Source organism: Saccostrea cucullata, unplaced genomic scaffold (genome assembly GCF_032062105.1).
Source record: "Saccostrea cucullata isolate Sc308-1 unplaced genomic scaffold, CSIRO_AGI_Scuc_v1 ctg118, whole genome shotgun sequence".
NCBI lineage: Eukaryota > Metazoa > Mollusca > Bivalvia > Ostreida > Ostreidae > Saccostrea > Saccostrea cuccullata.
In genome coordinates, this window is record NW_026938921.1 from 200,455 (window position 1) to 254,974 (window position 54,520).

The window sequence follows — 54,520 nt, forward strand, 5'->3', positions numbered from 1 at the left end:
CCCTTGTATTCCTAAACTTCCCTGGAGTTACCACTTTAACCATCTCATTTTTAAGAACTTAATTTTTTTTAAATGTAAGTCAAATTGTACCAACTCCCCACAATTGCTTTCTTTTATACATTGAACACAATTACGACTTCTGCATACGTGATATTTTTATTTCATTTTTCTATCTTCAATGCTTTCTTTGTCCCTTGAGTAACTGAATTTGTCTTTAATGTTACCACAGTTAAGTATTATAGGGTTAAAAGGGGGTAACAATGTATTTCATAAGAAATTTTGAGATTTCAATTTACTCAAAATAAATAAAGACTCTCTACGCTACTGCTGAAACAAGTGTAAATACAAGAGTATATTTATAATGTACGTTTCATCATTTTGACATCCATGGAGTTACCAAATTTGTCCTTTGTGATACGCGTATCGTTTATTGAATTAATTTGTAGCATGTATAAAATATTGTATGTAAAACATATGCTCAGATGATACAAATATTATTGATATATTATTTTCGATAAACTTTACACATTATATTGTATTTTTAAAATGTAAATATTGAAGTTTCTGTACAGATTGTCCATAGAGTAATTAAATATGTCCTTCGAGTAACTTTTCCTACAGTAACAAAATGGACAGTAACGCCAGGGAATTATTACATCAAAAGTTGTAAGTACATGTATAAAAACAATGACTGACTTATGAAGATAGAGCACAGCACCTAGAGAATGTGTATTTTACTACAAAGTCACTCAATGCATCAAAAACATTGTATTTCATTTTATCATCCCATTATTAAAGTAACTCCAAGGACTAAACAAATAATTACTCTTTCAACCAAACTCAACTGAAACCATATATTGTGTCTACGGGGTGAAACAAGTGTATTTTGTGTCTTTTTATATATTGGCGTGTAAAAGATGTTTAGAAAGCGGCTGATTCAGAAGAGTTCATTGAGTAAAGATAACTGTTACAGATAACTTTTATGTTTAGGTAACACCAAGGACGCGGCAGAAGTAACGAACACTTACTGTTTAAAAAAATATATTTTTACTCTTTTTCAGTTACATTTTAGCATGTTTTAAGTATTTACAATACACTAAAGGTATTTTATACTCCCAAATTATATTTAGATCTACTGTCTCGATAAGGAGAGTTGAATGCATACAGTAAAAATTAAAAAAGCATAATATTTGTTATAGAAAGTGATGTTGCATAAGTATATTTTATTTTTTATCAACCTTATTCCAAAGTGTTAATGAATTTTAGAGACTCAAACTCTCATTGCATCAGTTTTTTCAGGGTGTGACGTCATGTCACAATTCATCTCCAGATGGCGCTTCGATTCTTTCAATCCTTTCGGAACTTTCTGGCATTTAGATAGTCAGCATCGAAAGAAAAATATAAACACAATTCCGAAAGGACTTCATGTGACGAACAAAAACAAAAAAGATGGCAGAAGCAGTTCGAGACAGAAGTAGCAAATCTAAAGTAAAAGTATGTATAGCTTATTCAGAAAATGCCATAGAAAGTACTATAGAAATTTTTTTGGGTGTAAGTTCACATTTGTTTCACCCGTGAACCGAGGCTACGAAATTAATGAATGAATTGTAGTGTTTGAAATTAGATGAACAGCTGATGCAAACGTACGTAACTTTTGTTTTGATCGTTGATTAATGAATGGCATTAGTTTTTTTTTTTTGGAAATGTATCAGTTTATGTTTTCAGTAGCACTTAATTTTCATGCAAATAATTGAAAGAAACCCATGCAATCATTGTATGAACACGACAGTAATATAGCCTAGATGTTGCATAATGGTAATCATAATCACATGGGAGATTTGGGATTACATAGGTCATGTAAATCTCAGACAGATATGTCGAGATATGAAAGGAACATGAAGGAACATAATGGAAATACAGATTCTTTCTTTTTGCACACAAAACTCATCTTGTTAGAAATAGCTAAATATGTGTTATGTAGAATAATTACTTCCAATCAGTTATCACCAAGTTTTGTGGTTAACCAAAGTGAAAAATATATTAACCTGCCAGTTATTGTCTACAGGTTGTCAACAACCAATCATTTTATTAAGATTCAATTTTAATTATAACCAAGAGACCTTCATTTTTATAGGTAGTATAGGGCGTATTTGATTTGTCAACTCAAGTATTGAGGCGAGTTGATATTAAGCATGCGCACAAACGAACGTATTCTCTTTTTAATCAAACGGCAAGAACACAACTCGAGTGCATTGAAAATGCCGAGACATTGTTTTGCCTATATTTTGTTGATGCTTTTTTGGAAAGCAAAGAAAAGGGCGATATTTGGGAAAACGACGAATTTCTATTGTTTATTTTTTCTGCCTAAAATCCACGAAAAACAGATGTAATGTGGCAAAAATTGGTACATTTGTGAGTGAATTAATTTTTTTATGCCTCCTCTTCTGAATTATTACCCAATATCCTTATTTACTAATTAAAATGATAATCAATTTTTAAGATTTTAATCAAAAAAATATATTATCAAAAAAATATGCCTCATCATCCCACTTTCCCTTCCTTGTCAATGTTAGCAGCCATCTTTGTTCTTGTTCACTCTTATAAAATTGGAGAGTATGTTTGTGACCTAATTCTACAACACGCGCGTCGTGTTCGAGGTGTTTTATTTAGAAATCCGACTCAAGAGTTGCAGTTTGTGTTTAAATCAAATACGCCCATAGATTCTTCCTTGTTAATAACTAAGTTTAATAGCATTAGAATACCACATCAAGTGAGCAAACTTGTAAGTAATTAAAGTAAATAAAGCATGACATCACAAAGTGCAGATCCCCATTAGGCCATAATAAAAATATTCCTAGATTCTCATCCCCGCCCGCCCCGATTTTATACCCCCGCCTCGATTTTTTTTATTTCTGTTTTTGTTCGTCTTATTTTTTATCGAGATCGGTATTCATCTACCATTCTACTTTCGTTTTAAATCCCGCGAAAGTCGACATGATTTTGACAGCTGAAAAGATGGTAATTGCTGTAATACATGCATAGATATTTTAAATAAGGGTCATTGGTTGAAAAATATTGGTGATGATGTGAAGTAAGAGAAAATTGAACCTTTACTATGACTTTTATTCGGGTATTGTATGTAAAATTACACCGATTGACCAGGTCAATAAAAAATCTGCAAAATTGAAAAAATAAAAAATATAAAATAAAAGCCGCCCGCCCGCCTCGATTTTTAAAAAAATTCGGATGAGAATCTAGCAGTTTATTTATTATGGCCTTATAGATACCTCAGGACTGTAAACTCCATGTCATATAGAAAGTTGTCTTGACTTGTTCAACCAGACACTTGCCATCTCCTTATAATCTCCTGATCATCAGAGTTTACAGAGAAACCCAAGTGTCTAGTTGAATTAGATGCAACACTATAACCTTATGGTTTTATATATTATAGTCTTTAACTATAACACTACAGATGCTGTAGTGCAAAAATGGTGCAATAATGAATTTACGGCTCAAGATTTTCTGCGCACCTCTGGGGAGAATTTCATATTTTATAACTTTTCAGCATTGGTCAGTCAACTACAGTGGACCCTCATTTATCCGGACGCGTTGGTTCCCAGTCAATTTGTCCGGATATGTGAAGCATCCGGATATCTGAATCACCAGTTAAACAAGACAAAATAACATTTGAAAATTTCGTTCCGATAAAAAATCGTCCGGATACTGAAGCATCCGGATATCTGGCGTCCGGATATCTGAAGGTCCACTGTACTTGCAAAGTCATACTTGTATGTGATAAACATGATAAATAGAATTGTGTTGCTTGACATGAAATTTAAATCACTTTAATTTTTTTCTCAGATTGGCACTTGACATTATATTTTCCTAATATTCATGGCCACCAGGGTGGGGGTGAAGGGGCATGCCCCCAATAATTTTGTTAATACATATAATAAAATACTATAAAAACATGGGTTTTAGGATTTTAGGATTGATTATATACTTGTCAGTGAATTCATGCATTATATACTGATTTAGTGCAACTTAATGAATGTTTTAGTATCTTTTTGATTATCAAATAATGTTTGGATGATTAATCTAGATAATTCACCATTGATTAAATAGATAGCCCTTCACAATCAGAAAACCCATCATTCACTCAGTGAATATAACAAAGTATAATTGAATATCCTAACAATAAAAAAATGTTGTTCAGTTTATGCAATTCTTTTCAAAATATTTTTCAGAATAAAAAACAGAGGGAGAAATCAGACTTTAAAGAATTTAGTAATGAAGTGGACTCTTCCAGTTCTCAGAATGTTTCCTGCTATGAGAATGTCAAAGATTTCGAACCAAAGGAAATTCCCGTAGAGAGGCTCAATGAAGGGAAAGAAGAGGTAAAAATAGAGATACTAGTAGAGACTCTGCCGGAACCACCAAAAACAGATCCGGAACCTCCGGATAAAGTGGAGATTCCAGTTGAGCGGAAATCCGGAAATGTGCCGGATGAATGTAATGGGACAATGACCAGGGAAAGTTCTGAGCAGGAAAGTGAATTAAAATCTGAACAACTCAAAGGAAGGATGGAAGAGCTTCCTGAATCTAAGAATAGAACAGAGAGTAATGAAAGTGAAGGAATGGATCCGTCTGTGAACAGAAGTGAGAGCTTCCATTCAGCTGTATCCTCATTAGAGAGTGGAGATAAAAATTTACTTGTTGATGTAGAAATAGACCAAAAGCAAGAGACAGAAGGAAATTCAACACAGGAAACTTGTGATGTAGAAATAGATCAACAGCAAGAAATAGATAGCAATATCACTCAAGAAACCTGTGATTCTAAAGGTCACGTTGAAGCAACAATATCAAAAGGTTGCGTGACACTTGAAAAGGAGGAGATTGGTAGTGATAAACAGACATATTCTAAAGAGGAGGAATCTAGAACAAGTGTACTTGATGGAGAATTTGATCTGACACCAAAGGGTGAGGAACTGAATAGAAAAGAAAATGAAAGGACAGAAAATGCAGCGTCTGCAAAGTTAGAAGATGAGCAGACGGATATTGTGTCAAATCAGACTTCTTCGGAAAAATCTTCAGACCAGCTGTACCCAGTTTTGGATAAGTTTATGGAACAGGTTACCATGAGTACAGGGAAACTGGAGGTCATATCATGTTCTGTTGGAACCACTTCAATCACTGCGACAGCCCCTGGTGTGGAACATCCAATGGAACGAATGGAACGACCAAAACAACTAGGGCCTGTGGAAAAGGAGGCATACCATGACAGGATTCAGCCATTGACCAGAGAGCAGATGAAGAGTTTGTACTACAACGCTCAGTTGGTTCACAATCCAGCATTTATTGACAGATTTATACAGGTATTAAGTGGACATATAATATAGTGATAATGAGGTTTAGAAATGCACATGTACAAAAATAAGGATCCAATGAAATTTCTCTGTAAAGATATTAATATTACACGTCGTATATTCATGATATTAGTGTTGCAAAAACTGCTCACACAATTTGATATATTTGCATCAGGTAAGTACGTTTAATTGGATACTTAATAATTGATTAAAATTTGAAGATGATGATGTTTTAAAATGTGATAATTATAAACGCCTCATCATGCTCATGCAGGTACATGTATTAATAATATATTAATATCTGCAAGAAAAAGGGTCGGTTTATTATGAACATCTTCAATTATCGGTACAATTAACGTGATTAACATGATAAAAGAAAAGTCTTTTATTTGGTTATGCATTGCTGCAAATATTTCCAATTTATCTTTCTGAAACAAAACATGATTGTATCCTTTTACATTTGAAAAAAGTAGTTTTCTGAATTGCTGTGGGATTGAAAGTGTTAATGAAAGGAAATTTTGGATCAATATGAATATACTGAATGACGCAGATACTAATTATGAACAAAATATTTTTATTCTGCTTAAGATAACTGATTTTAAAAGTCTAATGCACATTCATAATCTTGCTATGTTATACATGTTATACAAGCTCAAAGTCACACAGAAGAATGATCTGTTTCTTTGTCTTTATTTTTACACTCTCTATATTTCTACAGAGTGAACTTAAGCGTGAGAACCACGAGTTTTATGAGATACTCCTGAGTTATCTCGGTGCGAGGCGACACTTTCTGAGCGCGGAGCAGGAGGTACAGGTCCTACAGGCAGACTACACACAGTACAAGGAGCAGAGCTGGGTCACCGTCAAACAGTCCATGCTGGCCAAGGTAGAATTCTAAATAGAATCATTATCATTTTTAGCTCTGTGTGGGCAGTGATTGTTAGGATTTGGGGGGGGGGTGTAAAATGGGGAGAGGGGTAGTCTTTCAGAGTTTAATTTATAATTAGGTTAAGGTTTTATCAACAGCTCGGTCACAGTCAAAGAGTCCATGCTGGCCAAGGTAGTTTTTTTTATATAGAATCATAATGATTTCCTTTTTGGCACTGTGTTGTTCGAAGGGAGTGTGTGAGTTTGTTCCTTTGTTGGGGGAGGGGGGGTAAAAATTAGGAATGGGGGTATGCTTTTAAAGTTTAACGGTACTTTGGTTAATAAAGGTTGTATTTTATTATATTAGCTGGGTCATGGTCATACACTTTAAGTCCATGCTGGCCAAGGTGGTATTATGCATTTTAGCTCTGTGGGTGGTGATTTTGAGGAGATGGGGTGGTGAGAATTAATCATTCTTTTCATTTATATAGGTTAAGGGATGAATGAGTTATTGTTATTATTTTTTTAAATTTACATTTTGTGGATGACATGATTAAGTGGGTCTCATCATACATAAAAACAGTGAAATTTAAACCCCCATGAATGCTTGTGATTTCACATTATTTTTCCTGCAAATAAAAAATATCATTTTTATCATGTTTATGTAAACTTGGATTTTGACAGGGTGTGTGTGGAGATGGGGCATCTTGTAAGACAACACACATGTATGAATCGATAGACTTTCATGACGACACATTTAGCAACTGTAAGAAGACCTTGACCTCAATTCGACACAACATTCAGAATCAGCTGGCATTGTATTCATACTCCTCACAGCTTGCCAGGTAACCATGACAACCATGTCAACGATTTTTAATGTTAATTTTCAAATTAATAAATTAAAACAAAACAATTAATTTTAGATAAACTTAGTATGATCATGGTACATGTACTACGTCAGTTAGTGAATCAAAAAGGTCTTTGATTTTTTATAGATAAATGTAATTGTTATGTATCTCCTTTAATGAGGATGTTATTTGCAGATTGCAGGTAGAATCGTACATACATGATTTATTTACATCGTCACCTATTCTCCGAGATATCCCCAGGAATGCACCTGTACAAGGTGTGTGAACCCCCTTGTTTTTTGTCAATTAATGAAATGTTGCTGCAATTAACATATTAAGTAACTACCAATTTTAAGTCAAACCGTTTTTGTCAGTTCTTAATAAGATGTTGCTGCAAATAAACATATTAAGTAACGTACTATTTTTTCTTCTCAAAACATTTTTGTTTGACAGGTTCATTATCTCTCAGAACATCCATATAAAAGTTTGATTGATCTCTCGAAACAACCAAAACAACTGAAATTAAATTGCTTAATTTGTTTATTTTGAATAGCCAACTGTAAACATATTTATATCTTTTAGATACAATCATATTTTAAGGTCATCAACAATTTCAGCATACATAAACAGAAATCCACTTTTCATTTGTCAGACAATTTATGAATTAAGAAATAATAATAATTTTTACCAGTGAGAGTTATATTGTTTATCAAAAGATAAACGAATCTAAAGGAGAAATGACCCCATGATAATAGAGATAATTCTACAGTGATTGGTAAATCACTACTCTGTATCAAGACTTCCTTTAGTGTCTTATACTTGTTCAGTAAATAATTTTCAAGCAGTACTGGTTTTTATTGCAAGGGTATAACTAAAAGAGTAAATTGAAATATCATTTTTGGTTTTGTATCTTCAGAAGATTATCTTTTCCCAGAAAATTCTATTTTTGTACACAAAGGTAGGGCGTGCTCTCTCCTTAAGAAAACTATCAAGAGGAATAGACTTTGAGTTAAGGAGGGATGGGACACTTGGAGATATTGATACAGGCAATAAGTAGATTGTGTTTGAGATAGAAAAATGTTTCCACTCAATTTAAAATTCTGATTCATTTGAATCTTTTTCAAACATTTGCTTATTGTAGCATGCCATCGTCACAGCCCTGACGTTCAGCACCAGATCAATCGACTGCGGGACTGTATTACAGTTCTGTTTGTCTTTCATCGCCAACCAATCAAGGATCAGGAATTTGTTCAGAGCATTAGAACATGGACTCAAAGATTGGTATGAAATTGAATGCCAAAATATTACTATAGCGCCCTTCATGAAATATGCCTACGTGACAAGTCTGTGTGATTCACACACCAATAACTCGCACAAAACTTGAAAACATTCCTTAAATAAATGTAGGTCTGTCAACTGACAGTTGTATTCTTTGAGTTTCAAACATACTTTTTGACTCGATCAATACTGTTCATTAAAATACCCTAAGAGGTGATGTGCTGAAACTCATATCTTTTTTTGATAGTTATATTATTTTATATTTGAAGGTATCTGCTTTAGTAAGGGTTGCAAGTTATGAGGACCATTTATTTGTACTGAATCACATCTTACGCTGTCCAGCTGGGGTTGGAAAGTGGGGAAGCAGTTTAATTCAGTTCCCAACATTCCCTTCTCATGGGAACCAATCAAGTTTTGACAGTCCAGTTTTGGATCACTTCTTAACATGTCTTGCCACTGTCCTTATGCCTATCAAGTAAGTGTCAATTAATTTCAAATGACTTATGTAAGCATTTTTTTAGTTGTTACATGTATTTCACTTGCAGTTAAAGAAAATACATGTTTTATATGTATACATGCAATTGCCTTTATTCCTGAAATGCAATTTTCCATTGATATGCTTATTAAAGTAAAAAAAAAATCACTTTTCAGTATATCAGAAGGTATAAGATTTATTGTAACACACAAACAATATTATTAACACATAATACATAATTATATTGTTATGATGTGTACCATAGAAATGCTACTACCTGACCGTAAGTTTTATTTGAACTCTATTTTTTTTTATTTTTTAGAGGCAGAGATGATTTTGTAGCATTGATGGGAAAATGCACGACATTGGAGGGTGGGAACCAGTCAAACAACTGGATCATGGTGGATTCTGATGGAGAAGAGGTACATTATTGAAAGATTTCTTTATGCTGAAAATGCACATAAATATTGCTGAAAACAAATCAATGTAATTTTTTAACATAAGTCTGCATGCTCTTTTGATCGTTAAATGCTGTACTAAAACTGTTCTCAACTCTATGAAGGATGAAGATCCAAAGAATGCTTGGTTATACCTCCATGAAAATGATGTAGTTGCCATACTAAATCAGCTACAGGTAGCAGAAGTGTTCAAGCATATCTTACTGATGACTTCGAATTCTGATGGTAAGAATAGTTTGTATTTGATAACTTATTACTTTTATAAAAATATCAATTAATCTGAAAAGTTAAAAATTAATTCACAAAAAGCTTATAATGAAGTGCTAGGAATGGTGGATTTTGTTTTGATGTAAGCATAATTTGATATATCCATAATGTGTTCATTATATTATGAAGTCAAGGAAAATGAAAATCACTTTACTTTTCAATCAGTGTGTCACGACACCCTAAGCTTGATCAGTGATAACAAGATTGTTGTTGTATTTACAATTTTGTATAAAACAAATATGTACAAATAAAAAAAAGAAAAATATATGAACAATTTCAAAATGTCATTTATTATAAGAGAGTTAATAACGGTCCATGTACCACAGCCTTTAATGTTATTCATGAATTGTCTTATGCATCTGCAATGCTGACTAAATGAAAATTTATGGCCTCGGCCTAGCATACCACACCCTCGTGTAGTCGTCCAGGTTGCCACCGCCGACAGCATCAAACCATCGTGTAACCACATTTACATACATGTATCTATAGGGACCTTCAAAAAAGTGTAGACATAATAAGCTTGACCCCAAACGGGCTGCTTTACAACACATCATAAATGTTTACACATATAATTGTTCAAACACAGTTTTAACTAATATGTATCACACTGTTTCGTACGGCAAAGCAAAATAATGTACAATATAACGTTTCTGTAATAAACTTATGTTTTGTGGAAATCCTTGGCATGTGCACTTAACATTCCCATATACAATTCAAACACTTTCTCTCATGGATAAAAATAGAATAAGCTCAATCAATATAACACTACGTTACTTTTCAATATAATAAATGTAAGTAAATTGCACTTACCCTGATTGGAACTGTACACGAATAAAATTAATGAGAAAATGGTTGAAGTCTCAAGTGTTATTGTTGCAAAAATTATTTTGATAAAAAAAAAAAGGACAGATGAAGCATAGTATAAAATTGAAGCAAATGCCCTGTAAATAATTGATTGACACAGGCCTGTCAACATTATAAGCATGTTTTCCTGTAATTCAAAAATTGCTGAAATGATGCAGTTTCTGAAATAGATATGTGATGATATATTATTTTCCTATAAATACTCCTAGGGTGTGCTTTCAGAACATTGGCCTTTGTTTTGTGGAGATAGGCTTCAGACCTACAACATGCCAAGATATAAACAGCTCAACAATGCATGTATATGAGAAATGAAACTGATATCTGTGTTTGGCAAGAGTTCAAGGAAAATTTGAAGTCTCAAGTGTTATTGTTGCAAAAATTAATTTGATAAAAAAAGGACAGATGCAGAATAGTATGTTGATGCCCTGAAATAAATAAATCCAGGTTCAATATTCAAAACATGTATATGAGAAATGAAACTCATATCTGTGTGTTGCTTTATAATGCCATCAGAAAGAAATCTGCTTGATGATATATCAATCCAAAAAAAAAAAAAAGTCTTAATATACTTATACAATTCTATATATTTTTCCTTGCAGAATGACTGTGCAGTATGTGTCAGACCACTGTGAAAATTTTTACGAATTAAACAGGCGGATTCTTTCGCCAGCTCAGCTCAGAAGACTGCAAGTGGAGTACAACTGCTTCTTCCAGAGATGTTCTAACACTATACTGTCTGCAGAAAAGTAAGTCAGAATAGCTACATGTTATTTGTTATGCTGCCTCCTTTTTTCAGTCTATGTAACTACTTTGTATTTGATGGTAGCTTGATTTAAATATTGAGTCTTCAAGCATTCTGAAAGTAAGATTAAAATGACGAGAAAAACTTCTAACAAGCACTTGGCTATAGCTTCATTAAAAGTGCAGATCATTCAACTATTATTATAAAATAAATATGTAAGAGTGATTGGGTATATCCAAATTTGATCCAAGAGGACTTACTGTATGTACTTTTACATATTATGTACTTGTAGATTGGGATCTTGGCAGTTTATGACAGACATGCCGTACACCACTGTCTCCAAGGAAACCATGTGGTTGCTGCTCTGGTCAATGCATCAAGGAAGAGGTCAGAAAATCCTAACAGACTTACCGACAGAGGAAGAATGCCGGAGACTTGTGGCAGGTCAGATATAAATGATTACTTGATTTACACAATTATCACTTGAATCATTCTGTCAGATGACTTAAATTTCAGCACCAGTCCTGTTTTAGCTATTTGCTGTATACTTCCATTAGACATCGATTAGTATACAAAAAATTGAAGGTTTTCAACGGCATCAGAAAAGCAAAGGAATTAGACAGAGAAGAATTAATTAATCCAACTCCTAATGATGAGGAAAATATTAAAATATTACCACTAGTCACAACTTACAATCCTAAAAACCCAAATATTACACCTATCGTTCAAAAATCTGGGGTCATTAAAAAATCTTCTTCTTAAGAACCACGGATGAAGAAATGTCAAATGTTCTTTCAAAATTCAAGTTGATAAACAGCAAAAGGCAGCCCAAAAACCTCAGAAGAATACTCTGTCCTTCCAAAATAATGAAATCTACAAAATCCGTGACAAAGTGTAAAGATCCTCGATGTGGCAGTTTTTAACACTGTAAACCAACTTTTATTCGCGAAGACTTTATTTCGAGATTTACATAAGGTAAACTAGTTCGCGACGATTAATTTTGGGGAATCAAAGTTTTACATAGAAATATATATATTTTAATAGAAAAGAGACTTATGTGGAAGGACCGGTTCTAAATTGTTCAAATCATGAAATATTCGCAATGACAAAATTTTACTAGAAATATATGAACCTCTTTGAAAATTTCTTCTTAATAACAACTGGGTGAATAAAACTTATTGAAGTTTAGTGTAGATTTCAAATTGCTAATATGATCAGAAGGGATACAAACCTTAAGAAACTGAAAAATCTTTTCCTTTCATTTTGTAAGGGTTGGATAAAAAAAATCGTGAACATTGTAATTTCTTTTCTCCTACAAATCTAACAAACACAGTTTGCATAATTAAAGTGGATATAAAAGTCCTCTACTAAATATTAATATGTTTTCAATATTCTTCAGGGTCATAGGGTTTAGCATTCACATAGGAGCTTATTCAATCATGCAAATTTTTAATGTAATTCAAAAAATTTTATCATTTTATAAACTTTTTGTAATATGAAACTTTGTGTGATAAAATAAAAGTTGCATACTAGGCCTTTGGGAATTTGAATAATCTAAAAGTTTGATGACTTTTCTAATGATTCTTTAAGTCACATAACGTAATATGGCTGACATTTTTTCTTGATTTCAGACCCAGACAGTAAGCTACAGTTGGCTGATGTTATTAACCTCCTTCCCACCTCGGAGGTCATCTTCCTGTTAACAGCTCTAGCCAACATGGCGCAGTGTAGGAAAGCAGACGAAACAGAATTCATCGAGGCTGTGGCATTTGGGTTATTTGAGGTACTATTCATCAAACAAATATACATATCGGGACAAAATTTTGTAATTCAGGAAGCAATAATTCCAATAAACAATCTGAGCATATATTTATTATGTACATGTGCATACAAAAAGCAACTCTATTAGGTCATCCCTGGCAATTCATCATAACCAGGTTGTGCCATATGATGCAGAAGAATTTAAATTTTCTTGTGCATAAAGTAGTTTACTATCATCTGATTTCCTGTGTTTTAGATCTGCTATGTATGTAGCCAGACAAGAGAAGCCTGCTCCAAAGTCGGGAGGGACTTACTAGTGACTGTAGCCAACGCCCACCCATTTATTCTGTCTCTTCTCATCCAGGGTACCAAAGATAACATGGCCAACATTGGGCCTGTAAGTTGAATCAATATGCTTTGTGATTTTAATGAAAAGAAATCCAATACACTGTACATGATATATGTATTACTGATAATTTGAGTTAACTTCTCTTAATGAATTGTAAAAATAAAGCAATTATGGCAACTCAAAGTAATATGTTGAGGCTCTATGTTCCTATGGACACGCTTTTAATGAATTGATGCATAAAGGGATGTGATATTCATGCATTTCCCATGTCTTTAAAATTTAAATATTTTGTGAAAGTAATGGATATTATACCAGACAAAAATATCCTTGACCGAGGCGAAGTGGGTCAATAGATATTTTTCTGGTGAATAACAAACCATATTCCACACCAAAAGAGTCCATAATTGTTTTATTATATAGTCGGGATTTGAATAGATAAGACATTGAAGGCTGTATGACGACACCAGTTTCATTTGCAATCTTCTATTGTTGAAAATTAAAAAAAAATCTCCAGATTACTGTTTGTAACCTCCGCTATGTGTTTTGCTATGTGTAAGACGTCCAGATGTTAAAAAATAATCCTGAAATAGGTTTGATTAATTGTTTTCCTGCTCAGATACGTAGCTCGCTGCGGCCGTTGCAACTTTACAACGTTGTTCGATGTTTTGATTGTGATGTCACAATGCTGTTGCACGCGTATTGGCCCTCCGGTGAATACGGCCTAAAATCCGGTGAATACGTAGTGTTATGAACTGTTTGCATTTGTATAGATTATATAGGGACTATAAATAGACTATATAATAAAACATATTATGTTTATAACAGAAGATCATCTGTCCCTGGAACTTTGTTATAAACATGTTTTACAGTTATAGATTCGCAGCTAGGATAAGGCTGCCCGTAAAATATTATACTGTTCAAACTGTAGTAACTTCTCTGAACTACCTAGATATGATGTCATAATAGAATATGACGTCAAGTCACCACATACTTGAGCTGACATGACAGGGAAAGTATCATAATTTTTACATGGCATGTCGATTTATTTTGGGGATTTGTTGTTAAATTCAACTGTTAGGGTGTTTTTAAGCTCCAGTGTGCTGTTATGATGTTGAACATTTGAAACTTAAATATCCCTATTCCTTTCGCTTGTCTGATATGCACATATTCAAATAGCGAAAAATTATGTGTGAAACGCTCCCCTTACATGTCCGTAGACAGAGTTAGAATTTAAGAATCGTGTTTATATTGGACTGGCACAAGTGAAAGACAAGGATAAATTGAAGATGTTCTGCGTGAATCTACAAGAGAAGTTTGACTTCTCACGGAATTTTGCTGGGGGATTGTGTGTAGTTTATCAATTTTTGTATAAATCATGATAAAGAGTGGAAAATAACCTTTTTTATGTTGGTAAGTTGAATTTCTCGTAAAATATTTCCTTAACAAGTAAAAATTAAACCTGCCCCCAGCACTTTCTATGTACCAGAGATCTCAATGAATTGATCTATGCAACAAACTCTGCACAATATTTTTGTATTGCACTTGTGCCGAAGCAATTTTTGTGCAACAATTAGGAATATCATAAATCTCCGTCACGTGATCAACACAGTCATGTGACATCACAAAAATGCTTTAAAATAAAACCTGATTAAACTTTTATCTCAAGTTGACTGCAATTTCAAACAAGGATTACATATTTAAAATAAAATTCTAGCTCAAAATAAAATGTATATTTTAAGGCATTTTAAGCCTTCTGACAGCCTTGTCATAACTGCGTTCTCTTGTAAGCAAGTTTTACGGGAACCATAATAATGATATTCGTAAGTTAATATTCTGAGGTGTTGTATGATTTACAGTGTTTTTGACTGTTTGCAGATGGCCCTGTACCTTTTCCAAGCTCTGCCATTTTACCAGTGGATTCCCTGTGAGCCTGATATAATTGTTTTAAAACAGTGGCTGATGTCATCTGATCTCAACCAGCCCCAGAATCAACTCACAAGACATGTGCTTAGTCAGCTTAACTGGGGAGTGGATCAAAAGGTAAGCTTAGGAGTGGCAGGAGTTAAAATGGAATTCACTTGTACTAAGATTCTAGTAGGAATCATTATATATTTCCTATAGACATCATACATGTATTTGCAATTGTGTGTTTTCTCTTACAGACCAAGAGACTGTTTCTGCCATATGAAATTCACAAACAAATAGCTGTATTGCTGACAGAGGCCTTTGGTAAATTCATCACTAACAAAAACATGGGTTTCTACATCACAGAAAGCTTTAAACAGGTAAAAATTATCGTGACTATGTATGATCCTTTTGAGGGAAATTTTATTCAAAATGTTTTAAAAATGCATTTGAAATTTGCTTTAATTAGATATTCATATGATTTACATTCCATTCACTTTGAAAGCTTCTTTTGCAAAATTGTTTTATTATGGAAGCTTTTACTGAGTTAAATGATTAATAGTTGAGGTCAGAATGAAGATGATAGTCAAACATTTGATTTCAGCTTGCTTCAGCAATGAAACAACAACAGACCAATGAGCAAGTGTTTAATATGTGGGCATGGAATGTGGCCGTAAAGTTGCACCTTCATCAGAGCAGCTTTCCATCAGCTGACATTGCATTGGCTAATATCAGTGGAGGCGTGCCAGAGTTAGCCAATGACAACTCACTTCTACCAATCCTGAAAGGTCTGAAGGAGAAAAACGGCATGGCTTGTTACATGGCTTTGGTTATAACTAAATTTGGACATAGGTAAGTGCAGTCAAATTTAACCTTGTTAACTTAAATTCAACAAGACCTTCATTAAAAAGAAGAAAATGGTTTTGACTGCCAATTTAATCAAGATATTGATTTTCTCATATTTCAATTCTCAGTTTTAGAGATACAAAGTTTAAATGTAAATAAATCCACATGAAAAGAAATTCTGTATTGAAAAAAAACAACAACAAATTTTCAAGCATTTTTATAAAGTAAATTTTTGCATTTCAAAAAATTTGTTTTTTTCAGTGATGCTGATTTCCTGAGTGAGGGATTGGACCACCTGGTGGTGCTGGCTGAGAACTACCACTATCTCCCCACCCTCCACGTCCTGAGATACGTGGTGCCATTGTTTGTCAACAAACCCCAGGCTCTCATTCAAAATGACAAGTAAGATCAGCTGTACAAGACAGTGCTGATTCTCAATTCATGGGTAAAGTGAAAAATGCTAATATTGAAGTGCCAGGGATAAAGGAATTAAATTTGCTTTTAGATATAAATGTATTCTGTTATATCCATTAAGTTAACAATACTGTACATTTTTACAGTCATGGGAAGTGAAAATCACATGGTTGTAATCATCAATTTATAATATTAAATGTGTTTGCTATAAGCATGTTTTACTGTACATGGATCGGATTCAGACACGTACAAACTTATAATTTTAAATTTTTAAATTTTATTGTTTAGGTTTCTTAAAGTAGTACAGTTGCTTCTCTCAGCTGACGAATCATTCATGAAATCTGCCAAAAGCCTCTGGTCACACGACTTTCCTGGGCCAGTCACAGAGAACTTTTCAAATATGATCATGGTGAGCCATAATGTATATTGTTGTGCATGACTGTAATTGCCTAATTCTGCAATTTTCAAATATATGCTTATTTATGTTTAGGATTTTGAGAAAGCAAATACCACATGATTCAGTATGTCTTACTTAAGAGATGGGTTAAATTAATTTTTACTCTGAAATTTCATATCATTTTCTTTAGGCTATTGACTCTTATTTATTTAATCTGATATTGTTGGTCTATCAATTTACATCAGCCACAGCGTCTACTTGTAAAGAAATTATAAAAATTGGGGTTTTTTGTTTTTGAAAACCGTTCATTGCAAGTATTTTTTATGTGTCTGACTTCTCCATTTCAGAATCAAGCCTCTGGTTCACATGTAAATAGAGTGGATGCTTCATATCTGATAAAGATCTTAACCCTGTGGATACAACTCTTGACAAAACAGTCCAAGTGGTATCTTGATAAGTAAGTGTGGAATGAATGCAGCAGGCATGGGTGTTGTATACTGCAATAAAGCTTACAGTTTAAAACTATTTTTTAAAATTTTTCTGTCGTTGGAACATGTGCATGTATATTATATCTCTTTTAAAAGTCAATAAAATTTTGATTGCACATAAACATTGACTTCTATGATAAAATGATTTAAGGTTGAATAAGCATTAAATTTTTTTTTTCTAAATCAATAAATTGAAAAAGTGTGAAATGCAAATATCATTAAATTAAATTCATCATCATAATTAACTACTTTAATTTATGGTTTAGAAATACTTGCTATGTCTTGGATCGCATAATTGAGATGGGCTTCAGTGTAGACAATGTGATGGTGGCTTTACAGTTAGCTTTCAAGGAGGCATTTCAAGTAAGAATAGTGAAAGCAATATTTTAGAAAGTTTTAGCAGAATACGCGTATCACTGTACTATGCAATGTATCTTCTATGAGGTTTCCAGCTTGCTTAAATTGAAAGAAATATTACAATCATAATTTAGTTATCTTGTATTTGTAAATTTTTTATACAATTATTTGCAAATCTTGATATTGACAAAGCCAATTTTAAATATTTTTTAAATATTTAAGTGCAATATTAAAAGGTACATGTTTACTATATAATTCCAAGAGGAAGGTAATTTACATTTTATGCCATTTATAAGTTTATAAATAAGTACTGATCAAGAGAAATATGTGTTAATGTTTCAGGCCCACTATAAGGAAAGTCAACAACAGGGGGGCGTGGCCTCTTTTGTCAGCTGGGTGTCCTCAGGTGTAAACTCTGTGACAGTTCTCTCCCTTACAGAGAAAATGTCCTCTCCTCATCAGTTTGGCTGGCTGTCCTACCTGATCCTCGACATTGAGATGAGGACTGAAGAGGACTCCAAACTGTGGCCTTATTTGAGGGCAGAGATCGCTAATGACCCCAAACAGGGTGTGGATCAGGCATTAAAGGTATTAACAATTATTTCTTATGTACGCACATTGATTATTATTTCAATTTTTTTTCACAAATTTGTTACAGCAAGTCTGCTATTGTGCAGTTTATACAATTATAATATTTTCTTTTTTTCATGCATGATGTTCCATTGGAAATTTGGAGCCTGAAATAAAATGACAATACTGAGTATGCTGCAAAAGGAGTTGCATGTAGAGATTGATGGAATTTGAGGAAAATTGAATTTTTCTTTGCAGAAATGTGTCATGAAACTGAAGTTGGAGTATGCCCCCAGTGTAAATAGTCTGACCATGTACCAGTGGTCCAAATTAGCTGTCGCCCTGGATATGGACCACCCTTTATTACTTCTTGTCTGGCAGAAATTCTTCTTACTCTTTCTCGGCCGCCAGGTCTCACAAGTCACGTAAGGAATATAAAAATTTATTACTTGGACGTACTATTAGTTACACATGTATTCAGAAAGAATAGAGAAAGTGGGGAAGATGTAGTAAAATTGTTATTTTTGTGTTTTTGTTTATGTGTTACGAATTTATCCTGCTGAAGACCTTTTCCAATATAATAAAATATTTGTACATTTTCTGAAAATATTAAGTTTTAATCCAATAACAATCAACATAAAATATTGTTATGGTAACAAGAAATTTAACTTAAACTACCTTTGTAAACCGTTTCTTACCCGCCATTTTTATTTACAATAACAATGCTTTGAACGGAACATATTTCATATTTCATACAGAAAATTTCAAGGCGTCATGTGATTAGCTTTTATCCAATCAGTAATCTACAAATTTGTCTGAAGCGGGATAAATGTACATGCATTTAAGTACAAGGGGAGTGGGAAGTTGTAGTAATATTGTATGTATTTGTTTTTTAGTTCAAGCTCATATTTCAAAATCCAAGGGTTTTTGGCTAGCTTTTCTTACCTTAAACAGAGTGAAAACCCTTGGCTAGCGTAAGTGGCTATATACATGTTTTTATACATAACAGGATGCAGCAGAGAGCTAGCATTGGAGAAAAGTTCTTTGAGAGCTCAAGACATTCTGGGGACCTGAAGAAAATGAAGAAAAGATTGGGAGAAACAGCTGATTTCCACATGAAATATTGCTCAGGTATTGTTATTATTTATGATATTTTCACAAGTACATTTAATTTGAATTTTTAATATATCTGTACATTGAATGTTTGGAAATTTCATTGTAAGAGTTTAAAAAAAACCGTTGGGAATTAAGAACTCATGGTCAGTTGGAGGTTAAAAATGAATAAGTGGGTAATAGGGGTATTTACTACTTTTCAGATGAGTCACAAGACAACTCAACTGGTACAAAATATGTCCCTGATAAAGATTTTCATCTGTCATTGTCAAGGTAACAATAAATCACTTCTTCAGAAGAATTTTACAAATTACACTCTATAAAGTGGTCGTTGACATCAAGGCATAAAAGTTAATTATTTCATAGTCGATGGTAAGGTTATACCTGATAACAAGAAAGACAACTGTTTTCTCAGAGATTTGTAAATTAATCCTTATTTTCAACACTAATGTCACTCTTCAAGGAACACTACTGCCTTATAATTTTTTGAATTTATCAGTTTTCAAAACTAGGGAAATAAAACCCATTTAAGTTTATGTATATAAACTATGTATCATTATAAGGTGTTTGTTGTAACCATTATTGACTGTTATCTTCAGTATATGTATGTATCATTATAAGCCAGGGTGTTTGTTATAACTATGTTACACTGTATCTACAGTATGTACCAGACTTTCCAGCTGTGGGTCCAGGAGCCGATGTTACACGATGCTAAGCTGTACCTCCCGGCCCTACCCCAGCAGTACCAGGCCGACCGCCTCCTGCAACTGTTCCAGAATCAAAAGGTAATCAAACCCTATAAAGAAACAGTTACAGCTGAACAGGGCATATGGAAATTAATGTAGAGATGTATCTAATGGTAATTGAATATGACTATGTAAATTAAAAATTTAATTATTTTTGATATTTATACATGTACTTTATTAATAATGAATTATACATATTTTATTTATTACAGTGTAAAAGATATTTTGAATTGAAAAAGTAAATTGTTCATCACAACGGTTGATTCAGATTTCGATAGTGTTGATCTATGTAGTGTCTTTTATGTTTGATACATTTGTATAGCCTCCTTTATCTCAAATGTTTTCAAATTCTCTCCCTCTATCTCTCAAAAACTTGTTTTGCTTTGCAGGAGCCCTGGATGAATTTTATGGATTTGCAGAGAATAAAACATGAAATGAAAATGTTGTCCAAATCCTGGGAAGATCATTTAACTTCAACAGAAGGTCAGAGAAGAGGGGAGTTGTCTAGTAAGCCAAATCTTACCGGTAAGTTCTCACCAAAGGGAGTTTTAAGCAATACTTAAATCATGGAAGTTAAGATTTTTTTTACCATTAAATCCATCCTCTTAATCAAATTTTGATTTCTGAAGGATGCCATTAAGGAAATTATATTTATTTTTAGAGCAAATATGAACAAATGCCAGAATGTAAGCATACATGATATGAAATTGATGCTGATATGGTATAAACAATGAAATCTTTGTTTGTTTATAGTATGCTACCACAAAATTCTACACAGGTTAATGATTAGAAAAGAGGATTAAAATTTACTTGAATGATGTGTTGTAAGACTCTGTAGAACGAGGTTTTTGTATTCATTTTTCCAGCAACAGAGAGAATTCTTGGTAGGTTAAAGCACCATGAGCCTGCGGTAGATCTACCAGCTCTACAGCCTCTGAAAGCTCTCGTTCCTGAGATTAGCACCACCATTTTAGACGAGAAATCGGCCACTCTACACTTGCTGAAAGCAGACCTTGTTAATCTGAAAGAATACGCAAAGTAATTTTTGTAGAAATTTTTTTATGTGATGGTCTTACTCACAAGTTATTTTGTTCTGAAGAATTTCATGACTTTAATTTACAAGGACCATGCCTTCTTTGAATTTTGTTTCTTCAAACGTAGGAGTTTGTGTGCATGCTCTTAAAATTATTTCCATTTCATCAAAATTATTTGATATAATTGATATATTATCAATGCAGATTCAAGTATTCATGTATAAGCTTGTTCGTCTTTTCAGATCTTTTCATTTGCGGGTTTCAAAGCACGTGGCACTAGATGATGACTTCTGTCGACTTTATCCTCAGCTGTATTACAATAAATCTAAACAGGTACATTATTTATAATAAAAGCTATTTTCTTCTGTAAAATATCTGAGGATTAAAGTTATTTCCCTTTATGCAATACACATACAAGTAAGTAACTTAATGAATTTTGTGTATTGCACTATGTTAATCTTGATATGATTAATTTCAAAATCACGAAGTCAATTAAAAATGTTACATGCTCATAGTAGAGGATGTTTGAGAAGCATTGAATACTTACATTTTCAATAAATACATGTGTAAAAAAAAATTGCAAGGTCAAAGTTACAATTTAAAAATATCAACCCTCTTCACAAATGTTCAAATCCTGCTGTGGTCAACCTTGATGTAAGTTTCAGTTTACTGGGGCATTTAGATTCTAGAATGTTATGCAAATCATCAGTAACCTTTGATAAAGCCATCTGAAAATTAGAATAATTTGAAATAATGTTTATAAATATTAGTATTTTGGGCTTTAAAAAATTCAATCAATTTTGATTTTAAGGTGCAAGAGAAAGCCTGTGATGAAATCATACAGAGACAGACAGATGAGAATAGAGCCGAGTATAAACAGCTGATGATTGAGGGGTTATCTCCCCCTCCTCTCAGTGTCTGTATCGCAGCTGTACATGTGGAAAATGGCATCACGTAAGTAAACAAGTACAGAGGGAGTTGACTTAAAAGCTTACACAGTGTTTATTCAGGAATATTTTGCTTAGTTTACATGAAAAGCACTAAATAAGTGATTGACAAGCTTTTATTTAAAAAAAAAATTGTTTAGATAAACAAATTGTCAATATCTGTGATTTCATACATGTGATATGTACCGGCGGTACAGAAAATGTCAGGTATTTTCGACCCCATTCACGGGCTCAAGGCGGTACACCAAAATTCACAGGAAATGAAAATGTGTACCGTTTTTTGTAATGTTTACCGGAAACCGCCATTTTTCTTTCATTCCCGCTCGCGCAACACCGGAAATCTTGAACTATGCGTGACTTACTGCGATTGATTAATGTAAACAAAACATCATGAACGAAGGTGTGAAATATTCCCATGATAATTACATCGTGATTAGGAGGTATCAAAGCGTTTTGTTTGGCTTATTGCTTTTTAATAGGACCATTATCAAGGATTTTTTAAACTGTTATAATTTAATAATTTAATCTATTAAAACTAAAGACATTTCAAAGAGAAAACGTCATTCAGAGAAATCAGAGACACTTTGTGACAGCAAAACGAAATTTAATATTAAAAGTCCATTATTTGATTAGGCATACGTATTGTCTGTTCAAACACAGATTAAGAGAAATGTCTTTAAGTACGTACAATATAAAAATTGCAGATGAATGGAGACGACCAGACTCGTACAAAAAACTGTTTTTAAACACTGTACACTACTTTTTACTAAGTTCAGCATTAAACAGTTTATTGCCGAAATTCAAAATTCTTCAAGATCTTGAAATGAATAATAAATCATAATACATGTTATGCAGTGGTGCACCTGTACATTGATTTGAAATTTATCATTCAAAAATAAACACCTTACATTGTTTTTTGGTTGATATTTTGTAGTTTTTTTTTAGTTTTTTTTAAAAAAAATTCCAGTATTTTTAAGGCTGCTGTACAGTATTTGGGTTTAGAAATTATCACATGTATGTGATTTCCCATCATGTATGAAATACTGCATTGCTCAAATTCAATGATATATTTATAACAGTGTTATCTGTATATTTTTAGCATGTTGGTCAAGCTGGCCAGAATGACCACAGATGACCTGAGAGCTGCTTACTACACGGACCTAGCCTGTACGCTGTTCTTCCTCTTGGCTGAAATGATTAACGATGACATCGAGTTCTACCCTCCTACCAGACAGTTCTACACTGCCTGTATTGACATGCTGGGCAAGGTGGGTTCTGTGCATCAAACTTTAAGATTTTTATGCCATAAAATATATTTGATGTAATGTTGAGAGATTCTTGAAATGGATTATTGATTGCACTATGTCACAAATCAGGAAAATTTGATGTGTGTATTCCACATGAAAATTCTTTTATTAAATATTATACAAAATTCATTAAAGAATTACAAGCATCTAGCATTCTTAAATCTGATAAATAAATGTGCACATTTGTATGAATTTATGCATATATTATATGTATTGAGGAGATGTTCATGAATTTATGCACATGTATTTAGCATATTTTGCATGAAGTTATGCACATGTATAATGTAATTTTTTTCAGGAGTTCATTGAGAAAGATCCCTCCCAGACTGAGATAGTTCTACAGTTTTCTCTGAATTCCCCCGCCATGTCAGGTCTGATGTCGCCTCACTTTGTCCCCATCAACAACCCCCACACCTACGTCACCATGTACGAGCGACTCGTTCAAATACTGCAGCAGCAGAATCCAGACCTCGTCTTCATGCTTCTCACAAAGGTAAGAAGTTTGATCCATCTTGAATCATTGCTTTCACCCTTTGTGATTCATACATTTTGTATTTCTGTATGTTTGAAATTGTTGAATACCAGAAATGTACTGAACCAGGTGCTTTATTTGAGTAAAACTTGGATATCATACACACTTTGACTTCCCTGTCATGTTCAAGACATTGAGTACTTATTTATTTATTATCTTTAGTTTGAGGGACTTTGTCATTTATTGTGATGTGTGCTGTATATACCATATATACTCGCCTATAAGTCGGTTGTATTTTTTAAGCTTATGTTAGAAAGAATGACTTTCTTAAATATCAATCTTTTGATATCTCGCCTATAAGTTGGACATAGAGTTTTGGACCAAAGTTAAACTCCCAAAAATCCGACTTATATGTGAGTATATATGGTGGGCTACAAATAAAATGCAATTTGACAGTACAATTAAGGATTTTCTAGTAACTACTGGTACATGTCCCTTAAGAAGGTATCTTTTTCCCTTGTTTCAGTTTGAGATTGCCCAGTGGCTACAGACAAGGTCTCCAGCTCCCATTGAAGTCAAGAGATTCGTAGACATTCTGGCCTCAGGACTCTACAGCTGTGGGGTGGATCCAGATACTAAACATGGCATGGTATTTGAGGTAAAATGTCTCTAGTCATAAAATGCCTACTTAGACCTTACATTCTTGTGTAAGCATTCACTAAGTGTTTCTTTCTCAAAATGATTTTAGTAAAAGAGAAATTTACTTTAATAAAGCAAGTTACGGAAATTGGTTTTAAAAATATGTTATTGCCTGAATTAACCTTTTTCGTAAATGCCTCTTTATGAGACATATTATTTTGACATTTCTAAATATTTTTAAAATTAATATTTCAGATATATTGCAAGCATCTTAGGGCAGTCCTGAGACATAATTTCCCACAAAATCTGAATTATGTTCTGAACATAATCCTTACAGGTAATCTTAAATATGAAACTTGCCTTGTTCATTCCAGATATAAAAAGAGGTTTTCTAAATGAATATATATATTAGTGACTCATGATCATGAATTTGAATACTTTCAGGTACAGCAAAACAACAGATACATCCAAAATGCTGGCAGATTTTACAGGAGTACTGTTTTTATGGTAGTGGGACTGATGTCTCCTCCAGACGGACTGATGTTGGCTCTGACATGTCTACAGAACAGGTGAAGTTTTGATGAAGGCTCTTTACTTTAACTGTTTCATTCATTTTCTCATTTCATATAGTTCAAGGAAAAGTCAGTGTTTGTAATTAAAAATATAAAAAGAGCATCTTCAAGTTAAACTTGATTTTTTTTTTAAATTCTTTTGTAAATGAATGAAATATTATTGATAACAATAATATATTAACCAAAACTTTTCTAATGCAACAAATCTCTGCAGAGTTAGCAGGATGGAAAAAAATCCCTTTTATGCCCTTTTTATCATAATTTTACAAAAGAGTAAGATTTTTTTTGGCATAAATATTTCCCACTTTGCAGTCCAAACTTTGTGTCTGACATTATCACAATTACTTCTTATGTTTTTTAAAATTTTTTCGCTGACACAGACGAAGCATTGCCTATCGACTATCGGCTGTTTCTTCCTCCAGTTGCGGACTTCTTCCTCCGAGTTCGGATCATTTGGCCTTTATCCCAGCACCACCCTGTACGTGTCACACATCACTCAGCTGATACAGGATCTGATGATCTGCTTCATAAACAAAGTCCTGCCCACTCTTCAGGAGACCAACCCAGCTCAGGGTAAGGATCTAAATTGTAGTAGATTCGTTTTATTCATTAGTTTATGTCATTGAAATATTGCTTTTTTGAAGTGATAAACACATTACTATAAACCAGAAAGTTTTCAGCATTTAACAATCATTATGTTTATTGTATTCTTTCAAACTGATTGTTAATTTCTAAAAATATTGCCTTCTTTAAACTTTAGACCCCCCCCCCCCCATAAAAAAAATAATTTAAAAAAAATCTGCAGAAGAAGAGAAATAACATCTGAGAAGTTAAAAGCACTTCTGGATTTATTTTTCAGTTTTAGATGTAATATGGCAGACACACATCATGGCATTCGCTGCCTGGATTCAGCCATTAGAAACGGAGACTTCCCCTCTGTTGCCATGGATACAAGCTGATAGTGAGGCTGGGAAGAAAATGGTGGAAGCCTTTGTTTTTGTTACTCAGTACCTTCATCAGGCATTCATTAGTGAGTTTTTAGCTCTTCTGAGCCAAAGACTCAAAGAGCTAATGCTATGGCCATTTGTGCGTCGTGCGGTGTGCGTTAACTTTTTAGAATATTGGCCATAACTTAAGAACCCCTTGGCCAATTATTGTCAAATTTGTCACAGGGTATCCTTGGCCCCAGGGCTACCATTTATACTAAAACTAGGGGTTGGACCCTAAAACAAGGAGAGATAATCACGAAAATAAAACCAAAAGTACTGGTTGCTAAAAAATCTTCTTCTCCAGAACCACCTGGCAGATTTTCACCAAAGTTACATACAAGGGTCAGGATATGTTGAAGATTAAAAATTGTTCAAGGCATGACCCTGGGGCAAAGGGCGTGGTCTCAAGGTCACTTTAAAGTTGACCAAAATTTACACTTATTATAAACATTGATATTTTGCTTACTATAAAGACTAGGATCATCAAATCTTGTAAGTTGATGCATCTCAGGACTTGACATCATGTCAGTGCAAAAGTAGGTCATGGTGACCTACTTTTTAAATTTTACGGGCTTTTGTTTTCAAATTGATTTGGAGGCATATTTTGGACACTTTAAGGCCTATGATCATAAAACTTTGTCAGTTGGTGAATCTTGGGTCCACAAAAAACAACAACTTAAAAGTAGGTCATCGTGACCTACTTTTTGAACTTTATGGCTAATCTTTTCTAAAACATTTAATCCCATTATTTCAGACACCGAGAGGTTTAGAATCACCGAATCTTGTAAGTTGATGCATCTTGGGGCTTTAAAACATAATTATCAAAAAGTAGGTCACTGTGACCTACTTTTTGAACTTTGCAGGCATTTGTTTTCAAATTGTTTAAAAGGCATATTTTGAATACTATTAGACCAATGATCATCAAATTTTGTCAGTTGATGCATCTTTGGTCTTCAGAAAATGTCGACCAAAAAGTAGGTCACTGTGACCTACTTTCAACATTTTATGGCTAGATTTAAGTATCTCGGATACTAATTGGCTTAGAATCATCAAAATTTGTCAGTTGATGCATCTTGGGTTTTCGGAGATTAACGACCAAAAAGTAGGTCATTGTGACCTACTTTTGACATTTTATATCTATATTTAAGTATCTCAGGTACTTGTTGGCTTAGAATCATCAAACTTTATTAGTAGATGCATCTTGGGTTTTCGGAGAATGTTGACCAAAAAGTAGGTCACGGTGACCTACTTTTGACATTTTTATGGCTAGTTTTATGTATTTTAGGTACTATTTGGTTTAGAATCATCAAACTTTGTCATTTGATGCATCTTAGGTTTCGGAGAATGTCCACCAAAAAGTAGGTCACGATGACCTACTTTTGACATTTGATGGCTATATTTAGGTATTTCAGGTACTTATTGGTTTAGAATCATCAAACTTTGTTATTTGATGCATCTTGGGTTCTCGGAGAATGATGATAAAAAAATAGGTCACTGTGACCCACTTTTAAATATCTCAAGTACTTATTGGCTTAGAATCATCAAACTTTGTCAATTAATGCATCTTGTGTCCTCAGGAAATTTCAATCAAAAAGTAAGTCACCATGACCTACTTTTAGTATTTTATAGTTACATTTAAATATCTTCAGCCCTAACTGGCTAAGAATCATCAAACTTTGTCAGTTGTTGCATCTTAGGTCTTAGGATAGATTGTATAATTTATCAGAAGAGTGATTCAAGGCCCTTGGGCCTCTTGTATAGAGACAGAATAAAATGGAACCTTTATGAAGATTGAATTTTTTTTGCTTATTTAATCATAATATTATAAAAAAAAAGTTAATAACAGAGAATGTCTATGTACAGTTAAGATATTTTCTTAGCAAGAGGAAAAGATTATGAGTTCACTGTTTTACAAAACGTTTTTTTCATACAAAAAATTTTTTATAAATAATTGTGTACGTACATAGATTGTTTTCCAGTTACAAAAAATTGATAGTCATGAATGGATTTAAACTGATGATTCATAAATGAATTCAAAATTGTTATCAATAATAGTTTTGTGAGGATTACATTATGAAAGATTGATGACACAGATATTTCTTTTATACGTATAGATATAATACCACCATACCAGTCCAATCCCCTGATAAGGGTGTGGCTGTATTTCTGTGACGTGTTATGTGGTAAACAAGTCCCAGCACATGTGACCAATGTATACAACCAAGAGTTCTCAGAACTGCCGTGGGAAACTCTTAAACCAAACACTCAGGTCCTGGACTCAATGATGCAGGTAGGTATTCATGAATGTAACTGCTACAATACCAAATTTCCCTCATAATTAACCCTTTCACAGTAACTACGGTAAAACTCTTTTTAGGGCAAATTATTCAATAGAATATATCATATGTAGCAGTGCCACAGTTTTTGAGAAACAGTTTATACCAGTAAATAGTCATTTGGCTAAGCATAAAAGAAAATAGAATTAAATTCTAATGCAATAGTTTTGTAAAACACTTTTTTATTGGCTAATGCACTGATGTTTGAAGCAGTAAAACGAGCATTAACGAGCGTGAAAGCTTTATCATTGTGACGTCATAATAGAGCGACGCAAAAACACAATGCTCCGTGACGTATTTTATGTAACAAAATTCATCAAAATAAGACGTAAACAACAAACAAAATGCATGGATTGCATTAGAATGGAAATAACTAATCTTCTAATTTGGTATTTGCGACCGTTAATGCTGATTTAACGGTCACAAACATCCGTTTTACCGGCTCCGCTTACGCGTCGCCGGTAAAACTCAGTTTGCGACCGTTAAATCAGCATTAACGGTCGCAAATACCAAATTAGAAGATAGTTATTCCCTAATTGACAGAATATTGATGAATTTCCTCAGCAAATTTTTGAAAAATTGTCAACTTTTAGCAACTTCAAATTAGGTACTGAATACATTTTTCCTATCATTACTTAGCTGAAGGACCAGAACTGCCCTGAGAGTTTTGACCTTTTGGCCTCTGTCGTGTGTCGCCTGGACTGGACAGAGATATTGTCTTTCTACAGTCAGTGTTACGGAGGGCAGGGAACCAGTCGAGTCCTGGCCTGTGTTCTCCTTCTGCTGGTACAGTGTTACGGGGACCAGAAACATGTTGAGGTAAATATCAAATTCTTTACAGAACTATAGATTGAGAATAGACTTTGCTATGTCTCGAAAACCTCTAAATGGTCCAATATAAGTTACTTTGTATGCTGATTTATTCCATCCTTGTTTATTAACGATGAATTCTTAATATTGAATCACCATTAAGGTAAATGTGCTTTTTGTAAAGTTTAAAGAAAAAAACCTAAACTTTAATGACTAATTATTACTAACAGTGCTAAAGAACATGAATCATTTAAAATTAATAATCTCTTTTATCCCAGATTCCAGACTTAGCTCAGAAGACTCTCACAGCGGAGACTTTTGATTGGTCAACTTTGACCTCTGACCACTACAGACATGCCAGTAATTGGTTCTTACAGACATGTGATCCCCGATGTGTTTTAGCAGAGAGGTCTGCCTCTTCTGCACTGGGTTTAAGGTAAGAAATCCTTAAATTCTCCTTTGTCCTTTGCAGGATTTGATCATGTGACCAACCCACTTCAATTCCCAATGAAGTTTCAACTTGTATTTATTTCTTTAAAAAAGACAGAGCAATTGCTACTACTTGAGTTGAGATTGTTGTAATATCACATTTAACTTCTTTTTGATACCTGTTAATATCAAGCATTACTTATTGTGGTAACATAGATAGCATAAAATTTTTCAAATGATCTTTTTGCGCTATAACTTTAGGTTGTTGAAGGCAGCATCGGGGTTCAATGTTCAGTCATCCATGACTTGGACCTCTGACCTTTCAGTTAAGCGTCAGTGTTACGTACACAGCGTGGTTCAGCTGATGTGTCAGTGTACGTTTGAAGTAGATGTCAACCTGGACACCATTTCTATGATTCTTATGAATCTGTTGACAGAGGTGGAAACAGTCACCAGTGCAAGTAAGAAAACTGTCTAGTATCTACTATCTACACTTCTCAGATTATATATTATTTGTTATCCCCTTGCAAGTTAAGGACATGTTAATGGCACTATGCAAAAATTAGGTCCATATCAGGTCAAATCCATGTCAAATAGCCAAGATTTTGAACCACTAAACATTCATTTGAAAAATAATTCTTTCAATGTTCAGAGGTGAGTGGCACTTTTCATACAGGATTTGGTAAAACAGGAGCAATTCTTTTCTAATTTTAGTAACGGACATTCGACTACAGGAAGAAGAGAGTCTGGACTTGGTGAAGGAGATATTTGCCCTTCTGAATAACTGTAATCCCGAAAATAATTCTGTGTCTGTTGTCATGACAACCATCATCCAATGGCTGCAGTCCTCGCCGCGGAGCATTCTTCTGATGCCATGTGTGAGGGTGGCCTCAAGGTGTCTGGCTTCTCACAAACATATTGTCATCATCGTAGAGGAGTGCATACATGTGTATTTTAAAGGAGGTATGATATCTGTGTACTCCTAATGTAAGATGGTTTAAAAACAGACATCATATGTTAATCTTGGTGAATGCAACATATTTACATTATCTTTAAAAAAATTTATGAATATTTGCATTAAAATAATGTTTAGCATGATAAAATTGAAAAAATTCAAAAGAAGTGATTTTGATAGTTCTCAATCACATATTTCTTGCAAAATATTTTGCTTACAGATATGAATTTCAGCTTATCATTAAAGTAAATTATTTTTTCATAATGATATGAACATTATATCTTTAGGCCTGGATCAAATACCAGGAGGGGGTTGGGACCACGTTTTAGCGGCCATGCAGATCCCTGATCTCAATATTGAGGATTTCCTGAGAACTGCTCTAGAGGAGGGGACACATTTACTACTGTTCGGATACATTGTACAGAAGCTTCCTCTGTGCCAGCAGTTAACAGATGAACAAGTTCTGATTGGTCAGCTCCTGAACTGGATCACTCAGGCCAAACCAGTGTATGTATCCTGCATTTTGAAAAAATTTCAATCTGATTTTAATTCTCGTAACTTTAAAGGAGGTGACTTGACTATAAATGTTAATGTAAAGTAAAACCCATTTCTAGTAAACAATCTTATAATAAATAGACTCTTACTGCAGAGTGTTTTTCATTCCCCATGACTTTAAAAATATAATTATTTGTTAACATAATGGTTATAATAGTTAACCTTACAACATAGCAAAATCATTCATCCCAGCACTTTGTTATAAGCGTGTTTTAATGTTCACATATTTCTGACTGTATAACAGCACACTGAAGTTTTTTTGGAGAGAAATTTAAACATTGCTCCATACTTTCTTATATTTTCCAGCCAGGAAAATGAAAGCAAGTTACTCTTGCTGTGGTTTAAGACTCTGGAGCTAATACTGAGACAGTTGGACTATGGATGTAGTCACACTACGATAATCAAAATGTTGTCTTCCCTGGTGACCTCTCTGCACTTATTTGGTGAAGACAGGGCAAGCAGTGGCTTGCTTGGTGCTATAGGACTTGGAAAACGTTCCAGTCTCTCTCCTGTGTAAGTAACTTGTGTAAATATTTACATGCATGAAATAAATTTTTGTACATTTAAGAAATTCTTACTGTAGAAGCACAAATTTTCATGGGGATAACATTTTGTTGATTTGTTATCAAAAAAGGATTTGGGTGCATTCAATTCTGTTGTTTTGAAGGTATTCCTACTCAAAATATGGTCATAAAAATTTTCGTGGGGGATTAAAATTAATTGATAATATATTGTTAACAACGTAATAAACATGATGCTGTGGAATCATTAATGTTCTCGGGGGACCAATGTTCGTGGATTTTGTGGGTCACCCTTATCCACAAATTTACATCCTCAAGAACGTTTATTTTTTTCAACATATTTATTTATGGAATCATGCATATACAAGTTACCCACGACCCTCACAAATTAAAGTGATTCCACAGTAAACAAAATTCAAACCTCAAAGAATATTATAAATGCTTTTATTAATACCTCTACTGTAATTACTTTATATAAAATTAATACCATAAAACTGTCTATTGCCCCAAGAAGAGACAATTGCCCTAATCTGAGGACTACTCCCTTGAAAATCGGAGCTACTCCCTGGGACTATCCCTCATGAATATTTATCAGTAATTTTAACCAATCAAAGTGTTCAGTGGGCGGAGCGTTCAAGGAATCTCGAGTCTGTGACGTCAGGTTATTAACAATGTAACTATGACGTCAAAACATTTCGAGATGCGATGTCAAAATTATACTTGGATACGAAGACAATGATAATTCTTCGAAATGTCGGTGAAAATACTTTTTAAAAATAATTTAATTATTTTAAGGTGCTACTTATCATATGATATGTTAAACCACATACATTTGTAATTATGCCTCTACAGTGTTTATTTTTAAATGTCGGAATATCTGATAAAAAAAAAATAAATCGCCTATGATTGTTTCGGTGTAATAAAACCTCGAGAAATAGCAAATTTATCGGCAGTAAACTAAATCGCCGCCTTTTATAATACCCATTCCATAACTGTATCATAATATTATAGATAAGTTAGAATGTGTAAGTAAATTAATTATAGATGGAGATAAATTGTATGAAATATATGTTGCAGATTTCGTGTATCATGTCGAGCCTTGGCAGCCATGATAACTCTACAGGTCTATGATGAAATGAGACTTCGTTTGCAAGCAGGACAGTCATTGGCTAACAATGGAGCAACTAAACAGGAAGTGGGAGCTCTTCTGTCTATGAAGACAAATAAAGCATACCAGTCCTATAAGAATGAAATTGAAATATTGTGTGATTTGGTTCAGAACGAAAACTATGGATTACGACAGACATTAAATTTAATCCACCAATTATCTCAGATGTTTTACAGAGAAAAGGAATATTTATCTGTAATACATACATTTGACAAGTAAATATTTGTAAATATTTTTCACCTCAAAGTCTTTATTTTTTTTTGTTTTTCTTATATTTCATTTAGTTTGATGTTCTTTTGCTTATGTTTATGATATATAGCATAATGACTAGTATAAGGACCATTGTATAATGTGATTATTATGATATATGGCTAATATGTAATTTAAATTTGTAATTCAAAATAAAAATGTGATATTGAAGCATTAATTATCAGTATGGTGATATCAGTTGCAAATGAAGATTAAATGGCAGGGTTGTTATTATTATTTTTTTGTATGTATGTGCATTTAATTTTACATATATTTAAGAAATGGGAGACAAAAGATTTTGTTCAGTTAAGAAGAAAATACAAACTAATATCTTGATTTATGAGCTGCATTTGGACAATTTACTTAAAAAATATAAAGTTTAAAGGAACTTTAAAAAAATATTAATGTATAAGTAAATGTGGGTAATCTTGCCTTTGTCAGAGTGTTAACTTTCTTAAATGACATTTGCAGCAAGTCCTATTTCTCAATATTTATAATATTTTATTTATTTGATATCAGTATACAATTTTTGGATGTAGTCAGCTGAGAAAAAGATAAATTACATGTATGTAATTGGAACAATAAAATTATTGTAACCATCAATAAAGTTTTTGTATTGCATAACTAGAGTTGATATATAATTCATCTGCTCATAGCATGTATAGCTTAGAAGTGTGATGCATAATTTTTTTCATTACATAACCCCAAAAATACGTATATAAACAAAATGTTCAGCTTTTTTTCCCACCAGAATTTGGTTTTGTAAGTTAAAAGATGTTGAATTTTTTTTTTATTTCACAGTGCTTAAATGATCTCAAAAAAAAAACATTAAAAAAATCTTCTTCTTTACTCCTGGACATCAAGCACTCAAACTGTTGACATGATTGTAATCAGCATTGAGTTCTCTACCAAAATCGTGAAATTTATGGCCCCAGGGTCAGGGGTTCTGGTGTTAGGGCGGGGCTCCATAGATCATATAGTAAAAGTGCATTATTTCTTTGAAAATCTTCATCTCTGCAACTGGGTATTAAATAAATTAAGTAAGTAAATAGTTATGATGACCAAGAGTGCTTCTTCAAAAATTGTGAATTTCATGGCCCCTGGGTCATTGGTTCTGGTGTTAGGGCAGGGCTCTATTGATTATATAGTGGAAATACATTAATTCTTTGAAAATCTCCTCCTCTGCTCCTGGGCTAACAGTACATAGTCTGAAGATGAATGTTTCGAAATCTGCTCTGTGGTATTAATCAACCATTTATGATGAAATGAAATTCATGGTATTATGATAACATATCCAAAATTTGAAACGTGTGGCCCCAGGGTCAGTGGTTCCTATGTGGTGGGGTGCACGACTGGTACAGTGGAAATGCATTTTCTCTTTGTTACTCTGATCTAACTCTGGGTATTAAGTAACTAGAGTAAGCATTCAAAGGGTATGATTATGATAAGCAATTGTGCCTCTTTCAAAATTGTGAATTTCATTGCATCTAGTTTAAAACACGAACCAATTTCAATTTTTGGAAAGTTGTTTCATGATACTCAGGTAACCTATAAGGCCCTTGGGCCTCTTGTTTTAACTTCTCAGTGCTTAAACGATCTCCTTAAAGTTTTATTTACAAAAAAGCTCATGCGAGTTAAGTTCTCTTTAATCAAAAAAAAAAACAACAAACAAAACAAAGAAGTGTGTTGTTTCCCTCATGGCTTTTTCAAATTTAAAATTCATGTCGGATATACCTCTGTGATTTATGCTGATCAATGTGTTCAGCAAGATTTTGTTTGAGTGTGTAGTTTATTTTGTAGTGTTCCCTGTTTGAAATATTTTTGAGTTTTTGTTGTGAAAAGTGATTGCTGGTGTAAAAATTCTTGTATAAATATACATGTATCTTGTTTTGTTATTCCCCTAAAGAATAAACTATGAAGTAATATAACCATTTTGTTGTTAGTAACATTTTAATTTATTTTGATCGCATTCAGGTTCATTTGAACTGTTTTTAGCTCACCTTAACCGAAGGCTCAATTTAAGTGAGCTTTTCTGATCAAAGTCCGTTGTCTGTCATCGTTGTCGTCGTCGTTGTTGTTGTTGTCATTGTTAACTTTTCACATTTTCATCTTCTTCTCAATGTTTGTTCAAATCATGACCCCGAGGGATAGGACAGGGACATTAGGGGGGTCAAAGTTTAACAGGAATACATAGGGAAAATCTTTAAAATTCTTCTCAAGAACCAGTGGGCCAGGAAAGATAAAACTCATGCGAAAGCATTCTCTGGTAGTGTAGATTAAAATTGTTCAAATCATGGCCCCCAGGGGTAGGGAGGGCCATTATGGGGGTTAAAGTTTAACATAGGAATGTATGGGGGAAAATCTTTAAAATTATTTTTAGCTCACCTGAGCCGAAGGCTCAAGTGAGCTTTTCTGATCAAAATTTGTCCGTTGTCTGTCGTCGTTGTTGTCGTCGTAAACTTTTCACATTTTCATCTTCTTCTCTAGAACCACTGGGCCAATTTCAACCAAACTTGGAACAAAGTATCCTTGTGTGAAGGGGATTCAAGATTATTTAAATGAGGGGCCACGCCCTCTTCCAAGGGGAGATAATTATGAATTAGTGAAAAATTAATAGCATTTTTAAAAAATCTTCTTCTCAAGAACTACTGGGCCAGGAAAGATGAAACTCATATGGAATCATCCTCAGGTAGTGTAGATTGAAATTTGTTCAAATCATGACCCCCGGGGGTAGGGTGGGGCCAAAATGGCTGATCAAAGTTTTACATAGGAATATAAAGGAAAAATCTTCTTAAGAACCACTGGGCCAGGAAAGATGAAACTCATGTGGAATCATCCTCAGGTAGTGTAGATTGAAGTTAGTTCAAATCATGACCCCCGGGGGTAGGGTGGGGCCAAAATGGCCGATGAAAGTTTTACATAAGAATATATAGGAAAAATCTTTAAAAATCTTCTTCTCAAGAACCACTGGGCCAGGAAAGATGAAACTCATGTGGAATCATCCTGTTTTAGTGTAGATTTGTTTGTTTTTTCAAACCCCCGGGGGTAGGGTGGGGCCAAAATGGCCGATCAAAGTTTTACATAGGAATTATTATAATATAGGAAAAATCTTTAAAAATCTTATCTCAAGAACCACTGAAAGTTGAAACTCATGTGGAATCATCCTCAGGTAGTGTAGATTGAAGGAGTTCAAATCATGACCCCCGGGGGTAGGGTGGGGCCAAAACGATCAAAGTTTTACATAGGTCAATATATAGGAAAAATCTTTAAAAATCTTCTTCTCAAGAACCACTGGGCCAGGAAAGATGAAACTCATGTGGAATCATCCTCAGGTAGTGTAGATTGAAGTTTGTTCAAATCAAGACCCCCGGGTTAGGGTGGGGCCAAAATGGCCGATCAAAGTTTTACATAGGAATATATAGGAAAAATCTTTAAAAATCTTCTTCTCAAGAACCACTGGGCCAGGAAAGAATGAAATTCATGTGGAATCATCCTCAGGTAGTGTAGATTGAAGTTAGTAAAATCAAATCAATGCCAAAATGGCCACAAAGTTTTACATAGGAATATATAGGAAAAATCTTTAAAAAATCTTCTTCTCAAGAACCACTGGGCCAGGAAAGATGAAACTCATGTGGAATCATCTCAGGTAGTGTAGATTGAAGTTTGTTCAAATCAAGACCCACGGGTTAGGGTGGGGCCGAAATGGCTGATCAAAGTTTTACATAGGAATATATAGGGAAACCTTTTAAAAATCTTCTTTTCAAGTACTTTAAAGCCATGCTTAGTGATATTTATAGGGAATCATCTTAGGTAGTGTAAATTCAAGTTTGTTAAAATTATGACCCCCTTGGGGGGTTAAAATTCATGCCCCCTCCCCCCTCAGTAAACTTTCAGTTCTGATCTGATATGTGCTTTTTCCTAGCCAATTGCTCAGGTGAGCGATGTGGCCCCTGGGCCTCTTGTTTTCAAGGAAAGATAAAACTCATGCGAAAGCATCATCTGGTAGATGTGTAGGTTCAAGTTTGTTCAAATCATGACCCCCAGGGGTAGGGTTGGGCCAAGATAAGGAGTCAAAGTTTAACAAAGGAATGTATAGGGAAAATCTTTAAAATTTTTCTTCTCAAGAGCCACTTGGCTAGGAAAGATAAAACTCATGTGAAAATATCCATTGGTAGAGTAAATTCAAGTTTCTTCAAATCTTGACCCCCAGGGGTAGGGTGGGGCCATTATGGGGGGGGGCAGGGTCCCATAGGGAAGTTTAACATATGGATACATAGGGATAATCTTTAAAATTCTTCTTCTCAAAAACCACTGGGCTAGGAAAGATGAACACATGTGGAAGCATCCTCTGGTAGTATAGGTTGAAGTTTATGCAAATCATGACCTCTAGGGCTAGGATTGGGCCACAGTGCATTTCAGGATTTTAATACTAAACTGATTTGTGCTTTTTACCTAGCCACAGTACTAAGGTGCGTGATGTGGCCCCTGGGCCTCTTGTTATAGTAAACGTATTAAAAAAGGTAAAGCTGTTGTTGACATGATGATGAAAGGACGATTCAGTAGAATGGAAATAGCGTAATAGGGCAACCAAGCACTTTTTTCTACAATTCAAATAAATTACTCAATATTTATGTCCACTGTATATGAACACATTTAATTTATTTCTTATTCATGAAAAGCATTTTCATTTAACATTACTTTAATGCTGCTTATTAGTCATCTGAATGCATAGATTTCTAGTGCAGAGGCTTTCCATCAATAAAACATGCAATGACATATATATCAGTTATACAATATCTAAGATTCTCAAAAATTTTTTAAGTCACTTGCATACAGCTGTGTTGCTACTGTTGCAGCCCCATCAACGGCCTCAGCCAAAGCTATCCCTGTGTTTCGATCACCAGCTCGGTACACTCTCAGGAGGGGGGGGGGTCCACATTGACGATCAGTTTGCGCATTGGTGGTGGGTATCCAGCTGCTAGTCTCTCTCTTATTCAAACCCAGCATCTTTTGGACTGCTGCTCACCTGCTTCTCCATGTCACCCCTAGCCCAGGCAACATCCTCTTCTGTGCTGGGAAGCCTCTTCATTCAACCTCTTCTGGATATTTCCTGGTTTGCCATCCTTTCTCCCAAAATTCTCCCAACATTCTGCAAGCAATGTCACATTCTGCTTTCATGGCCTTCATCGAATCTTCCTTCCCAGGAACTTTCAGCTCTATGACAACGATATTTTTTGTACTTAATGACCACAGTACCATATCAGGCCTGAGATTAGTTGGAATTATCTCTGATTTATGTCAGTTTTTTAGCTCACCTGAGCCGAAGGCTCAAGTGAGCTTTTCTGATCACATTTTGTCCGTCGTCCGTCCGTCTGTAAACTTTTCACATTTTCGACTTCTCAAGAACCAATAGGCCAATTTTAACCAAACTTAGTACAAAGCATCCTTGGGTGTAGGGGAGATTAAATTGTTAAAATGAAGGGCCAAGTCCCCTTACAAAATATAATCAAGAAAAGATAAAAATAGGGTGGGGACTAAAAAATCTTCTTCTCAAGAACCACTGGGCCAGGAAAGCTGAAACTTATGTGGAAGCATCCTTGGGTAGTTAGCTATTAAATTGTTAAAATCATGACCCCCGGGGGTAGGGCGGGGCCACAATAGGGAATCCAAGTTTTACATAGAAATATATAGAACAAATCTTTAAAAATCTTCTTCTCAAGAACCACTGGACCAGGAAAGCTGAAACTTATGTGGAAGCATCCTTGGGTAGTGTAGATATTAAATTGTTAAAATTATGACCCCCGGGGGTAGGGTGGGGCACAATAGGGAATCCAAGTTTTACATTGAAATATGTAGAACAAATCTTTAAAAATCTTCTTCTCAAGAACCACTGGGCCTGCAAAGCTGAAACTTATGTGGAAGCATCCTTGGGTAGTGAACATATTAAATTGTTAAAATCATGACCCCCGGGGGTAGGGCGGGGCCACAATAGGGAATCCAAGTTTTACATAGAAATATATAGAACAAATCTTTAAAAATCTTCTTCTCAAGAACCACAAGACCTGGAAAGCTTAAACTTATGTGGAAGCATCCTTGGGTAGTGTAGATATTAAATTGTTAAAATCATGACCCCCCCCCCCCAGGGTAGGGCGGGGCCACAATAGGGAATCCAAGTTTTACATAGATCATATCTTTAAAAACCTTCTTCTCAAAAACCACTGGGCCAGGAAAGCTGAAACTTATGTGGAAACATCTTGGGGTAGTGTAGAATCTAAAGTTTTAAAATCATAAAAGGGAATTTTAAGGGGGAAGTGGGGCATGATAGGTATAGCAAGAGGGGGAATCTGGTAAAGAACTGCATCACCCAAGTTACTCAGGTGAGCGATGTGGCCCATGGGCCTCTTGTTTCTTTTACCTAAACCCACAGCCAGCTTCCATTCGTCGTCTGCCAGGTTAAGTATTCCAGAAGTCTTTTCTCTTCTTATCTGTTTCACCTTATTTTACAATGCAAATTTGTGGATGTTTCACTGTTGTCGGTTTGCTTTTATTCTTCCGCTCTTTCTCCATAGTGTCTGTCATCTTTTGTACAATATAATTAAGACTTCATGTGTATCTTCACTGTGAAAATGCCACCTGGCAGCAGGATAGAATGTGCTGTAGGGATCCTTTTTCCAAAAAAAAACTTCAAGCTCCAAACAGCTCTTTTTTAAATTTAAAACAACTCCATATCATTATTCGTAGGGAAAGTAGTCCCGGAAAATTGACACTGTATGGAGTTTGGGACATTCTAGAAAGAATATGACCTAAAGGCTGTCTCTATGCACCGAGTTGAAAGCCACAAAACCACAAAATGAATGGTAGCATTGCACTCGTTGACTTGCTCCAGGATGTTCCTAAGAATTGGTATCTGATTCACATTCCCCCTTCTTGTCCGGATCCCTGCCTGCTCTTCCTAAGGATATGGCCAACTCCAGCCTGTATTCTGTTAAATATTTTGATGAGTTTTCTGCTTAGTGTTTGGATATTGTGATGATAATTCTGCCTAGTGCTTTGCTGGCTAGGGACAGCAATGCCACCCCCTTCAGTTGTTGCAGTCCTGTATCGGTTGCCTCTATGGAATTTTGCAGATCAGTCCTTTGGTCCATTTTTTGAGCGCTTTCTCCTTCCATGTCTGGTAAAGGTCTGCTTTAGTTCCTGGTTGGTATGAATCAAGTCTACCTTTGACATTCATTTCTGCTGTTATGAGATCTGCTTCAGGGATCCTCTCATTCCGAAGGTTCTTCGGTGCACCCCATTTCCTGTATTGCATTGTGGGTGGCCCAACTAAGATGTCGAGCTCTTCTCTCTCATCTGCTCATCTTGTGGTTTTTGTCAGCTGTTGTGCTATGCTGTACGCTTTTTTCTGCGTCCTGTTCTCGTCTGCTGTATGTGTTCCTTCAGCTTTTTCTGCCATCCATCTTCTCTTGTTCTCTCGCACTTTTCTTGATTGCTTTGTCTTTCTCTCTGTAATTTTCCTTCAATCTGGTATTGACTTTTCTGATCTTGTGCTTTCATTTTGTCTCGATGTTTTTATTCTTTCAACCTACATGTGTTTTCGCTGATTCAAGGTTTGCTTTTTCTTTTTCTGATGCCAAGTATTTCCTCTGTTGAATTCACATATCTCAGGGATGCTATCTTCTGCTGCATCGCGCTTCTTCATTTTTTTCAATATCGTCAGTCTTTTCCATGTGTTTTCTAATGCCTTTCTCACGCAGTCATTTAACTTTGCTTTAATTTCTCTATTTTGAGACTCTCTACATCAAGTCTTGTTTTCAACCGCTTTTAATTCTTATGTATGCGAAGGCGTAGCCTGATTCGGGTGTTCACCAGGTAGTTGCTGCTGTTGGCATCAACTTCCCTCCAGACTTTCATGTCAAGAACAGATAATCTCCAATAATGCGAAGGTGGTCAATCTTGGTGTCTCAAAGGATCTTGTGGGACGCTGGGATTCCATAAGGCTTCATACATCGTCGTCTTACTGCTATTATTGGCTATCCCCGCTTCACCCGGTCTTCTTTGATGTCCATTGTTTCTATAAATGCCATTTTTTTCGGGAGAAGGTAGTCGGCCTCCTGCCCCACCCCCAAGATTGGAGGACCAGTGGTATTCTGTCATGATGTGCTTCGCTAATGCTGGGTTTGTCCACGGCACCTTCTTTAGTCCTAGTCGTGCAGCCCAAGGGGGGGGGGGGCGCCCCCCCCTTAAATCCGCCCGCTTAGATCAACATTTTTTAAATCAGCTGAGAATGGAATCGAACCCGGACACTAAAACTCTTCATGATGAGACTCTGCTCTCTATCTTTCTGAGCTATACTGACATAAATTTAAAACCGCATGATAGAAATACGTTTTTGCATTTTTGGTAATTTTTTTAAAAAAGAATTTCAAACTCTGGGACAGGGGTTCTTTTTTAAAAAAATCTTATTCAAAAATATTACTTAGATCAAAATTTTTTTAAATCAACTTTGGAGCAGGCCTACCTTGAAGGACTTCTACGCCAAATGCTTTACTAAACTTTAACTTTACTGAAAAAAAATTGGTCCAAAATGCAATTTTGAAAACAAATTTGACTATTATACGATAGATAACAACTACTTTTTAAAATAAGACTTGAAAAATTGCATGCTCTCTCTCTCTCTCTCTCTCTCTTTCCCCCTTTCTCTCCTTAATATTTATAGATGCAGTCTTTTGTAACTACATGTACTTAACATCCTTATTAGTAGTCAATCAAGAAAATTGTCTATGGAAGTGTTGTTAAAAAACTTTTTATCAAGGATAAACATTAACTCTTTATGTGTTAAATTAATGTTTGCATTTTAAATACTTGTATATAAATCTGCACAATGTACTACAATTATCTTCACCTTTATCGGTGCGATTGAGACCGATTGATATAACGCTACACTGATTGTTACACAATATCAATATCATTGCTATCAGTCAATTATAAATGCGACTTATTGATTTAGATGGATTCAATCTGATTAAAATGCGATGATATTGATCCACTAGATAACTGGTATGCGATGGTATCAAGCATCTTATTTGAATTAGACAGAATTGATTTTGACTGCCATTGTTTTCTATCAATACCCAATGTAGTGGGATGTTGTCAATTTGACCTTAACTAGAGTCAAGCACACGTATGTTGACAATTTTAATTGTCACTAATGATAAAAACTCCTTTGCATTCAAAATTAACAGAAGTGAGTTTGGACTATTTATTTCAAAATAAACTTAAAAATTCCATTTAATCTGTCATATACTAGTAAACGAAATTTAAAACATGACTTCATATGAATATACAGATATGCAATGTAACAATTCAGGAAGGGGGTGGTAGGTCAAGAGTGCGTGGTTATATTTAATAACTTTGCTATTTTTACCGTCAGTGACTCTACACAAATAGAATGTCAACATAAAATCTATTCAAGCATTTGTAAAGTTATATATAAATGCTTATTAATATTTTTTATATTGCGTTATCTTTTTGAGTTTCTTTTAACATATGCACTTCGGATTCTGTAGTTGACAATCTTTCATTTATTTTCTTCATTTCTTGATTTATATTTTTGATATCGTCTTTTGTTGCCATATTACTGGATACATCGGTCAGTATGGTATTAAATATATCTTTTAAATTACTTTGATACATTTCACTCTGAGCTACATCCTTTGTGAATTTCGATAAACAGTCATGTGGTAGACGAAGAGCATCAAAAACTTTGTCTATAGGCGTCATTATACAAGATCCGTATGATGTTTTAGCAACAGCTAATCCAATGCATCTTAGAACCAGAGGATTGTCATGTGAAATAAAAAAGACGAATGATCCAGAGTCACCAATGTCTATAAATGGTTCTCTTGAATCAGATGCTAAAGAAGGATCAATCTGTGGAAGAACTTCCATTTGTTTGCAAAGTGTTATGGAAAATTTTTCCTCTATCACTACGTCTTGGAAATCAAAAATACGGGCACAACTTCGTCCAATTTTTAAAGAACCCAATGTAATTCCAGTATTTGCACCAATCTTTAGGACTGGTTTCCGAAAATTATACATTTTAATTTGCTCCACCTCCCCTTTTACGAAATTTGGCATGTTCTCTTTAGAAAACCCTGTAATACAAATACATGTAGCAGGTTAATGATATACCACATATGCTTATTATTTATAGAAGAAATATCACTCGGAGATCAATTAGCATATATTCATAAATACATACCTGCTCCGCTGAATTGCTCAGTGGTGTAGACCTTTGCAAATTCTCCATTGCATGGTTTCCGATCTTGCTCGGTTATTTCAATCAGAGCAGCATCTATGCTCACTTCATGTACCGTTCCGTGTTTGAATTCAATGTTCTCTACACTTCCTCTTCTTATTTTTTGTTTATCAGCAACTTTTATTTCTCTTTTCCGTGCATATTTGCCCAATTTCTCTTTTGTCAGTTCAGCTATGGGCAAAACAACATGCGCACATGTCAGGAAGCACTGCCTCTCAGGGTTTTGAAGGGTAACAAAACCACCCAATGTGCCAGATTTTGTCATGTTCATCAAATTTTCCGTTTTATTTCTTGACTCATTTGAACTGGATAGACTGCAAAGGTACAAACAGCTTCGCGGACGTCTATTCGATGACCATCAAGTGCAGTTGGAAATGCCTCTTCCCCGATCGGGGTCACGCCTTTTACATGACAATAAATGACAATCGAAGGGACTCTATCTATTCTAGATCTGTTATTAGGAGGATGACTTGAATAACCAATAGAACACACACTTGATGTATTTATCAACGAAATATTGCTATGTTTACTAAAGAGAGAATTAATGTCACTGTCTTTAATTTGGACACTCAAAGTGCTGGCTGAGTCGTACACATCATGAATCAACAGCCTCGATGCTTCATCGCTACACTCATTGGCGCAACGTACCAGTAAATGAAGACCCCAAAAGGTATAACTCAGGTCAGATGGTTTTGGTGGATTTATGACAACAACTATTGTGTCGACCCCATAATGCTCTTTTCGTTGTCGACCAACCCATATCCGCAGAACATCACATTTATTCTTAATGAATGCTTGGAATTTAATCTTGATTTTTTTCAACAATAACATGACTGCTGAAAGAGTTTTCTGGTTTCTCCATGCAAAACTTCTCACAAATATTTCGCATATCTTCATCTGATGCAATTAAAAGAGCAAACTTTATTAACTGTCTGTTTTCAGATTTGATTCCTTCCCATATGATTTTTTTCAAATTTTCAAAATCTGAAGTTTCATCGTTTATTTTGTTGCGTTCTTCAGATTTCCTAATATTTGTCACTGAATGTGATCGACATAAACCTTCTTCAGTTCTTTTGTCCCCATAATTACGTTTGTTGTATGTAGATGTTGTATCTAGCGCACACAAGCGAGTAAATCCTTTTCTTAACGTAAGTTCAGGAAGATTTTCTTCAAAAACTTCTAAGTTGCTTTTAACGGGACGTTTTAGGGCTTTTGACAAAGGGACCCAATCATGTCGTCTATTCGTTCTATGCCTGTCTTTATCTAAAATAGCACGTTTATCAAGAAATAAGATTTTTTCGTCAATACTACTCTGAACATATTTCAATGATTTATTCAATGTTAACCCTTATCCATAAACAAAATTATATTTACATTTCCTAATTGAAGAAGTAATAAATGTAATAAAACTAATTAACTTAACCAGAAAGTGGTCCATCCGAATAAGCACTATCAGGCGATGGTGGTCTTGAGGATTCAAAGGATGACCGAGGACTTTGTAAAATCTGAAAAGAAAGAGCGAGTGCAGTGTATTGTATTTGATATAAAATTTGTGTCGAATCTTTTATCATTTAAGTAATAATTCGAATTATGAAGAATTATGTTCATTTCTTGAATGTTTTATACTAGAGTTTTCAGCTAAAAAGATAACTTTAAATGACATCAAACCTACCCCTTGTGTTCTACGGTTTATAAGTCCATCCATTTCTCTTTTGAGGTAGTTTTTTCAACGAGCTGTTAATCCATAAATAATACACATTCAATAGATCTCGTTTACATATTTTGCTGATTTATTTCAACTGCCACACAAAGCTTTTGTTAATAAAATCAACTTTGTTTAGGTTCGAATTATATAACCACCACGCTCTCAGTAGCAATACAAAAAAGTACCATAAAAGTACATGTATCTTTATTTTGACAATAAATACATGTACATTTCAAACTATATTTTAAAATACGCTATATAGGGGACTTTTGAAATATTGTGAGTTGTGAAGTTTAAAAGTACAAAATGGGAAGTTTAATAAAACCCAAACCTTCTTTTTGTGTTTTCTTTTCTTTGAAAATCATTCCCAATCAGAAAGTTTATTTGACAATTTTTTTTACAACAATTGTCAGCGATTTTGAGCAATAAGAAGCAAATAAAACAGCTGCTGATTTTCATTTTGGTTTTTCAAAACGTTTTCAACAAATGCCTTCTGAAATCATAAGATAAAACAGCTCATCATATGTTTTTCAGTACTCTTAGATAAAAAAAATGTTCCCATTTTTTCTCACTAGTCAAAACATTTTGAAGATCTTCTGGATACACTCAAGTATTATATGAAAACCTTTTAATAAAAGTAATTTCACCGATAAGTTTGCTTGAAAAATACAGATAAAATTTCTTAATGATTTCTCAATTGACATGCTTTCTATAAAAATATTCTGAATCGCAAAAAGCACCAGTCTTGTATCTAAGTCAGCGTCAGCTCTAGAGTCGAGAAGTAAGAAGTGATCTAAGTCAAGGCTTCGAACCTCACTGTGGGACGTTGAGATCGCTCCTTCGGATGAGACCGTATATATAAACCAAGGCCTCGTGTCGCAGTAGTTGCTGGCACGAAAAAGATCCCTCCCTGCCCAATGATCCTAAGTGCCGAGTGTATAGGACAAAATTTGCAGCTCTCCACCGGCAATTGGTGGCGTCACCATATGAGTAAAACATTTTCGAGAGAAACGTTAAGCAATATACAATCAATCAATCAACCTTTCAAGATGAGGGAATTATAATTATTGATAATGGCTATGAAACTATCAGTTTCTGAAAAAAAGAATTTCAAAGTGTTCCATTATTTATGATGAATAGCCAAAAGAGTGCAAAATATAGGTAATTGCAGTCATAATGTTGAATTACATATCATTTTAAATATTCATTTAATTATTATATTTTTATATGACTTACGTACGTTATGATATTTCTTGCAGGGCGATCGATATCCCATCTAGTCCATGATTAAAAGACCACTTCACAATTCTATATCCAGAAATAAGTCGGCGATACAACAACCAAAACATCGATTCTGTCTAAAAACAGGGTTTCGTCCTATAAATTTTAGTATGTATTAATTTAAATAACTTATCGACAGAGGAATTTGAATTGAAAGATACATAAGTAAAAAAAAACTTATCAGTGTTGTATACCTGTTAGGAAGATAAGAGAACCGATAAGTGCTAGCTGAAATCAGAACTTTAAATCTTTTTTGAAACTTCCTTTAACTCCGCAATTTTTAAATGATATAAGATTAACGGTAAACATCAAATGATAACAGAGATTTAGCTGTATTCCCCTAGAGGTATACGAGGGGTTATCAAAAAGTTGGAGGACTGCTTCGATAAAATTAAACTATGTAGTGTTTACCTATAAAATTATGTAACATAAAATAACGAAAGTTATAACAGTGTTGAAAATTTTAATTTGATACGTTTATGTATCGTCATCGAACACCCTACGTAAGGATTGACTTTGCGTCTCTAGAGCAAACGCTCTAAAATTTAAGGTAATGAAAATTGTTTTTGCCCGTCCGTTCGCCTATCTCCCTGTGTGTCTTTTAACCTTCTTATGTATTTTTTCGATTTCTTTTCATTGTCTATATAGCTTTCGATATATGAGACATTTGTCGCTTTAATAGTTGGGAGAGGATGCTCCGCTTTTTTTTTTTTTGTGATACGGGTATATTTTTGTACACTTGTTTAACACAAAGGAAATAATACATTAAAACCGAGCAATCGATTTCTGGGCAAAGAATGTATCAAAAGCATGCAGTTTTTGGTGATTATAAAATGCTTGAATCTTTTCTTTTTTGGCCATATATATTGGAGGCAACCAATTTTATATGTAATAGTCACATACTGGGAGGCAAATTTTTCGTTGCATAATTGTTTAAAAATGTTTTCTCAGGAATTATGCTTAAATGTTACATAGTCTCCCAGTCTTTTTATTCAGTTTCATGTATTACATATATATTATATGTTGTCATTTAATAATAAATGGCATTGTTTGGAACAACAACCAGGATGTCCCTGCCCACAATTTTCTTGCAATCATAGGGTACCGTATAAGTAGAATTTTTAGAGAGGATTTAATTTTGGCATTATTAGCGAGGGTGCAAAGATCGCTAAAATTTAATATCGCTAATTATTAATATTGGTTTATTTGTAATAGGTTCTTTAGTGAGGTTTTTAAAAATCGCTAAAATTACATCTCGCTAAAAATAAATTACCCATTTTTAAGGTTAAATCGCTAAATTTGCGTCTCGCTAAAATTTCCACTTATACGGGTATTTCATTGCTAGATTGGGCCCTGAGCATGTACCTCATTCATTTCATGAGCAAACAAACAGAAATGGAAACTGTCTTGCTGAAATTCTCGTTGAATTCGGACTATTAGCAGTTTAACAAGCGCCCTGGAAAACTCTGGACATTCAAATGTAGAGCATCCAACACACTGAGACAACTTGACTACATTCTTCTTCGTCAAAAATGAAGAAATAGCGTTCATAATGTAGAGGCGTACAACTCCTTTATCACAGTGAAGTCTGACCATAGAATAGTGTCTGCGAAGATCAAGCTCAGTCTAAGAACCTCAAAAAAGCTCAGTACGACTGGAAACAGTTCTCCAAGAACCCTGAGCTTCAACGAAATTACATAATCGCTTTGGAGAAAAGATGTCAGATACTGGCTGATGAGAGTAACAGCGAAAGATACGAAAAGTTTGTAAAGGCCAATCAAGAAGCAAAGGAAGAATGTCTCCCGAAACGATCTAAATTCAAGAAATCACTTAGGTCATCCGACGCCAGAGTCTCTAAAGCTCGCCAGAAAGCCCAAGAAGCCCAGAGGCAGTATGAGTCATCAAAAACTGATGTGGACAAAGATCTATTAGTCTGAAGCAGTGAATAACCTTTATCAAAATTACAAGCTAGCACAAGAAGAACTAGCTGAACAGATCCAAGATATTGAAACTGCACATGAAGAGCAAAGATGTGGAGATACATTGAAAGTTGTTAAAGAGATCACTGGTAGAAAGAAGGCAAAAGAAGAACAGGTATCTGGAAATAGCCCCGAAGAGAGAGTCAGCACATGGTTTACGCACTTCAAGAATTTCTTGGGAAATCAACCTGTTGTAGACGAGCCTGATGAGGAAACTCCAAATGTGTTTGATGATATCGACATCAATGATGAGGCTTTCACTCTGGCTGAGTACAGAAAAGTAAAGTCCTCCCTGAGGCTAAGCAAGGCAGCAAGTACTGATGAAATTCCTCCGGAAGTCTTCAAACTGTGTGTCTTTGATCAAGTTTGTTTAGATTTCTGTAATGATACACTCGTCAACAATGATAAACCAGATACATTATCATTCATGAATGTTGTAACTGTGCCCAAGTCTGGCGACCTATCAAAAACTGATAACTACAGGGGCATCTAGCGTGTGTCACAAAATAATTATACATAAATATATTTAAAAATCAAAAAGATTTTAGGAATAACCAGCGTAACCATTTTGTATCCTTTACAAATCCCTTTTTATTTCTTCTCTCCTTGCACTCTCATTCCCTTCCTTTCTTATCTCTCTGCACCCGCTTTCTTTTTCTTCTTCTTCTTTTCATATTATTGTATATTTGTTGCTTGTACATCACGTGTATATATTTTTGTTTGTGTTGGAGAGGACAATCTAAGTTGGCATAGATTGTGTCCGATCCCATTGATTGTGTTCAATAAAATATGTTTAAATCAAAACTAATCAGAATTGTTTTTGCCCCGGGAGAACAACAGTAGCAGAGATTCTTTCCCTCCGCAGAATAATCGAAGGTGTTAAAGCCAATAAATTGAAAGCAATCTTAACCTTTATAGATTTTCGTAAAGCTTTTGACTCCATACACAGAGGAAAGATGATACGAATACTCAAGGCATATGGAATTCCACCTAATCTTCCTCGTTCAATCAAAAAGATGCACACCAATACCATGGCAAAGATTGTAACACCTGATAGGGAAACTGGCATGTTTGAAATAATTGCTGGAGTTTTGCATGGTGATACCTTAGCACCATTCTTATTTATTATAGTCCTTGGCTATGCCCTGAGAAAAACCATCTATGGAAATGAAGAGGAGTGGGTTTCACCATACTGCTTATAAAATCCCACAGACATCCAAAACAAGTCTTTTCTGATCTTGATTATGCCCACGACATTTCCCTATTGTCAGATGAAATCATCCAAGCTCAGAATCTGTTATCTAGAGTAGAGAGTGAGCGTAAGACGGTTGGACTAAGTATCAACGCCAAGAAGACAAAAGGCATCCCCTTCAATACTGACAACCATACTCCACTCAACACCTTAGATGGCACTGAAATCAAATAGGTTGAAGATTTTTTAGATATCTATAGTAGAAAGCTCAGAAAAAGACATAACTGTTCGTAAAGCACTATCCTGGAAGGCTCTGAAAAGATGTCCAGAATATGGCGCTCCGCCATGTGAAGAGATCTCAGCTTGTGCTTCTTCATAGCCACAATTGATTCTATTCTGCGGTATGGCTGCGAGAGTTGAACTCTAACAGTAGTCCAGAGAAGTCATTAGATGGAACTTATACACGCATGCTTCGTAAGGTTTTAGACATTCACTGGTCAGGCCACATCCCAAACGAAATCCTATTTGGTAACCTACCTAAGGTCAGTGACAAAATAGCCTCCAGGAAAATGCAGTTAGCTGGGCATTGCTTCCGTCATCCGGGGCTCAGCGCACAATCATTGGTACTGCGGTAGACATCGTGGAAGAGGTTGACCCATTGCCACCTTTTTGGACACACTCATGCAAGTGAACTAGCTTCCCTGATGGCCGCTTGGAAAAACTGGCGTAGTCATGTAGTTGATCGTCTAAGGAGAGAGGGAGTTATTGTATGAAACAAACCTGTCTTGTGTTATTTGGCAAAAAAAAAAAGCCTCAGTGTTGTCAGGGGAGTGTTGAATCCTTGGAATAAACATGAACTCAAATTCAGATTTCGGTGATTATGAGTTCTGGCGCCGAGAGAATTTCATCGGCATCGAAAGCAATTTTTTTGGACTTATCTAGAGATAGATGAGCGGTTAACGTAACGGCTAGGATATTTTTCATAGGTCGAGAGTTCAACCCAGGGCTGGCGAGGTAATGGGTCTCATTTTTAACATTAATTTCTATTAGCTGCAAAATTGAAGCATTCTGGTTTAATATAATTATGTACTCAATGACAAATAAAACCATAACAGTAGAGTTCTTTCGCTATACCTGTTAATGTGCGAGAAAGGCCAGTGCAAACACTTCGTAAATTTAACCTTAGGCTTTATCCAAAGAATGAACAAAGCAGACCAATATATGTCTTATCTAATTACAGTTCACAATGAATACATGAGCATGATACTTTATTCCCAGTCTGGACTCTTCACTTCATGAAAAAGTAAAAGAGAAACGCTTAAAACGCTTGGAAACCTTTTAACATATTTTATGTTCGATCCAATAACCTGTAGTTTTAATGAATTGTCTCTTCATTACTCCTAGCAATGATACATGATACTTTAAATTAAATTTCATGAGCAATCTATTTTAAAAACTCCAAAGAATAATTTTCATTAACACCAAAAGCTTATGAATTTACATTTTTGTCAGAAACAACGTTTAAGAGAAAATAGACTGAAGTGCAAAAACGGGATTTAAAAAAATAATTTATTTTTATTATTCTGTTTTATTATCACAGAACTTAAATACTTATGGAAATACCATAGTATAACCTACTCTGTACTGTATGAAGTATGGTCCCATCGATGGACGGTCACGTGATGAATGAATATTACGTGTATTTCAATTTCGCAAGGGCATACACAAGTTAAATCTATCAATTGTTTCTACATACTTTGTACTTACTGTAAAGTGCTGCTGCTTGGAATAGAATTCACATTTTAACTGTTAAAATTTCAAGTAAATAGGCGTAACGACGAAAAGTGACCCCCGTAGAATATTGACAAAGGGGCCATTTTTCTACGTAGTAAAATGACCCCGTGTCAATATTGTACGACAGGTAGGGTCATTTTTCGACTGTAGAAAAACATTCCAGACCAGTAATTCTATGACTCCACACACGTTGAAAAATGACCCCCGTAGAAATTTGACCAGCTGCTTTTTTATACTTTCAAACCTTATATCTGTGTCTCCTGATATTTTTGATACTTTCAAATGTAATAGGGGGAAATTTTTTAAATATACATGTACATGTACTTTAATCCTTTCCAACATATATTTGTTTGCATATCTTAATAGTAGCATCACAAACAATGTATCTGGAATGGATTTATTTTTGGTTAGCAGATTCCCAATAAAAAAAACTCCAAGAGCAGTTAGTACTGTGCAATAATATATTCAAGAAGTGGTGTGAATCAGATGTGGATACTCAAAAAATCCAAAAAACTTTTGGAAAATTTGAAATCAAAAGATTTTTTCCAAAATCAACAGCTTAAAAACTTGAGACTTTTCAAGTTTATACACAACCATTCCCTGCGATAAATTAAAGTCCAGGTTTTTTTTATATCATTGACAGCTGCTCTTTTCAATAAAATTGGAACTCGTAAATTCACTTACCTTGTCATTAGTCATTTGCAAAATTATTATTAAAACACATTCTGATTGCACACACAAGTACTCTGAAGTTGACATAAAAAGATGCTTGAGTTACAGATTGAAAATATATATGTGTAATTTGGAGACCAGGTCTTCAAACAATCTATTGGAATTTCCATGTGTACCATTGCGCTCCGTTAGTAGCAGATTTTTGTAGTCATATGAAGCAGATTTGTGCAAAATCTTATGCGTAAAAAGAAGAAAACACTTGCTGTGGCCTTCAGTTTGACATTTAGATATATCGACGACATATTGTCAATTAACAATGATAATTTCCATTCCTAAGTCGATACGATATATCCTGGTGAGCTTGAGATAAAAGACACCACGAGTCTGACAAATCTGTTTCACACTTGGACATTTTTTTTGAAAAAAACGTTAATAGTAATCTAACAACCAAGCTATATGATAAACGTGATGACCGTAACTTTTCTATCGTCAACTATCCTTACTTATGCAGCAATATACCTTCATCACCTGCATAAGGAGTTTATATATCTCAGTTGATTCGATACGCAAGAGCATGTTCTACGTAGGAACCATTTCTGAAACGAGGTAAATTATTGACAATCAAGTTGATGAAATAAGAAAATTAGAAGTCTCGTTTAAAGTCATCATTTCGTAAGTTCTATGTTTATTACATTGACCTTGTCGGCAAATACAATTTATCATTGAGTCAAATGCTGACTGATGTTTTTCGTACTAATTGTTAGTCCATTATTTATACACCTACATGTAATTGACGACAGATTTTTCCGTTATCTCCCAATCATGATAAGGAGCACACGGCGGGTGTGACTGGTCAGCAGGGAATGTTCACTTCTCCATGGCTGGCACCTGATCCCACCTCTGATGTTTCGGAGGTCCGTGTTTGCTCTGTTCCTATTTTGTATTGTTTTATGGACTTTGATTACTGTAGATCACATAATTTTCGAGACACCTTATTTTCGCGAGATAGTCATTGACTCTTTATTAGCGAAACATAATTTTCACGAATTGTTGTTTTTCCTCTGTATAATCGTAAGGAATACTTTTAAACACGAGAATGAAATTATCGCGAGCTTATTGTCTCACGTTATTACGCAAAAATTAAGTTCTCGCGAATAAAATGTGATTTACAGCACTGTATATACAGTATACTGAATACTGTTCGTGATCTCCATATCCTTCTACATTGAGGAGCATAAATTTATAATTTTTTGGGGGGGGTGTTTTTTATCATTTTGTTCCGAAAATGGCATGACATGTTTCTGATAACCATAAACTTTGAATTGCTTTTACAAATCCAAAAACATGGCATAGAAGCAAGAAAAGCACCGTAATTAACTATATATATTCAATTCCCTTAGCTCTTACCTTTAAACTTACATATACCTCTGCATGCATTCTGCTTTAAAATACATACATGTACTTTTTAATGATATTAAAATATCCTCCAAAACTGGCAGAAATTTACTTCTGACTGAATGATAGTTCAACCTTCAGAGATATCTGTAAATTAAAAAAAAAACTTTCCTTTTTAACACTTTTTAGCCCACAGACACCTGACAAATGGTTACTGTAACATTCCCTTTCGTCTGTGATTTTATAGACACTAACTTTGCAAAGTAAATGCAAAGGTAAAAGTTTGAAATTTTTGTGTAAAAGTGTGTCAAACTCCAAGGTCAAAAGGTCACTGTTGGTTGTACACAAAAAAGGTCTTGTCACAAAAACAGGAGGGGTGATCTAAAAGTTCGCGAACTAAGTGAAAAACTTCCAAAAAAGAAATAATATGGGGTTTCAGTGTTGAAAATGTTTTAAAGTAGTCCTCTCCTATTAAATGCACTTCTGGAACGATTCTGCCAATGCGCGGATCACGTGATATAAGCGATTAAGTGACATGCTTTTAGTGTTCTCTCACAGAAGCATAACATTTTTTCGGACTCTCATTTTTCTTAACATGCAAGTTATTTGTCACAGGGCGAATAAATTAATATTATAAAATATAATTTATAATTTAATATTAATAATTTGTGTCCTAATATATTAATTATTTCATTACCATCATCATCATTTTCACCTATACAGCATACACTACTGGCATTTAAAACCCCTGTCCGTATGAAAATCCCCTGTCTTTCTCTGTATCCTACAGCATTTTCACAGTAATCTATGGTATATCTACAGTATGGTATGGTATGCCAGCTCTGTATATACAGTAAATCTCTATATGCTACTGTATGTATCCCCAGCATGCCACAGTCACATACAGTAGGCTCCGATACGCCTACAGTATGCCACTGTATTGCTACTGTTTCCAACAGACACCTACGGTCATTCCCCGTATATGCCCCAGTACACCCCTGTATATGTTCATTGAAGCAAAAAAGAAGTTTACACACTCCCAGAGCACTGTACGGTTACCTTAGATGTAGAATTATCAGTTTTATACACA

The 54,520-nt window shown here is 34.5% G+C and overlaps 2 protein-coding genes across 2 annotated transcripts; one reads left to right on the forward strand and one right to left on the reverse strand.

Annotated features, from left to right (window-relative positions):
• Positions 1 to 1,349: 1,349 nt before the first annotated feature.
• On the forward strand, positions 1,350 to 33,547 carry LOC134251784 (ectopic P granules protein 5 homolog). The gene is given in 46 exon segments (XM_062734200.1): positions 1,350 to 1,494; positions 4,248 to 5,375; positions 6,085 to 6,252; positions 6,918 to 7,078; positions 7,277 to 7,359; positions 8,223 to 8,362; positions 8,629 to 8,834; positions 9,157 to 9,256; positions 9,397 to 9,530; positions 11,023 to 11,169; positions 11,458 to 11,609; positions 12,797 to 12,948; positions 13,183 to 13,323; positions 15,151 to 15,315; positions 15,438 to 15,560; positions 15,785 to 16,032; positions 16,288 to 16,428; positions 16,729 to 16,849; positions 17,185 to 17,294; positions 17,592 to 17,688; positions 18,025 to 18,270; positions 18,511 to 18,677; positions 19,262 to 19,383; positions 19,569 to 19,638; positions 20,027 to 20,150; positions 20,501 to 20,636; positions 20,978 to 21,149; positions 21,388 to 21,478; positions 21,730 to 21,743; positions 21,745 to 21,799; positions 21,957 to 22,099; positions 23,192 to 23,360; positions 23,698 to 23,892; positions 24,398 to 24,529; positions 24,766 to 24,847; positions 24,955 to 25,079; positions 25,463 to 25,655; positions 25,942 to 26,112; positions 28,186 to 28,361; positions 29,047 to 29,226; positions 29,496 to 29,653; positions 29,908 to 30,107; positions 30,361 to 30,609; positions 30,889 to 31,108; positions 31,463 to 31,669; positions 32,755 to 33,547. Coding segments are annotated over 46 exon segments (7,869 nt in total). The 5' UTR covers positions 1,350 to 1,449; the 3' UTR covers positions 33,065 to 33,547.
• A 9,031-nt stretch (positions 33,548 to 42,578) lies between these two features.
• LOC134251785 (uncharacterized) lies at positions 42,579 to 44,414 on the reverse strand. The gene is made up of 2 exons (XM_062734201.1): positions 43,356 to 44,414; positions 42,579 to 43,248 (listed from the first exon to the last, which is right to left on the reverse strand). Exons 1-2 carry the CDS (start codon positions 43,681 to 43,683, stop codon positions 42,605 to 42,607), a joined length of 972 nt encoding a protein of 323 aa, XP_062590185.1. The 5' UTR covers positions 43,684 to 44,414; the 3' UTR covers positions 42,579 to 42,604.
• Between the last annotated feature and the right edge of the window lie 10,106 nt (positions 44,415 to 54,520).

Coding starts and splice junctions, on each gene's coding strand:
- LOC134251785 (XM_062734201.1), bottom strand. CDS start 43,683: ATGAACATGACAAAATCTGGCACATTGGGTGGTTTTGTTACCCTTCAA. Junction 43,249..43,355: donor TGAGCAATTCAGCGGAGCAG/GTATGTATTTAT, acceptor TTTGTATTACAG/GGTTTTCTAAAGAGAACATG.